A 69,101-nucleotide genomic window follows, 5' to 3' on the forward strand; every position below is an offset into this window, starting at 1 on the left:
GAGAAATAGTATTTTGAACTGATGATTAGGTTTTGACGCTCGATCAACTCTGCTATGCTTCCTGTGAACTCTTACTCTTTTTGAGTGTGAAGTTGAACCTTATAGGTCTTAACCTCTTAGCCAAGCGCAGGAATCTCCTGTTGGTTTTTTTGAGGATGCAGAATTTTATATCATACCATAGGAATTTTTCACTTTTCTAGCCCATCGTCGAAGAAACTATTTTTGTGATTTTCCTAACAACGGTCACTTTTCAGAAAAACTGTCAATTATGAACTTGCTGTAAAATTCTGTTTAACCAGAAAGACAAAGAAATTCCTTTGGATAAAACTTTCTTTTACCTCTCCAGCTGACAAACGTATGCTTCAAGCCCTTAGTTGTAGTTCCTATCAACAAAATTACAGAAACGAACAATTTCTTTTGGGGGTGAAATTATAGTCTAAGGACAGGCCCAAAAAATCGTATCCTTTCGTTGGAAAACTGGTTCCTGATGCTTTTTTGCATTAGCAAAGAGGCGTTTAATCCATCTGGTCGATCTGTTGGTTAAAGATTTTCAAGCAGGGTGATATCAAGTAGGATTATCAGTAGTTGTCTGCTCAGGCGCCTCCTCTCTGTCCAGCGCAGAGAACCTGTTGTTCTGGCCCAAGCCGCGGTTCGTGCCACCGTGGGAGCGTCTAGGGTTCCGTTTGGTGATTTTTGCCCGCTCTCATGCTTTCGATGCAGCCTCATCCTCTTTGCCTCCTACGTTAGGCTCTAGACAGGAAGACGTGTAGTGGCTGGTGGATCCACATTTTGAGCAAAACCTTACCTTACCTTCATACTCGATGCACTGCAAGATGACTCTACCACCACGAAGATCAAATTGAACTCGGGCTCAGGGGAAAACTCCAAGGGTACCTCAATCAAGATTCAAAACCCGCGCGAAGTCGAGGCGATCCATGTTTGCAGTGAAGAACTTGTCTGAGACATCTAATTGAGAAACTCAAACCGATCAATGTCGCGGCGATCCCAAGTAGATGCTCAAGCCAGGCTTGCCCCCTTCTGAACGAACTCGATCCTTACAATGTCGGATCGAATTCGCACATTCTCAAACCCCCGATTGCCATAGGTAGACGTTTTGGGTTTTAGTTTATTTCTCTATTTATTGCTTAGGTTCGTTTTTCCCTCTCTTTCCCTCCCTCTAGGGCCCGTTTGATGGGCGGGTGAAAGTGGGCGGGGGAGGAAGAATTTGTATGGGCGGGTGAAATTCAGTGGGCGGGGGAGGAAGAATTTGTATGGGCGGGTGAAATTTCACCCGCCCGGTTGAGAACCCATCAAACGGGGTGGAATTCCACCCGTTTAACCGAAAAGGGAGCGGGTGGAATTCAACCCGCTCGAAATATACCCATCGTAATCTTCCGCAGCGCTCGAAGTCCCTCCGCAACGCTCGACCTCCCTCCGCAACTCCTCCTCCCTCGTGCCTTCTCACTGCCAGGTCTCACCGTCGACCGTCGCAACACCCTCAAGCGGCCGGCGGCCGACATTTTTCTACCGGTATCTCTCTATCTCTCTCTCTCTCTCTCTCTCTCTCTCTCTCTCTCTCTCTCCGTCGCTAGCTGCCCACATTTCCCCCCTTTCTTGTGCACATTTCCTCCCTTTCTCTATGCTGGGTAGCACCCTCAAACGCCCCCATTTTTTTCCCCCTTTGAACGCCCGGCAACGGACATTTTTCCCCATTTTTCTTTCTGCCTCACAGTCCCAACTTCTTAGACTGAAACCATACGTGGCTGAAGTTATCTCTGTGCCTCATCGTCCGCGCCTACTCACTCTATTTGGGAGTAGTTAATGATGGCAAAGGAACAACCATGAGAACACGCAATCGATTTGGGAACCTCCCCATCCGGCGAATTCCAGAAAATCCAAATCCAAAGAGATGACACTGTTAGACGCCATAATCTTCACTCCTCCATTTCCGCTTTTTGTATCTTTGATTTGTGTGGTTCTTTTGTTTTTGTTTTCTTTAATTTTATGTTTTGTTTCTCTTGTTGGGTGTTCACATTTCATGGTTTTGTTGCTGCTACGTCCTTTCTTTTTCATTTATGTTCCAAGTTTGTGGTCATTGTGGGTGTTCTCTTGGTGCCTTTTTCTTTTTCCAAGATTGTGGGAAAAGCTCATGTTTTCTAATTATATGCGGCAGTCGAGCAGCTAAGTAATAGAAGAATTGTAGTTATCCTTATCGTTCTTGAAGTTCTGCAGTTTACTTCGGAGTTTTTGATCTTGGTGTTATTTTATTTAGAGAATGGAAATGGAGAACAATTTCTGCTTTCTTGCTGTTTCTGCTCCGTGATCCCACGCCTTTTCACTCTTTGTTGTTGGTGAGATATCTATATACAGTCGGCATTGATTATGTTTGGCAGGAGTGGTGGGGTGTTGATTTTGAGATAAAAAACGATGCTCGCCATATTGTTAATCTGGATCCTGGTTTTACCAATATTTGTAACAGTGCTGAGTGAGATTCAGTTTTCTTGAAACCTGCGATAGTCCCTGTCTCTGTCTTAAAACCAACATTCACAACTTGAGCACTAAAGCGTTAGTGTGATCAAGGGGCCTTGTGCTACTAAGTGAATAACAGGGGACGTCTTCTCATGAAGAAAACCAACCTTAGGGGCCTCGTTTTGGAAGAGGGTAAAATTTCATCCACTAAATTTTTCTAGAAAAATTTACCTTGGTAAACTTACCGCGTTAAATTTCACCCGCCCATCAAACGGGCCCCTAAGGTTTGTATGGAGCAAACCCTCTTGCACAGATCTAAGACCTCCTCATAAATCTGGCTATGAAACTTGCAGATCTGAGATTTACCATTCATTAAACTTAGAAGCTAACAACTGAAGGCACCCTTAAGTTAAAATGGACTTCCAAAATGGCAACATCATTACAAAATATAAAATAACTGTGGTTTTTTAAAGACCAACTACAAGCTGATATCTAGCTCTTGGATGACACTTTCCATGCGATATAATGTAAATCTTTTATCTAATATGAGCTGCCCATAAAGGTTTCATGAGTTCTCAGATTTCATAGCTTAGATTTAGTAGTTTTAAATCGTTCTATAACGGGAAAAGCGGATGGCATTGGCCCTTTTTCTCGGTGGCTTCCACTTACTTAAACAATCATTCTGTAATTGGAAGTCTTTATTTTTAAAATTCAAAATATTACTTTGCTAAAAGAGACTTCTATAACAAACCCAACCAATTAATGTTGTACCTGTCCCATCAGCTAACATGGATCTACTATTCATGTCAAGCTCGAGACCCAAAGCCTGGAAGAAAAGGTCCTAATTGTTTTTATTAGATCTAATCTGTGTTCAAAGCTTAGCCCGCAAAGATCATTTGTATTTATGATATAAATTAATGCTGGATCTAAACCTCAATGAAGAAATTATAGGACGTGCCTAAATTTTGATTGATTTACAAATGAATGCACCCAACATTTGAAAATTAACATTTGGGCACCTAATGTATGTGCTATAGATAATTTTAAAAAAGCTAGCAGCATTTCCTTGGTAAGTTTGACATTACACACACCAATATGGTTACAAAAGAATAAAACAGCGGGAATCCCTTAATTGCAAATCATGGAACAAATGTATTGTTTTCCTTTGAGAACAAATAAGGCCACTCTTCGATAAATGCATCTAAAGACATTCTTGAAACATGAAGTAGGATTCCCCTTTCAAAATAAACCTTTCCCATTGTTTTTACAATGGGAGAGGCCTCAGCAGCGCACAATGGGTTGAAAATAAACCAATGATAATGAGAATGCAAAACAGAGCAAAATGGTAGCTCTGTAGTGTTACTTTCCACCTTATGTTTTCCATCTGCATCTATTGTTGGAGGGGCTTTCTACCGCATAAATAATTATATACTTCCCCAAGAATACGGAAAAGTCAGAAAAGAAGAGTTTTTCCTGGCTTTTGGGAGCGCAACCAAAGAAAAGGCTCTAATATTCTAACCGATATTGGTTGAATCTGCATGATAAATAACGGATATTTTAATAAACAGTAATTTTTCAACAGGAAGCCCTGCTCTTTTTGGCCGTTCACCATCTCGAAGTTTCTCATGTCCTGAAAAAGTATACTGGAGCTTTGGTTAAAATTTTTTTTCCTCCTGTAAAATGTAAAAAAAGAAAAAAAAGTTATTTATTTAGTTTAATAGTGGTAGGTGGGAGCGCCTCATTGGGCTATATAACTACACAGCAGGGCCAGGGAGTGAGTCGTTTCTGGCTGCCCATCTCCCACTCTCTGCGTTGGGTTGAAGCTACCATCTGATTCCTTCCTTCCTTCCATTTTCTGCAGGGGTGTCCTGTGGTAAGTGTCTCTGTCTCTTGGTGTGCTACTTCAGTGTCATATTATCTACGACTCTGTTTTTCCATTTATCCAGCATGTGGTTAATGTTGACGGGGGATTTCTAAAACAATTGATCACGGTCACTATTGCTGTTGTTAACATTCAGATGATGGCACCAGTCGTTGCTTATGGCCACAGATTTATGCTATCCATGATTGTTTCTTCCTTTCGTTTTTTATTTTATTTCGCTAAGTATAGATGCGTTGGTCTACACGTGAAGGAACAAAGAAATGTTTTGTGGGTGTCAGGGAATCTTTCTAATTCAAGAGAAAAACGGCAGTTGGATGCCTCTTATGTTTGGAAATGGCTGGAGAAGACTCTCTTCAGTCACATGTACTTAGGTGCTTCTCTTCTGTTGCTGATGGTTTTGATTCTGGATCTTCCTTTCTTTCCCCCTGTAGAGAAAATGGTGTGTGTATGATTTTGTCACGATGGTTCTGCTTCCTTATTCAGATGTTTGTGTTTCATTGTGATCGCAGTTTCAGTGTTCACTTTGCTGATTTTGATGGAAACCATGCATTCTTTCATGTTAATAGCTTGGTTATTCCTTTGATATACAAAAGTCTGAACTTCTATCCTTGTTAGTTTCGTTTCCGTGCCCTGGGACTCCCAAGTTTCTTCAGATTTAGGGAAGTTCCACTACTTCCTAAGATATGATCCAAGTCTTTTCTCCGTCAGCATCCTTGTTCTTAGCTGGTGGATATCAATTTTATCTTTAATTTCCATTTCTTTCGCGTTTCTATATACCTTCAATTCAGAGGTTGAAGTTGATTATGAATACGATTATTAATGCAAGTTGCAGTAGATCCTTTGGGGCCATCTCATCGGTGGTCTTCTAGTTTCCATAGGCGGAGTTCTTGACTCTTTATTTGGATAATATTGGGAGCCATATGTTTGTATGCGTTTAATTGTGAAACTGTTTCACCAATTTGAGTGTGCAAATTTCCAGTCTACATGTGGAAAATAAGAACCACAAATTGAAGCCTAATATCTGAAGAATGTGTTCCTGTCATGGATGCTATTTATGCATGGATTGTTTGTTCTATTCGAATGACTTATCCTTGCAGATTGAGCTAGCATTCCAGGAAGTGAAGGTGTTCATAGTGAGCATCTCTAAAAATGAATCTCATAGTTGGTAAACAGATTTGCTTTTTAGAAGTATTTGTGAGCTTCACTGGTAGGAGTGATCTAAGATGTACTTTTTTTTGACAATGAATTCATAGAAAACCAAATCTCCCAATTTTCTGGGTTCTCTTTTTTCTGGCTCTGGTTTGGATTTATCTTCTCTTTTGAGTAGAAGTCCTCTACATATAGACACAAAGAAGGGAAAAAGAAGAATGGTGAGCCGGTTGTTGAGGAACGTATAGAAATTGCATGTCATGTCGGCTTACCGCTTGTTTTCTGAACATGGGATTATGCTTGCGACGATATCATTTATGGGCTTAAGTGGCTTCCTTGATCTCTTCAAATAAGGAAAACAAATTGGGCATCCTTCTTTTAGACAGATTAAACGGGCGCTCAGCAAATTGCCAACTTTGTTTGATTTACTTATAAATCAGATGTAGATACTGACATCCCTAGGTTGTGTTGAAATCGTTGCCATGAATATCATTCTCGATATTTATCGTCCAAGTTGTTTTTTCTTGGTAAAATATTGTGAACTTCAAAGTTATAAAGATATATAAAATAATAATGGAAAAAGTATGACTTCATGAGTTTCTTACTAATTTCTCTGCGAAAGTGATGATAGAGTTTCAAAATATGTTTAAACTTATAAAAGAAACAAAAATGGAAAACAATACGTGCAAAACATACACAAAAAGTTGTTTTAAGTGGACACATCGTGATATTTGTTTTTAGTATATTTAAAAAAATATCATGATATTCACTATAATTTCACGATATTTTGGTTATATCACCAATATTTGTCCCAAATATCGCCTATATTGTGAAAATTTTGCCTTATTATTGCCAAAAAAAAGATGAAAACGTTGACATCGTCATGTTCGCCAATATCGCTAAAAATAAGCATCACCAACGATACTACAACAAAGTCTACTTTCGAAAACGGAAACCTTTCGACGTACCCTGAGGCATGTTTTCCATTTTCTGTTTCTCTTAAAAGCTTAAAAAATGTTTCAACTTTCAAATCTTGGTCAATTTTTTGTATGGAGAGTCTAAAAAGCTTTTCATTTCGTAAATTTTCTATTATTGTTTGAATATTTTTGAATTTTTTGAACTTTCGAGATTTTCTTGAGAAAGTAAAAATTTAAAAGCTGATGACAAATCCTCACTTAGTAAATACTAAAAAGACAGTATCTGTGACTGTGACCATTGTTGGCATTGGCATTGGCATTCTGTAAGCTGGTTGCATGTTTCTGAGTATTGGTTTTAAATATTTTTTAAAATATACCATGCTGATTCACTAATTCTTTGTTTTTCAATAAATGGGTCAGATCACATCCAACAATGGTGAAGGCTGTTGTTGTCTTGGGGAGCAAGGAGGGCGTCAATGGCACCATTTGCTTTGCTCAGGAGGGAGACGGTAACTTGGTGTTGCTCTTGATGTTAGATATTTTTTTAATGTGAGATGTGATTAAGATCGTATCAAGCATTGAAAATTTCGTTACATGAATAAAACAGGCCCAACAACCGTAACTGGTACTGTTTCTGGCCTTCGGCCTGGACTCCATGGTTTCCATATCCATGCTCTTGGTGACACAACAAATGGTTGCATGTCAACTGGTACACTGCGTTCTTTTTGATGTATATATGCATCGGAATATGGAAAGGTTCGATTTTGTTGTTCTAATTTTTTTTTTTTTTTTTTCAACATTTGATTGGAAATTCAGGACCACACTTTAATCCTGCTAACAAAGAGCATGGTGCCCCTCAGGACGAAATTCGCCATGCTGGTGATCTGGGGAACATTACTGTGGGCGAAGATGGTAACTGTTGCATAATTAATTTTCAGTTTTAAGTTGAGAGTTTTTGTTTATCCTGCTTTCCTCTTGTCCGTGGTTTATCATTTGATCCTTTTGAAATTTTGTCGAGGCTTCTTAGCTTGATGAACTCTTGGGCAACTTTTCATTGTATTACTTGAGTTTGGTTAACAAGTGGCTGGGATTTATGTGTATCCAACAATACAGTTCATGATATGGACTTTGTGCTACCTGATAAAGAGCTAAAGAACGACGCATTATATGCTCAGCCTATTGAGCTTTGCCTGCTGATCTATATGGTAGATGTTGAACAGTTTGCTCTGCAGGTTCTCTTGCTAGGATGTTGGACTGTTTCTTCTCTTGCAATTCATTGCCAGTTTAATTTCTAGCATAGTTCCTGGACATCATACACAATAGTTTCCAGCATTGAGTGTCATGGTCTTCCTTGCGTATATTAATATAGTCCTTTTAATGTGTTTCTAGGTACTGCTACTGTTGCCATCACCGACATTCAGGTAACTTGATTACCTATTTTCTTTTGTTTCCATGATCGCAATATTTTGATCAGTTAAATTGTTGTTTTTTTGTTGGAAACTAAGTATGACTTATTGTAGTCTGTTTGAACTTTTTAACACTATACAAATAATTTTCCAGATTCCTCTAATTGGACCAAATTCAATTGTCGGAAGGGCCCTTGTAGTACATGCTGATCCCGACGATCTTGGAAGGGGTAACTTCTTTCTTTCGTTTATATGTTCATTAGCTCAAGGTTAGGAAATTGGAACTGCTGCGAATGTTGTCACTGGCTGCCAGTAACTTGATTACTTATAAAGCTGTTCTTCTGATCATGGTACCTAGCTTGCACGGTCAAGTTCTTGTTTATCTGATTCATGTAAATATGGCATGCATATTACAACCTATCTCAATCATATGCAACCAGTTCTCCTCATTTCTTTATCTGGACTAAATTCCATTCAAGAGTCTCTTGCACGACTGCTGATTTGCGAGTTTCCTTCAATTTATTTCTTTCCTTTATAAATCCAGTAGCTTAATACTTGAAAAGGAACCCCACATTCTGGGTGTTGCAACATGAGTGGAAAATGGCTTTTCTTTGTCTGTTTCTGCACAATTCTCTCCTGTCATGAATATGGTCCTAGTTTTCCGAATCACCAAACAAATAAACTGGTGTAAATAGTTTTCATGCATGATTGTGGTTCTTTATCCATGTAACTGCCAGATACTAGTAGTCTTTCCTGAGAATTACTTATTTTCTTGCTTAGTTGGTTCTTACTGCTAGTGAAACTATTATTTTCAAATACTTTAATCTGTCTCTCAAACTTGTGCTTTCAGGTGGACATGAGCTCAGCAAGACTACTGGCAATGCCGGTGGAAGAGTTGCTTGTGGTAAGCTCTCTTTTACACGTTCGCTATACATGTCAAATTTATGGAACTTCCTGAAAGCTACTATACATGTCAAATTTATTGAACTTCCTGAGAGCTATTGGTTGCTGCATATAATTTTCTAACTTATCATACCTCATTTTTCAGGTGTCATTGGCCTTCAGGCCTAAACGCTGAGCAGTGCAATTCAGCTAAGGTGCAGCGTGGTGTTGGAAAACTTGAAGATGAAAATAAAATGCTGAGCATGTGAACAGTTGTTGCTTCTAAGCAGTGTCTGTCCATGTTCTACCTGTTTCTAGTGTCCCTTCTCTTTTCCAGGTCTTGCTTCTGGAGTAGATATTTAATCAGCTTTGGCAGGATATTTATGACCTCTTTTAGAAACACCAAGTACTTTAAAATACTTTGAGTACCAAAGATTCTGAAAATTGCATGACTACGTGGTTTGATGCTCACTATTTGACTTCAGGAAGCATGCTTAGCAGACTTATCCCAATAATCTGCTTTTCAGCAGTCCATTTTTAGGGTCACTTCATGTGTGTAACAATGGGGTGAGATCCAAGCATTAGGAGACCGTAGTAAGGAGCAGACCCTTATTGATGAACCATACCACTTAATGAACTTGACTCGAGTGGCAAGCATTGGGTGAGCTTTGCCTACTATGAGAAGCTCAACGAGTAGTGGTATGGTTTGAACAGCTCCCCAAAACTATAGTTCTAATGATGGTTCTTTTTTAATGACTACGGCAACAAAAACGATTGTTTATAATCGTATTCCTTCTGCGCTCATTCGGTTTGTAGTTCATATGCTGATCAGGTGTATTTGGGACTGTCTGAAACAATGCCATACAAAATGGGAACTAATCAGATGGATCCTCTGGTCTGCACAGCCTTCTCTTCTTTTTATTATTTCCTAATCCATATGTAGGTCAACATTCTGCCGATTATGCTAAGATAAGGACTATGATCGGGAGCAATTGCCTTGCTTTCATTGTCTTGCTTTATGGAAAGCAAAACAAAACCATTTCTCCTAAGTAATGAAGTAATATAATATTCTTCATCTTCATCATACTCACCTTTTGAAGTGTATTATGCATAAATTACATGTATCCTTCTCGTCCTTTGACAATTTCAACGCAAGAAGAACATTTTGTTGTTGAAACAGACTTCAGAATACGTGTTTCAAAAAATTCCATGTTTTTTTTTTCAAAGAACATTTTATAATTAGATTCGACAGGTACCGCTGATTCTTGAATGTAAGAATAATATCGATAAGCTTACCATGTTTCTTAAAACAAAAATATGGTCTTATTGGGACATGTGTCCTAAGAAAATGTATTACGAAACACAATATTTTTATCAAGCGCCTTTTTAATAGTCAGTAAAACACTTTACCTGTGTTTTATGATTAGTTGATTTCATTGTAGATCTTTATAGTTCTTCTCTAAGCAAATCTTTAGCAGTGTACTACAAGAGACAAGTTTACCACGAAACTGGACACATTTTTACGCATTTCATGCGTTTGAAGTTCAGCCCAGCCGTCTGTGGAGGATATACTGTAATTTCCACAAAATTTCAAATAAACAGTTCTCCTAATCATAGTAGTGTTTACAAATTCAACTTGTTCTCAATATTAAGTAGAATGTGTAATTAGAGATAAATTTATACTGCTTTTGTAGATGCCAATAATGCTATATTCGATACCTTTGGTGCACACACATTCTCTCCCTCTCTATAGGTAAGCCTGGGCACCGGCTCGGAGAGCCAGCAGGTACCCAATGGCCCCACTCTAGGGTACCGGGGCGGGTGGGCCCCATAAGCCCCTGTGGGCTCGATAAAATTTTTAAATATTTATTGTATTAATATATATATATATATATATAATTATAATATTTTATTATGATTAATTATATTTAATTTAATATATTTTTGAATTTTAATCCAGTCAGGCTTGGGCCGGACTCAAGCATGGGTTTTAGTTGTCAGGTTGAACCTGGGCATTGGTTTCGAGTGTCGAGCCAGCCCGAGCCCTATTCCTTATCAGGCCGGGCCGGCTCGATACCTACGCTTGTTTATGGGTGAGAAAAAAAAGTATTTGATGATACCACCTACATAAAAGTTAAGCCTCCACCCAACTCGACATCTATTTAAGGTAAAAGGGCATCTTTTTGGTGCATCAAGATGCCATGTCATTGCCAATGTTTAACTTGTATATCGACCCTCTTTAGAACTGTATTGTACCAATGAAATCACGGTATGCATATAAAATTCAATTCAGTACCTTTTTTTGTTTTTTCTCTCTCTATAACTCATACTTTATCTCTCCCTCCCTAACGCATGCACAAGCATTGCAATGCTTGGGATAAGAACAATAGCGGTAAGGTTTCTATGATGTGCTTGTCTTTCCATTGCCCATGCATAGGCGCCTTTGACCAATTTGGTCCTCCTAACAGTCTTCAGTTAGTGAAAGACTTGAGAAATTGATTTTTAATATTAAACCTTCATAGGATGAAATGCTCATTTGAAACGGGCTGTTATTTATGTTGATGCCATAATTAATAATAATTCAGAAAAAAAAGGGAAAAAGACTCTCCAACTAATGACAATTGAGGATACATAGCAGAGTTTTGAGCTGAGCTGATTCATTCAAGCTTGGCTTGTTTAGACAAACAAGTGCTCGAGTTTGACTCATGAGCATTAGCTAGTGGGTTCGGACCAAACATGAAAACATATCGAGCTCGAGCCAACCTAATTGGGAACAGTTTGGCTTATTCAAATAATCAAAACACTTCAAATATAATAATTAAGAGGCAGAGATTAAAAAGTAGACAAGGATGTTGAACTAATGTTTCGAGAAACAGAAAGCTAGACACTAGATATATCAAGTATTGCACAAAAGATGTTTAGTTTACTAATCTTACATATCTGGGATGAGACCAGCACAAACTCCTAATTTGATACGTTTGATAGCCTCACATTTCAAATCCAACCTTGGATTTTATTAACTTCGGATCTCCGGAGACGTTGGTGCTTCTAGGGCAAATCTAAGATCTACCTAGATAGCGGTGAGAAGGAACCTACCACGCTCCTTCTGCCTGCCATGCAAGCAGGCAATCTCTGCCAGCACAATCCAGCAGGTCTCTGTCGAGTGAAGTCACGTGTGGGCATGTGAGGGCAGTTGTCCATACACAAAATTACTATTAAATTTTTACATGTAATTGCGTTCTTATACCCAATGAAAATTAGATGTCCATCAAATTCTCTCATTTTTCTTTTTCAAGGGTGAGTGGTTCATTCTACCACCCTTAAGAGAGGCCACTAACCCTCCTTGCCTGCCCCATGGGTTTTCATAGAGCATGTTTTGGACCATTTTACGAGTCAGAGGTAGAACACACTAAGACATGACAGTGGTCATTCAAATACTCAAACTTGAATCCTTAGAGGAACTGGACTACCTTGTCGCCCAGTACGCTACCACTCTTTGGAGTCATCAAATTCGTTCACGAGCATGTCTGCAATTAGAAACTTTTTATCCAATTGAACTAATTGAACTGTGCCAGTTCTTGTTTTGGATATTCAGGTTATCAATTGCTATAAAAAAGAGACCACTAATGTATAAGTTGAATTACAGGAAGAATGATACATCAAGTCACCAAAGCTAGTCTTGTATCCTAAAAGACACAAATTTGGGTGGAGGTGTCAGCTTTTTCTTTAAAATGAAAGACTCCATTAATCTTCCTCACTCTTTTGTCTTGAAATCTCTCTCTCTCTCTCTCTCTCTCTCTCTCTCTCTATATATATATATATATATATATATATATATATATATATATATATATATATATATATATATATATATATATATATATATATATATATATATATATATCAAAGAGATCTTAGTAGAATAGAGATGGGTCCCATCTTGTTCGCAGCTGACCCACCCCACCAAGACCCTTGCACTGCCGGAGCTGCCAACTAACGCTCCTGGTGGCTTAGCACGCATCTACCTTTCCTATGAAGTCCAACGGCCAATTGGTAGCACCATTTTCCACGACCATCTCAACAAATTTGTTAGATCACCGGTCAGATTACGTCTTCAGTTTTTTTTGTGTATCGCTCCATTTCTGCTGGTTGGATTGGAGATTCATATGTTCCCCAGTATAACTTGCAATTCTTCTGTCAGGACACATTTTTCTTGTGTCTGTTTTTTCTTTTCTCCAATTTAAATGGTAATGGGAAAGGTGGTATCTTGTTTCTGTTGCGCAAATATAAATATGGGAGCCATTGTAGCTGAAGTTTCGTACCGTTCTCCCTCCCCTCAAAGAAGTGTGAGTTGGCTTCTGCTCCTGGAGGTGGCGTTGAGGGGAGATGGCTCTGCTATGTGTTCCTCTAGTAGCTTCGTCTGTGGATCAGATGCTGCTCGATGCAGACAAGGCCAAGGCAAGTGGTGCAGACGTTGTGGAGTTGAGGTTGGACTTTCTCAAGAACTTTCAGCCTCGCCAGGATTTGGGAGTGCTGTTGAGAGAGAAGAAGCTACCAACAATAGTTACATATAGGTAAAAAGCCACTGAATGGAAGTCTGTTGGTTAGAATTTGACAGAAGCCTTCTTTTATCTGCAAGTTGTACTTGTTCATAAGTTCCTTAATTTTTCGCTTTTTCTTAATATCTGAAGCATGCAAAGTGTGGTACTTTGAAGTAGTTGCTGTCTTACTGATGAAGCATGAACTAAGCTGATCTCTCCAGTAGCTGCTCTGATTTTATGGAGGAAATAGTCTTTGTAAAAGAAAAGGAAAATGTTCTTGTCTGAAGTTTTGAGATTGATGGATGTGATGTGTCCAAGTTATAGCCGTAATAGATGGCGTCTATTTTATAAGCTGAGACCTTTTATCATGACTTTTTTTTGGGGGTATCGTGTGGCCTACTGTCGTAGCAAGAGCAAAGCCTTGCCGCAACGACTAATGAACAGTGAGGTTCCAGGTTTCAAGTACTTGATAAAAAAAATTATATCAAGACTTTCGACGTATTCGAGTTTTTTTATTTTTTGGAGGACTTAGCAAGATAATTATAATAATAGCAAAATGATCATACAATAATGATCATGTTGTTACTACTACTAAGTACTAACTCAGTTTTGCTACTATGTACCGTTCATCAACCTATTAATCTGAGGCTGTTTTCTGGGCAAGCTTGTACTAAGTCCCTTGACATCCATCGAAGCTAATCCAAGTAGATGCACTAACTTGAATGAAAAATTTCAATTAAAGTAAGCCTTTTCCCCTTAGTTTGTTAGTGGATTCTACCATACTGAGTTATCGTCTGTAAAAAACCAACGTTCTGTTTTAAGACGCATCATAATTCTCTCTCATGTATGTGATGACGACTTTCAATTTTTTTATTTCAGGCCAAAGTGGGAAGGTGGCCAAGTTGAAGTCGATGAACAGAAGAGATTAGGTGCACTCCGTCTGGCTGTTGAGCTAGGGTCCGATTATGTTGATGTGGAACTCAAGGTCATTAACTGAGATACTTCTGCAATACCCACAATCGTGACAAGAGGAAATCGATAAACAAGCAATAAAAGCAATGTGGAACAATAAATCGATTATACTTGTTGGAGAGCGTGTTAAACGCTATAAAAGAATAAATCGATTAAGTGATTCGGATAGATTTCTCAGTACTGTGTGCTTGCAATTTCTATATGTTCAGGTCATCTAAGCAATGTGGAACAATAAATATGATCCTTAAGTTTTGTCCTTCTACTTTTGCAGGCAGCTGACGAGTTCATGAAATCAATCTCAGGAAAGAAGCCTGAGAAGACAAAGGTCATAGTATCATCCCATAACTACGAGAACACTCCTTCTGTTGATGACCTAACTAACCTGGTCGCAAAAATCCAATCCACTGGAGCTGGTATAGTTAAGATTGCAACAACTGCGAAGGACATTACAGATGTGTCACATATGTTTCGTGTCATGGCCCATTGCCAGGTGAAAAAGTTTACATGCTTGTTTCTTATACCATTCTCATACTAAATGCAGATGTTACTCCGTACGATGAGTCATATTGATCTTTGAAACCCAACTAATTGGATTATTTAGTTCAACTCACTATTGCTAGACCAATCACAGAACTTGTAGAGCGTAAGTGAATAAAAAAACTGTAACATGCTAAACTTTCAAATAGTTTCTTTTCTGCATCATTCAAATGACAAGGGCTCAGGTTTTATTTCCAAGCTTGAGTAGAAAATATACCTTTCAGATGTTCTCATATCTGGAGTAAGAAGTCATTACCAAATTGAAGTATGGTAGATCTGTATTAGTTCCACTTTCAAGAGTTAATGTTGGCCCAGTTCTTGAAGTGATGAAGTCTTCTCATGAGAATTATCATCTTCCGAGAAAAGTAATAATAAGCTAAACTGCTTTTCCAGGTTCCAATTATAGGACTGGTTATGGGTGATAGAGGTGTCATCTCTAGAGTGCTGGCCTCAAAATTTGGAGGTTACCTTACTTTTGCAAGTCTTGAGGCTGGAAAGGAATCTGCAGATGGGCAACCAACAATAAAAGATCTGCTGGAGGTTTACAACTTTAGGCAGGTGGGAAGAGAAACCCAGATATATGGCATCATTGGGAAGCCTGTCTACCACAGTAAAGGACCAGTACTATACAACAAAGCCTTCAGTTCTGTGGGGCTTGATGCAGTCTATGTGCATTACTTGGTGGATGACCTTCCACATTTTGTTGATGTGTACTCGTCACCAGACTTTGCTGGGTTCAGGTCTAGTTCTTACCTAATAACGGTGTGATTGCTATTATTTATTATGTTGATGAAAAGGCTGCTCCTTTCCTGAGATTTCAATAGGAAGAAAGGCTATTTAAGAACTCCATACATACCCTACTTGAATTCAAAATGTTCTTTTCCAAGAAAACATCCGAAATGGTTTTCCCTTAGTTATTATATCAAATAACCAATTTCTGTGCAGGCACTAAAGTTGTTTTTCTTAGTCATCGTTCTTTTACTATCTTTCGTGGTTGACTGTTGAAAAGCAGAATGTTCTTTCTCCATTTCTATCGTTGCAGACAAGCTTCTGCAAACAACAAAGATATCTTGCAGCTTCTTTCTGTTCTATCATGTCTTGTTTCTATTTAATGTATCCTTACTTGTACTTTCTAACACAATACGAATCAAAATGCACTGCAGTTGCACCATCCCACATAAAGAGATTATGTGCGAATGCTGTGATGAAGTCGACCCTGTTGCCAAGGTAATCAGGAAATATTTTACCTTCACAAGTTCAACGAAATTATGCTCTTGCTTTATGCTTACCAAGTCGTGAACTCTTTCTTTGCAAAATTCCAGTTTCACCCACATCTGATTTGTTTTTTTCTACAGGATATTGGGGCTGTAAATGCAATTATTAGACGCGATGGAAAGCTCCTTGGTTATAATACTGATTATATTGGTGCCATCTCTGCCATTGAAGATGCGCTGAGAGGTCTTTATTCTGAACATTACGCGAACATACTTAGCAAAGTCGGACTATTTTCCTCATTATTTATATGTTTTCTTTGATCTATTACAGCTGAAAATATTCAAGGAAATGTTCCTGGAGGTTCACCCCTTGCCGGCAAACTGTTTGTCGTCATTGGAGCTGGAGGAGCTGGAAAATCACTTGCTTATGGAGCCAAGGAAAAGGGAGCAAGGGTGGCCATTTCCAATCGCAGTTATGGTATGATGCATTGACCAATGAATCTTCTGTAAGAGTTCTGAAGAAGATCATCGTTTATATTCCTGTCATATATGCTCATGTTTATGTGAGTAGTACTAGAGTCCTATTTTTATGTGGTCATAACAAATAGCAATGCCTTTTCTTGATTGCTACATTCTCCAGCACATTTGCAGCTTTTGAAACACTTAGTTTGAATCCATCCTTGTTTTATCATTTGCACGCTTAGATATTCTGATGCTGATAGGCTATACTTAAGTTGAGGCAAATTCCAAATCTTCTTATGTTCAACACTAAACACTGTTTCTTTTTAATGACTAGATCGAGCAAAAGAGATTGCAGATTCCCTTGGTGGTCAGGTAATTCCCCTCTCTGAGTTGGAGCACTTCCATCCAGAAGAGGGAATGATCCTCGCAAACACAACACCAGTAGGGATGCAGCCAAAGACCGGTGTATCACCAATTCCGAAGGTTTGCCTTCTTTTCTAATCCATGTGAACCAATATCTTCAAATTCTATTGCTTGTTATATCAATTATCACGCTTCCTGATTGCAATGTAATTTTTTGTTACTTGTAAACCGAAGCATCTGGCATTTGACCACAGGATGATGCCTGTATCCAAGTTTCCTTACTAACTCATACTTTCTCTTGTCATAAGTCATGTAAAAATAACTTGCAAATGATATCCTTGTGCTTTGCAGAGTGCTTTAAAGCATTACAGATTAGTGTTCGATGCCATTTACACTCCCATAGATACCCGACTCCTGACTGAGGCAAAGGAGGCAGGAGCTATTCCTGTTAGTGGTGTTGAGATGTTCCTTAGACAAGCAAAGGGACAGTTTGAACTCTACACCGATGGCTCTCCTGGTAACTTCAGCTGTCCCTTCCCATTTTCATTCTCACAATATCTGGCAGCCAGGGAGAATAAATTGTATTCTTCATTGTGTTCTGTTTGTTTCACTTTGTGCCTTACCAATTTTCTCATATTGGCTAATGCAGCACCTGTGGACGTTATGCGAGAAGCTGTCCTAAGCAAAAAGTAGAAGAAATGCTCTCAGCCATTTTACTTTTAATTTATGCATATAAATCTCCGGTGTTTGCATTCTTCTTTAGTGAACTTTGTATCGAACTCTTCATCTCTCAGTAATGAGATTTTGGTAGCAATTCTTAATTCTGTTTTTGTGTCAAAACTCCTTAGATGAATTTTCTGTTTTCATGATGGAATCTAGCTTATTAGCATTCTTTCCTGCATTCTGCAGTAAAACCTAGATGTCTCTGACGAATTACAGTAAATTTTGCTGATTCTGCTCTCCGAAGAGATGAGCATCTCAACATTGGGTTTGGCTTTATCATCATTGTTGGACAGTCGGCCTTCCTTTGAGGAATGGTTGAACTTAATATCAAAGAGGGCTTAAAACAAACTATCTGTGATTCTTAGACTTCCTCAAATTCCTTTAAATATTTATTAGAACTGAGATAATCATTCCACAAACATAAAGGTGTAGCCTATGATTCTTAGTTGTTAACTGCAAAAGTTGAGATGCTCTACGCCTCTGACACAATCACAGGCTAATGAAACCCTTTCCCAAACCTCATTCTGTTACCCAACTGAACGTATCGCCACCCATGAAGATTGGATTTCTTGAGTAAGGACCATGAAATGTCAGATTTCCTGTGACTTGTGAAGAACTGACTTAGAGAGGGAAATAGTCTCGTCTTATTGAGTAGAAGCATGAATGCCCCAATAGGTCTCTTAACCAGCTACCATCTAGGTTGAAAAGGAAGCTAGGGATCTAGAAATCGGTACAACCAAAAATACCTACATCCCAAAACCATATCCTGCCTATTTACATCCTACCGGAGTGTTTGATAGCATGCAATGTAAAAAATGTTTCATCAAGAAAATGGCCCTCAAAGTTCTGAGAGAAAACTTGAAAAAACTATATCACATAGATATAGTAACGAGTTCCGGTACCAGTATAGATATGGAGCACTTCCAAAAAAAATTGGGGCCTCGGATACGGCCAACACACATGCACACACATATATAACAAAAAATAATATTTTAAACAAACAAAACAATATAAAAATCCAAAAAATTATCGGTCGCCGGAAAATCCTGTTAAACAGGTGGAGTTAGACCATACAGAACATGAACAGCTCTTCCGTTTCCGTAAAGGGCTGTCCAATTCCATTATATGTACACTATTGTTAAGAAACGACGGACAAAATTAAACTTGGTCAAGTATGACCGAGTCCAAGAAAAGGACAGATTTGGTTATGGGCTGATACAAGTTTAATCATGTCCAAGCCATGTCCAATTGTGTATCCTTACCGGGTGCCTATGTAGTACCCATGCCGATGTCAATATAGGTACCTCGCCCAAATAAAGGTATCCATCTGACATAGTGACCAAGGGGTTGTAGCGCATTGGGCGGCAAGGAGTTTGAGGTTCAAATCTCGTGGTCGCTGTCATGACCTAGTGCGCTCATCCTCTATACCGTAATAGGTCTGATGCAAGCTTTATGAACCGTAGGGGCGATGAGCTCATGGGGGAGGTATGAGCTCATGGGGGAAGTAGTTGCCTCTCTTCGGGGTGATAAAGATGAACCACTCACCCTAAAAAAAAGGAAGACAGATAAAATAACACATTATATTTCTACCAACCTTTCTTCTTTCTATTGAACAAGTGGAGATTGTGTAGATGGCTGTCAGTCAACTTAGAAAGTTTTTAGGTGGAACTGGAAGCCCTGGCTAGGTGGGTGAAGGTTTTGTTGGTATATTTGTTAATATTTACTAGAGTAAGAGCTAGTATGAATGAGATGGAAGCTTGTTCAATATATATTGGGTGCACAGTCATAAAAAAATGTTCTTGCGTTTTAAACGTAAGGTTTTTCTCAAGTGTAATATGTCAACCCTGAAAAAAAAGCAAAAAAAAAAAAGAATTTTTTTTTTTGAAACATTTAAAAAAAACTGAAACTGAGGAAAAACGAAAATAAGTGAGACATTAATAACACCAACATAAAAAAAATAAGTAAACAAGCAACAAACAAAAATTTAAAAATGAATACAAGCAGTTTGGTAAGAAAAAAACATGAAAACGATGCTTAAAATGAAAAAAAAAGGGAAAATGGCTAAAAAACACATTTTTTTGCATTTTTTTGTTTACACATTTTTTTAAACTACGTTTTTTTTTTTAAGTTTCAACAACTGACTTTTTTAAATGCATTTTTTGTGACTACGATTGAATGGATGTGTTCGGGTGCTTGAATTTACAAAAATGGCCCTGTCATTCATTGTCCAAGGCCTAAAGAGTTTCCCCTATAAGGCGAAAATGGGAAAAAAATTGTTCTCTCATTTTACCAACCTTAAGAAGAAGGCATTTATAATTAAAGCTCTAATCCAACATCTCTCACTTAACCATGAGAGTAAAAAAATCATTGTTCACAAATCCACATACTCTTCAATGTTCACATTACAAGGAAACTAAATAAGCAAACAAGGTGATTGACATTATTTATGTCATATTAGTGCTGATGGGAATTTGCCACAAGTACAGAGGCATTTTCAGAAAGCTTAAGTTCATAAATCATGGATCATGTTTGCAACACAATACATAAGAGAGGAACCAATTTGCAAAAAGAAAAAAAATAACGTCCCTTTTTTTGCATTGGAAAACAATGCAGAAATAATCACTGATGCCAAGTCACCGACGCTAAAACTTTTAGTACTTTTTTTAAGGGGAAAAAGAAAAGGAAAATTACTATACACAAAAAAGGGAATTTTCTATCAAGTTTTGTTCTTTTCTTTGCTTTCATTGAGAAAAGGGCTTGTTGTGCTTCAATTAGTTGGACCCTAGGAGTGTTCAATGAGTCGAACACACTTAAGCTTGAGTCTTCAACTCAAACTCGCTCAGCTAGGCTCAACTTAAACTCGACTCCGCTCAGCTAAGCTCAACTTAAACTCGACTTGTTTCACAAATGAACCGATTTCGAGTTAGGCAGATTCGGCTGGTCTAAACTCGTGGTAAGAGAACATGTTGAAGACCTTTCACATTTTATTTAAAAAAAAAAAATTGTTTAAATGGGGCTTCCTTGTAACTTGCAATAGGTGAGTTCCGAGATGGAGTCCCTTTTGTCTCTTTTCAATGAAAAAAATATTTTTTTTAATAAATGGCTTGGCTAAGCTCAAATCAAATCTCGCAAGTTCAAATCTTTGAGATGTGGAATGTTTCGAACAACTTTAACAACATGTTGCTAAAAAAATAATCGATATATGAGCATCAACAATGGGTGATGGAGCCAAGAATTTTTTGTCGCAGCCAAACTATAGTTTCAAAATTCGAACAGGGGCCAAAATATCAATTTTTAAAATTTTTATATATATTAAACTAAACTTTTTATATTTACATATAAGTTTTTAAAGTGTTTTTTAAAATCTGAGAGGGGCCAAGGCCCCTACTGCGCCCCCCTTCCCTTAGCCCCTGGGTCTAAATAGTGCCCAAGTGAAAATCGAAGCTCCCTAGAAACTCGATTTCAAAGCTCAATTTTCTATTAATGCAATTGAAACTTTACTGATGAAAACCGAAGTCTTATTGCTTTTCAGGGCTGCATTGGTACTTACGTTGGTACTCATGTTGCACGTCTATTCATCTCTCCTTTCCTAATATGAGAGCTGATTGGCCTTTTATCAGCCAACCAGTGAGGAAACACCCCAAAAATCTTATTTTATAGGATCCAAAAATTAAACAACTTATACTAATTTTATTTTACAGGATCCCAAAATTAAACAACTTATAATAATTTTAGAAAAAACAATGAGGGTGTCATGCATCTCCTAAACCAATGTGACTTCTTCTATTTCTTCATTGTTCCTACAAATTCCCGGTGACCGGGAGACCAACAACCTGCCCACAAAAAAGAGACTTGAAGCCCCCCTCATTCTCCTACCCCCAGAGTCCTAAACTGTGTTGAGGACCAAGGTGGAAGGTGTGGGTATGGTACACTCTTCAAATATTGTTGCGATCCCACCGTTTGTGGTTCAAGAGAAGTAGCACTCACATGAATCGAACCACTACCTACTCGATAAGCTAGGTTACACCGCTTGAAGTCAGAGTGTTGATATAAATTAAAAAGATGTTGTTGGCCTCCATTTCCCTTCTACTGTCGCTGACGAACCCACCTTGTCTGCAAAGCAGGTTATATGTTCGGCCCTCATGCATGCATGGGATATAAAATTACCATAAAGTCCAGGGCATATAAAGAAGAAGAGCCCCCTCCTATAAGGGAGAAAAAAGGAAATTAAATGGAGATAAAAAAATTGTGTGTAAAGCGGGGTTCAAGCATGTGCATGCAGGCACATGGCGTAGCAGGCACATCTCATACGATTTATCAAGTCACATGGCGTAGCAGGCACGTGACCTAAGTTAAAACGATGCATCAGTACCATTCTGAAACCCCACGCAGCCCAAGAATCCAAGACTTTGGAAGCATGCAGCAGAATGGAGGGAAAGGTTCTTGCTCTTTTTTGGGCAGTGAAAAATGAAAACAATACATGAATATTAAAATCTGTAAACTGTAGCTTGTCCAAACTAATGTTAACAAAATATATCGGCAGCCTTGCTGATCCGGTGAACCGGCTCAAGCAAATCAGCGTTGATTATGTGATCTACTTACCATATTAAATGTTGAATCTTCTGCACTTATCCCTCCGTTTATTCTTGTTTGATAAGATAACAATCATATAATGCTCACTGTAATCTGTGATCTTCTCCCAAGTGCCATTTTTGCTTCTTTTTTTTTTCTTTTACCCAATTGAATGGAGATGGAAACTATTATTGATGCCCTTCGTACATGAAAATATAAATGCAGTGTGCCCACTGGTGAAATTCTATGGTGTCCTTCTCCACTGAAAGAAAAGAGCAAGGTAGCTTCTGAACTTAGAGTTGGAGTTGAGGAGAGATGGCTCTGCTATGTGTTCCTCTTGTAGCTTCATCCGTGGAAAAGATGCTGCTCGATGCAGACAGGGCCAAGGCAAGTGGTGCTGATGTTGTGGAGTTGAGGTTGGACTGCCTCAAGAATTTTCAGCCTCGCCAGGACTTGGGTGTGCTGTTGAGAGAGAAGAAGCTGCCAACAATAGTTACATACAGGTAAACAGTCGGAGGATCACATTTTCCTTAGTTGTAACTTCACAGAATTTTTCACTGCTAGTGGGCTTTGTTTCAGAAGCTGTTTATGCTTTTACTTGCTTCTTAGTCTCTGAAGTATCACAATCATGGCACTCTGAGGTAGCTTCTCATAAAGCATAAGCTAAGCTACTATCTGCTGCAACTCTGTTTTGGTTCTAAACAAAGAAAGAAATGGATTAAAGAAGAAATGAACAACAGAAAGCTTGAAAGGAAGTAGGACAGATGTGGTGTTTTGATTTTAACACTTAATAGATTGGCATTTCAATGGAGTTCTTGTTCTCATAATGCTGTGCAATATTATGTGAAGTCCTGGCGCTCTGTAACTAGACTTTTTAAGAAATTTGTTGATTCCAGACCAAAATGGGATGGTGGTCGAACTGAAATTGATGAACAGAAAAGACTGGATGCACTTCGTCTGGCTGTTGAACTAGGATCTGACTATGTCGATGTGGAGCTTAAGGTAATTTCCTGAACTACTTGTGAAACACTCACCCTTGACTATTAAAAGAAGTTCCCAAGAAAGTCAGCATGTATTGAGCAACCTACAAAGAACAAATTGAAGAAACTATGAAGAATGATTCAGTTATAACCCTTTGTATTTTGTAGAATGTTAGTGATTGAAGGATCGTGGATCAATAGGTTATCTAAGCGATGTAGCACAACGAATATGATCCTTTTGTTGTCTCTCCTCTGTTTTTGCAGGTAGCTGATGAATTCATAAAATCAATCTCTGAAAAGAGGCCAGAGATGCTGAAGGTCATTGTATCATCATGTAACTACGAAAATACTCCCTCTGTTGAGATTCTGACCAGCCTCGCAGCAAAAATTCGATCTGCTGGAGCTGATATAGTTAAGATTGCAACAACTGCCAAAGACATTACAGACGTGTCTCGGGTGTTTCAAGTATGCACTAGTTGCAAGGTGCTGTACACATGCTTTTTGTGCTACTTCTTATGTGAGATGGAGATGATGATCTATATCACGTCAATCTTCAAATCCTAGCAGATTAGTCTGTTCAATGAAACATTGTCAGACAAATTACAGAACTTGTACAGAATTAATTAACTATAAATATAATGAAGTTAAACTTTAAGTGGAGAAATTACATAGGTGATTGTTGCAGCATTTGACATGAAGTCCTTTTCTCCAAACTCGGTTTTGGTAACAGGATCTATGATAATAGAGCAATAATAACACAAACTTCTCTCCAGGTTCCAATCATAGGACTGGTTATGGGCGATAGGGGTGTGATCTCCAGATTGTTTGCCTCAAAGTTTGGAGGATACCTTACTTATGCAGCTCTTGATGGTGGAATAGAATCAGCTGTTGGAGAACCAACAATCAAAAAAATGCTCGATGTGTATAACTTTAGGAGGGTGGGAAGAGACACCCAGATATTTGGCCTCATAGGGAATCCTGTCTACCACAGCAAATCACCATTTGTGTACAACAAAGCTTTCAGCTTTTTGGGGCTTAATGCAGTCTTTGTGCATTTTTTGGTGGATGACCTTCCAAGTTTCCTCAACGTCTATTCGTCGCCAGATTTTGCTGGATTCAGGTGTAGTTCTTCTCTGATGATAGTGTGGTTATCAAAAGGATCTTTTATTGTTGAAGTGTCTAAACTCTAAAGTTTTCTGGATATTTAATAAGTTTTCTGGATATTGAAGTGATAAAAATTTACCATTTTTCATGCTCCAGTCCTATTCTTTAATAATTTTGACACAATTATGAGACAACCTATACTGATGACATCCCTCAAAAAAATAAGTCTTTACATTTTTCCCCTGTTAATTGCATGAATGGGCTGCAGTTGCACAATTCCACATAAGGAGATCATGTGCAGATCTTGTGACGAAGTTGATCCTATTGCTAAGGTAATAGGTGGAGAATATTTCTGAGCTCATCTAGTTGCTTTCTGTCATATACTCACAAAGTGATGAACTCTTTCTCTTCATGTCAAAGTTTGAAGAGTAAATCTGGTTAATAGTTACGTCTGCATTATGTGGGATGTAGGCCATGGGGGCTGTAAATACGACCATCAGACGCGATGGGAAACTGATTGGTTGCAACACTGATTACATTGGTGCCATCTCTGCAATTGAAGAGGCACTAAGAGGTTTCACGTATTAAACTTCCTAATCTGATACTTTAGCTAATGCTAACTCCATTGCCTGATAATTATGTTTGGTGTGATTCAACCCAGCTGCAAATATTCAAGGTAATATTCCTGGTGGCTCACCTGTTGCTGGGAAACTCCTTGTTATCATGGGAGCTGGAGGAACTGGTAAAGCACTTTCTTATATTGCCAAAGAGAAAGGAGCCAGGGTGGTCATTGCAAATCGCACTTATGGTACAGTGCATTCTAACCAGAAGTTTTAAGACTTTCAGTGAAAAGATCATCGTTTACCTAATATAGCTTTGAATGTTTGATCCATGCAATTTAGACAGTCCTAATTTGATGTGCTTATGAGAATACCTCCCCTTTACTCCGTATTCTCAGAGATGCTCATGGTTTCAAATCTATTGAGTTTAAATTCATCCTTGTCTGCCCATCTGCAAAATCAAATTTCATGCTGATAATCTGACTATTCTTAAACTTTCCGATAATGAGGCAAATGTAATCACTGTTGCTTCTCATTGAGTAGAACGAGCTGAAAAGCTCGCACAGGCCATTGGTGGTCAGGCGATCCCTTTGTCTGAACTAGAAGACTTCCATCCAGAAGAAGAAATGATCCTTGCAAACACAACATCTGTCGGAATGTACCCAAATACTGGTGTATCACCAATTCCAAAGGTTTGTCTTCTTCTCTAATCCTTGTTAACAAACCTCTTCAAATTCAGCTGCTTTGAATATTACTCGTTGCAATTACTGATTCTAATTTAGTTTCCTATCATCTTTAACATGAAACCTCTGGTACTGAAAACACAATGCGACTCCCGCATCCAAGCTTACCAAAAAATATTGTTCTCTTTCTTCTGCTGATACTACCGGTGCTGGTTTTGCAGCATGCTTTGAAGCATTACATATTGGTATTTGATGCAATTTATACTCCTAGGGATACCCAACTCTTGATTGATGCAAAGGAAGCAGGAGCTATTATTGCAGATGGTGTTGAGATGTTTCTTAGACAGGCAAAGGGACAGATTGAACTCTACACCAACCGCTCTCCTGGTAAATTTCAGAACATCTATCGTTCCTCATTCGCATTCTCACTATTCTTAGAGTCTAATGGTAACGTACTATGAATTCTGTAATTCTTCATATTATGCTTCAGTTCAGTTGAACTCTTGCTGACAATTTGCTCATGATTGATGCAGCACCAATGCATATTATGGAAGAAGCTGTGCTAAGCAAGGATTAGAAGAAATGCCCACGTCAATTCCCCTTCGATTTAAATCTCTGCTGCTTCTATTTGTCTTACTAGAAAGGAACTCTTGGTGATCTGTATTTTGCAAAGGTTCTTGTTTCTTGTTAAATTTCAAACCTCTTGGATGAACTGTCAATGACGTTTTGAGTGTGGAATCTACCTTACCTTGTCTTCTTGCATTTCCATTAAAACCTGGGGGTGTAGAAGCTCATAGTTTATGTGCCACTCTAGACCATCGCTTTGAGAAGGGAATGCAAAACTTTATTTGTTAACACTTTCAAAAAATTAATTTTGCCCCTAAAATTTTTTGAAAAATATACTGGGGACCTAAATGAAAGTTTTCATAAATTTTTTTTAGCATACTACCCACCCCCAACAACCCACAAGAAAAAAATCCAGATTCACCCTTGTTTGCATGTTTTAGTGAACATGCCTACCAAATGGATACTGGGAATTAGGGCTGCACAACGAGCCAGTCACTCACTAAAAAAAAACTTGGCTCGTGCCTGACTTGTTTACAAATGAGCCGAGTTCGAGCTTACAAAGATACTCGAAACAACAAATGAGTCGAGTTTGTTCAGGAACTCGACTTGTTTATACTCGGCTCGTAAACCGATAGTCTATATAATATTGCCAAAACCGATTCACCGAATCATTGGTTTTAACTTTTAAGGCAAAAGCAATTTTCCAAAAGTTACATGAGTTCAACACTTACACTAGTTAACGAGTTGATGCTTATACGAGTTAAATGAGTTAAATAAATTAAATGAGTCGAGTTCGAGCTCAATTTTGTGTAGTCAGAGCACTAGTAGTAGCAGACAGTCAAAGCTTCACCCATTCAGTAGCAGACAGTCGGATCTTCACCCGTTCAAAAGAATCCTTTAAACAAATTTTAACTAAACACTGTGGCAGCTGGTAGGTGAACCGAGCGGCTATTTCAATTCTAAGACTTTTAAGTGTCCAAGATAAAATTACTATAAAGTTCAAATTAATCGTTATATAACTAAATTGACGAGTTCACTCCTACAAAATTATTATTCATAAAGTCATATTTGGTAGCTCACCATATTGCAAATGGGTGCATATGGTATTTAATTGGTCATCCAACATTCAGAAAATGTATACGCGCGCGAAGATACTTTTATAGATCTTTGTGGCTGACCAACAAAAAACTTAGGCGTGTCCTTCTCAATATAAAAAAGCTAGGCCTGCTTTCCGTGAAATTTCCCTATTTTTCTAATGTATTTTGAAATATTCCCGTGAAAGAGCCTTAAGTTTTGCCATTTAATGCAGTAAGTTGTGCCAATTCTAGTGGCATCCTTTCTCCTTGATTCACCATAGAAAGAAGCAAGGAGTTTCTCTTGAGAGTGTAGGACGATCTCTTAGCTTCTCTTTGATTCAGTGGAGAAAGAAAGAAAGAGGTTGATCTTTTTGAGAGCAATGGCGGAGAAAGCCACTCTTCTCTGTGCTCCACTATCTGCATCTTCTGTGGAGAAGATGTTGCACCAGATCGACGAAGCCGTGGCTGCCGGCGCGGACCTCGTGGAGATCAGACTGGACCATCTTCGCAACTTTCAGCCACACCAAGATCTTGAAGTCCTGCTGAAGGGAAGAAAACTCCCAGTTCTCGTTACTTATAGGTACGAGCCACCAGTTCTTTCCGGCGAAATCTCCGACCATTTTCCTTCCTCTTTCTTCTTTTCCTTTTCCGGCCGGAGCTGCTTGATAGCATAGCTAAGAATTTTAAGTTGAGGAGCACTAATTTAAAATTTTTCTTGATATATATCAGTGAGTAAATCGTTTACGAAAATATAAAAGATTTTTGTGAGGTTAGTTCCGACAACTGCTAGCTCGGCCGCTAGAGCGGCTTGGAGCAATGGATTGGTCGGCAAGGGGACATGCTTGTGTCTGGAGGACAATCATAGCTGGCGTTGTACTCTGGAGGACAATCATAGCTGGCGTTGTATTATGCAGTGCACAATTTCTCGTGCACTAGTATAGTATGGTTAATGAATGTGAAGTCAAAATTAAAAAATAAAAATAATATGAAAAACATTTATTTTTAATAATTACCAAGATATCATTCTCTCCTTCAATCTGCCCCAACCCAAGTATAAAGGTAATAAAATAATAACCATCTGACGACAGAAGTATATATATATATATATATATATATATATATATATAGCATTTTGATAAAAAACATTGTCTGATCTTTGTATTGGGTAGATTACTTTGAACGTGGTGGCAGTAACCTTGAGCAATGCCATTAAAAGCTATTATATACTTGTCAGCTTACATCATGATCAAGCGAATATAAATTTCTCTTCTTACGTGTTACGATCGATGGGGCAGATCGCTTCCAATCTTTTGTTATTATTCTTTATATTTTTGTTTAAATTTTTCCAAATGGATCAATTCACCTACATTCGATGTTTTGCTGAAAAAAAAATCACCTTAATTATTTATTTTCAGACAAAAAAAACAGTAAATATGAAAAATATGTGGAAACGTTGACATTTTGAAATTAATTTTTTTTTAATGGCCAGGACCTCTTCCAAGGCACAGTCCAGAGAGCCTTTTGGGTGTTCGGCTCTGGTTAAGCTCCAATACATAACTTTAATGAGCTTTACAAGTCACAACCGGCTCGACTCCATAGACTAAGCTCAATTCATTTAAGCTAGTGAATTAAAACTAAACTAGGCTCAACTTTGCAAGTTGGAACTTCAACTAGAGCCAATAATACTTTTGCTCGATAGCAAGCTAACAGTCGAGTTGACTCGACTTGCTGAACACCGTCTCGAATAATACATAAACTTACTCGAATTTAATGGAGTCCGGTTTGTGTAACTTGAATTCGACTCGTCTACAAATTCGAGTTTTTAATTTAAACTTGAACTCAACCAGTTGAATAAATGAGTCGGGTTCAAGTTGAGTTTAACCGAGTGAGTTCGAATCGAACCACTGTTAGGGTCGACCGTCAAGAACAACACCAGACACAAAATGGTAGATGATCGAGACTTGATTTAGGCCGGTTTTCAATTTATTGTGGCAATTTTCTTTTTAAGACGAGAATCAAACAATAGTTACAACAAATAAATATTAGTCTTCATCTTTTTTTTTTTTTTTGCATTTATATTTTCAAAAAGGTTTCGGCCTTAAACACTCTTAAATTTGTTAATTTTTACTTGATTATTGAGTTTTCAATCTAATTTGTTCTAATTTCAGGCCTAAATGGGAAGGTGGTAATTACGAGGGCAATGAACATGAAAGACTGAAGGCACTTCGCTTAGCTATGGATTTAGGTGTTGACTACGTGGATGTGGAGCTCCAGGTTATCTTTTTTCTTGATTTAAATTTTTGGATTTTTTTTCTTGGAATTTCAAGGTCAGGTTGGCAGACTTCTAGCTGTTTAGATAAGAACTGTTTTATGGTGTTTCGAGGTGAGTACCCTGCTATGCACTATTTGCATATTGATGTTTCCTTTTGCAGCGCAAAAGGTTGACATGTGGTATTTTTGAGCATGGATAATGCCATTGCCGTACACATGAACGTAAGGGAAGTGAAGTCGCTTTTTAGATTTTAACATGACTTAATGACTTCTAAACAGCCGAAATTAGCTTGTTAATCTTCCAAAAACCCTGTTATTTATTCCGTTTTTTCTTTTCATTTTGTTACTTGTACATCAAGATTCAGATAATTAATCTTTTTTTCTCTACCTCCACTTGTAAGATCTAATACTTCAAAATTTTGTGGAGGAAATTGTAATAAAAATTTGTGAATTTTGTATGGATATGGTGCTTTTGCTGTTTTTGTAATAAAAATTTGTCATTGTTGAGGTCCGGACTAATAATTTTCTGGAATACTAGAAATTATTACACACACAGCAGCGGCTGCCCTTGGTGGAGGAGCAGCAATGGAGTGTCCTTACACACACAGCTCAGGCCAGCAAAGCGATTTGCTCGGCTAGCTGTTTGTGTAAGGAAGAGCATTTTCTCTCTCTTGTCGTGCAATTGGATATTTAAGCATCCACTATTAAAAAGGACCATAAAGCATCTTTAAAACCACTTAACTACCGTTGTACCATAATTTAGTGATTGGTTTTTAAGAGAGAGAGAGAGAGAGAGAGAGATTTCTACCCATAACTTCAAACTTCAAAAAGAGGTTGCCTTTTCTGATTTTTCGAGTAAGGGGCTCCTTTCTTATAGAGAATGTCGAAGAAGGAGTCGAAGTGGATACCTTGAGAAATGAAAAGTTCAGATCCTTATTGGACAGTTTCTATAGAAAGTGTATCTTATACTCAAAAAATTTGCAAAGAATGGTCCCTTTTCTAAAGTTATAGGCAAAACGTAAGCCTGGAAACGGAAATTTCCCAATCAGCTGACAAGGTGTTTTCATATTTTCAAATTTTACTCCTTACTTTTCATTCAACTTATTTTACTTTTTTTATTATGCTTGCGGGACAACGGTCTACCAGACCAGTTTATATGTTATGGCCCCTACCACAGGACGGTGTGTTAGGGACTGGAAAAGACCAAAATGTCTTTACCGCTAAAATGAAAACCCCCTCCCTGATAAGGGCAAAAGTGAAATGGAGGAAACATTCTTTCATAAATGACAAAAAATACGCTTTGGATACACCATGGGAACATAGCTTCCCGTGTTAGCGACATAATGCCCTAAGCTTCTAACTGCTAAAAACTAGTCCTAAAAGTGAGGCATGATATCTGAAGATACAAAAATGTAGGGACCTTTTCTAGAAATTATGAGAAAGGTAAGAAAGTTATTTCATTAAAGGCTTGCTTCTTTTGGACTAAATTGACAGAGAATTGCAAAGTTGAAAAAAAAAAAGTTAAATTTTCCCACCACTAAATGAAACAAACATCAAAAGAAGAGGTTGAGAAAAAATTGAGCCAGAGGAGGACAATTTTTCTCACCCACTTTAGTGCAAAGAAAATGGATTCCCTTCTTAACTGATGGAAGAAATGGGCCTTAAATGATTGGTTTTGTACATTTGGTCATTGAAGTAGAAACCAAGCACGACTCAGGTTAGCCCTGGGATTTGATAAGTCACATTTCATTCATAGTTGGATTGACTTCAAAATAGTTTTTTCTTTGATTAGATTTAGTTTAAGTCTGAACTAAGATCAGCTCAAAACGTAATTTTTACATATAAAATGTATGATTTCTGCTATTTTGTCCAATTTGTTTTTGGGCACTTTTTCTTTGGATTCAGTAATATCACAAACTGCGGGAATTGAATTTGTTCTGGATTATCGGATCTTTTTGAATTCAGATTAGTTGTATTTCATGTTCAGTAAGATCCAGTGTGACATGTGTAACCGTCATATGCATTGTATATTAAATCAAAATCCCATGGTTAACTCTAACCTTTTGTGGATTGGTAGGCTGCCAATGACTTTATTAGCTCCATATCTGGAAAGAAGCCTGAGAACTTCAAGATTATTGTTTCATCACACAACTATCAAAGTACTCCTTCTGTTGAGGAACTCACAGATCTAGCTGCAAAACTACATGCAACTGGAGCGGACATAGTGAAGATTGCCACAACAGCTGTAGATATTACAGATGTAGCTCGAGTTTTTCGAGTAATCGTAAACTGCCAGGTAACTTGAATATCTTATTTTGGTCTTTATTTCAGAAACTGCAACAATCTTCATCCCTAAAACGAAGAAAGTCTTTTCAGATTGCAAGTAAATAAGAAAGTTTTATTTAAATGTTAATCCATTTATATTCATGGAGAGAGGCTGATGTGACCCAAATTGGCATCATAGCAGCCAGTATATGTCACATGGGTGTGGGTATGAGTACAGATATGGGTGCGGACACAAGTGCATAACAGCTTCAAAATTTGGGTGCATGGATACAGCCATGTGTATAGGTGTGTGTGTGTTTGTGTGTCTGCCTATACATACATACATACATACATATATATATATATATATATATATATATATATATATATATATCAAACACATATTCATTATTTATAATAAGAAAACATAGATTACTAAACAAAAGATATCAAAATTGTACAAAAAGGTTCAAAGGATGAGTCTGCCATGTCCTGTATCCACACCTCCAGTCATGATAATAGGGGTGAAGTATCCATGTGACATAGTTAAGGGTCCTTGCATCGGCTCCTGCATCATTGCAGCGAATAATTGTCCTGTATAGGCTAATAGGTACCAATATTGATAACACTATGCTTGCATTATCAGATCATGCCTTGAAAATTTTTCAACTAACAAACATGACGTACTGTTCTTTTCCAGGTTCCAGTTATTGGATGGGTCATGGGAGAGAGGGGACTGATTTCTAGATTGTTGAGCCCCAAATATGGTGGGTACCTTACTTATGGGGCCCTTGAATCTAGCAAGCAATCTGCGCCTTGGGAACCCACATTAAGAGATTTGCTAGATTTGTACAACATAAGGCAGGTTACGCCTGACACTAAAGTCTTTGGTGTTATTGGAAAGCCTATTGGACATAGTAAAGGGCCAACTATGTACAATGCAACATTCAAGCATGTTGGATATAATGGCATCTATGTGCATCTATTGGTGGATGACCTTGCTCGCTTCCTTGACACATATGCTTCACCAGACTTTCCTGCTTTCAGGTACAGCTTTCTGATGATATATTGGAATATTCTTCTCGCCTGAATCTTTTGATTTTTAGGTGGAAGACAGTGTGGCCATTGCAGAACATGACAATTAGTAGACTTGCCAAATGAATTCTCTGATAACTCTGTCTAGTTCTCGAGCTCCCTATAGTGTAGGGGGCTAGTTGTTAAACTTAAAAGTGCTAGACGAAGCCTAAGCAGTGAGCTAAACTTAGAGCCTAGCCAGGACTTATCATATTAAGCGATATAAAAGAAAAATTATCCAACAAAATGCAATATTACTTTTTTAAATTAACAGCAAAACTGAAACATTTCTCAAACCTATAATTTTCAATTTATAGCAACAAAATATTAAAATGCACAATAGCAGTCCACTCACATTCAACATTTCGTAACATGACAATAAGCAAAATTAAGTGTTCAAAAGAGCAAATGTAACGAAGTTTAACAATTGAAATTTAAATGTCAGATAGCATAAAAAGAGAGAGTCCATAATTTAAAACACTTCTTTGGAATGTCACAGAGCATGCAAAATTTTTAATTTCCTAATGCAAACTATTAAATCTCTGTCTAATTTCTAGACTTTAAAAGCCTAAAGGCCCTAAACTAAAGCCTAAAATTACTAATCTTTGTTTCCTGAAAAAGTAAGAAGTGAAAAAACAAATCCGCAACATCCGTGTTAGCACTGCCTCTCATAAAAGATAAAACTGTTTTCCATTGTAATTCTAATACAACAAAAAGTAAAATATATATATATATAGATAATGCTTTTTCCTTTTTACTAATGTGTGTATGTGTAAAGCAGTTAAAAACCTAAAACAACATACATACACGTATACATCCTTAAGCAAATGTACTTATAATTTGAGCACTTGCAATGTAAAAAAGAATGAGGAACAGAAAATCAACATTAAAGCCAAAGAAGAAAAAAAAAAGGTATGCAGTTGACAAAAGGAAAAGAAGAAAAAGAAAAAAAAATCTGCTTCAAAGAGCAGTGGAAAGGAAAAAGAAAAGAACTCTAGGCTGTTGAGTGAAAGGTGCCCTAGGTGACAGCCTAGTCCTTCCAAATGGCAAGTCAAATAAGAACAGCCAGACTAAGCAACCAGTCAAGCCTATGAAACTAGGCAAGCCTGGGCGCATGCCTGGTGCATTTTTTAACAACATAGATTGCAGGAAATGCTAATAAGTAATAAGCAAATTGCCCAAATGAATTCTATGAGAACTGCGTTTAGTTTTCTAACATTAAAAGTTTATTGGTGATTCAGTGGACATAAAAGCACCACGCAGGAGGTTTATGTTGTTTTTTCTTTTTCTCAGAATTTGGTATTGGTGGTAATGTTGTTCTAAGCACATTTTGAGTGGAGCACACCATCCTAAACATGGTTTCCTTTGTTTCTTTTTTCAGTTCTCTCTAAATCAAAATGATGATTGTCATTCTTTATGTAACCGATCTTTTTCTTTTTCTTTTTTACTTACTAACCTGATTGTAATTTGTTATGCAGTTGTGGTATCCCTCACAAGGAGGCTGCAGTAGTATGCTGTGATGAAGTTGACCCAATTGCAAGGGTACTACTGCAATACATAGAATCAATTTTAGTCTATATACCTAAGAAACAGAAGACACTATTGACCTTATTATGTTTCTCTTTCAGTGGCCATATTATGCTGCAATTCCCTGCAGCCTTTTTCTAAGTTGCATAACCGCACAACTGCCTTTTCTTTTCTTTTTCTTTTTTTTTTCCTCGGAATTCCATTAGAGCATTGGAGCTGTGAATACTATTGTCAGCCAGCCATTTGGTCAAAAGTTGATGGGATATAACACTGACTACTATGCTGCCATATCTGCCATTGAAGATGCACTTAGAGGTCTGTATCAGGATTATCATCTAACATCTGCAAAAGGATGACATGTTTTCTTGATTGATGTAATCACTCTACACAACAGGTACGACTACTAGCAGCAATACAGCCAATTCACCTCTTGAAGGTAAACTGTTCGTTGTCATTGGTGCTGGTGGGGCTGGGAAAGCACTTGCTTATGGTGCAAAAGTAAAAGGAGCAAGAGTTGTCATAGCCAATAGGACCTTTGGTAAATTTTTCTCTTTTACACCTCAAGGCTTCCCATATGTGTGCATTATAAGACAAATCTGAACCACTTGAAGAGTATTCAAGCTTTTTCTGTGAATATGTGGTAAATGTCTTGAACAAAATTTAGGACTCTTAGAAACTATAGTTTAAAGTTCTTGGATTTTTATTTATTTATTTATTTTTGTGTGTGTTGGGGGGGGGGGGGGGGGGGGGTGGGGGGTGGTTGTTCTCGATTTCTTTGAGACTAGAACAATCACTACCATAATCTTCTCTGTTTGATGCAAGAACGAGCTAAAGACCTTGCTGAGTTAGTTGGTGGTGCTGCTTTAACTTATGCTGAACTGGCGAACTTCCACCCAGAGAAAGGCATGATCCTTGCAAATGCTACTTCTGTTGGAATGCAGCCACAGATAGAGGAGACACCAATACCAAAGGTTTGCTATATCTAATGCCTAATGGATATATATGCGGCATTGGAACTTTATTTTTTAGTGTACATGTAGATAGCTTGTGCCCGACTTCTTTTTATCCAACTGCTTCAATTTGGTTGTAAGTTACGTCTATGAACTATAATTATATGAATTATGATGCTAATGCCTATGAAGGTCCATTCTTGGAATCATGGATTTGTCCTTCTCTTTGACTTCCAACAACTGAAGCCTGACACCTATATATTTGGATGCATTGCAGCATGCTTTGAGATATTATGCTATTGTTTTTGATGCCGTCTACACCCCCAAAGTTACAAGACTAATGCAAGAAGCAGAGGCCTCAGGAGCTATCCCAGTTAGTGGTGTGGAAATGTTCATTAGACAGGCGAAGGGACAATTTCAACACTTCACTGGCCTACCTGGTAATGGGTGGTGTCCATTTTCAGCTTCTACTTTTTTATTGTTGTTCATCTGTTTTTTGGGCCTAAATCATAAAGTTGATGAATTTCAAATGTGTTGCTGCAGCACCTGAGGAAGTAATGCGTGAGGCAGTTCTAAATAAGATCTAGAAGTTGAGACTATACTTCCATATCGGACAATAAAATCAATCTCTTCTTTAACAGCATATATTTCTGGCTTTATGCAATTTTTTATCTAGCAACCATCCAAAAGCTGGGTTTAGTACTTCTCCTATGATTATGAACTGTCTGATGGATTTAGGTGAGAGCACAAAAGCAGAAAGAAGGCATACAATGTCAACCAATAGAGCCAGCTAGGTAAGTTCTTTCCATTTTCCAATGTGAATTGTTCTGCACAGTCCTCAGAAAGGATAATGTATACAGAGCCAGCTACATAGGTATTTTCCATTTTCTAATGTGAACTGATCTACACAAACCCCTGTAAGCTCGCCACACTGAAACCATGACTGCCTTTTTCTCATGTCTATTTCTCATTTTGAACAATTTCACTGTTGAAATGCAACTATGATTTGGTTGCCAAAATCTGAAAAAGGAAACTTCTCAAATGGTTTAGTGCATGTAGCATCAATGCATTATTTATTCATAGGAACAGTGATAACACATGATTTTGAGGCCCCACCCAATTGAGCCCCAAGGCATCTGAAATGTGTACCATGTGTGTATCACCAGAGCCACCCACTTAGCTATGAAAGCCAAATTCTCATGCCTTGCTATTATATGGCAGAATACACAATGATGGTATTATCCTTGGTGGTCATTTCTCATTTCTTTATCAGCTGACTATCTTATTCATGATGCATCTTAAGCATCTAAGTCAGAAGGGTATTTGAAAATCATTTTCCAGCTTTCTTTGCTTTCATCATAAATCCTGGTTAGTTTGGCATCTCTCTCTCTCTCTCTATCTATCTATCTATCTATCTCTGTGCACACATATAACTTTGTGACTTGCATAGGTTAGAATAAATTGAAGAAGAAAAGAACAGAGTCAAACCAGTGCCACATAAAATGTGTTTTATTTGAAAAAACGAAAAAAAAAAAAAACAAGTCAGCAAAAAAAGGAAGAAAATATGTTTTTTTAAGCGAAAAAACAAAAAAAAAGTGCTTTATTTGTGTTTTCTTGTTTTTTTCATTTTTTCCCCTTTTTGGTGTTTTTTTTATCTTCACATTTTTTTAGTTACCAGATTTATATTTTCCCATTTTATTTTAGTTTTTTAACTTTTGTAAAATTTGTCAAGATTTTCCCTAGAAAAAAAGCTTTGTCATATTATACCTGAGAAAAACTTCATTGTTTTATACCCAAAAATGATATTTGAGAAAATGAGTCAAACACATCAGTTTATCTGATGAGCAAACAAAACAGCAACTTATATCAACACTAACCTGACATCAGATAGGAGTAGGTCTGATCAAGTAGCAATTAAGGGAAAAGAATATAATAAGAATCAAAGAAGCAACAAGCAGACAAAACAGCAACCTGAATTCATAACAACCAGGAGCACTGATTTTGAGTAGATCCGGTTGCATAGTAAATTAGTAATCAAGGTAATGGAGCAGAAGTAGAGGAAGAATGAGAGTAGAAGAAGCAAGGAAGAGGAGAAGAAAGAAAAGAGAAAGAATATCATTACCTTCTTTAGGGGATCACGATATAATACCACAATTTGAAGGAAAAAATAAAAAGAATGGGCAGTCCATGTAAGAAGACCCCTGCTCTTGTGCAAATAGACCTTAAGAAACTACTTATCCACTGGGGATTTTAAAGTCCTTTCTTTTCAAATTTGTAGTTCATGTAAGAGGCCCCTTACTCTTGCATATGAATTGTGGTTTCTGAGCTTATTCTCTCAACAACCTTTGCACAGGATTTGTGTTTTATTCTTTTCTCTTACTTTATTCTAACTTGGAGTACACTAAAACCATATACAAATATAACAGTTTAACAGGATATGTGCTTGACAGATGAGAAAACATCATCTATGGCATTCTGAAGTGAATTCAGAAAAATATCAAAATATGGCAACAATAAAATATTAAAGCTTTCTTGACAAATAAAGCACCAAACCCACCATGTGAACTATGAGAGATCAATATAGTGCCAAATTTTAAAACGTACACCATAACAATAAGAAGAGAGTCTCTAGATCAAACAGATAATATTGGTCAAATAAGAGACATACTACCTTTTATAGGTGGGGATGATGCAGTCCAAAAGCTTGTAGAATCCTAAATTTTAGTCAGGATATTGCGCATCAGATTCTCAGGTGCTGCAATGTATAAAATGAGACAGATCAAACTTTTGAAAATAAGCATTCAAATCCACAATTTTAAGTAAAAAAACTAAACCTATACCAGGTAAACCAGTGAAGTGTTTGAACTGTCCCCTTGCCTGTCTAACGAACATCTCCATGCCACTAACTGGAACAGCTCCTGATTCCTCTGCTTCACGCAGTAATCTGGTGTTTCTGGGAGTATATACCGCATCAAAAACAAGAGCATAGTATCTCAGAGCATGCTGGCAATGCACCCATACATACATGTCAGTTTCCACTTTTCCAAGGAACAAAACTATGCTTAAGCACGGACAGAATGGAATATCATCAAGTATTGGAATGTACCTTATGATATATAAGGTATATATCATAACTATAGGGAAGCAAATACAGTATGCCCTGAAACAAGTTTCAGGGTTCTGATAATACAGCATCTTGTACAACATATGATGCACCTTGTTTTTTTATCTTACAATATGATGCAGGATCTTCATGTATATTATGTTATATCTTCAAAACACAAAAAGATGACAAAGAAACTTGAATTTACATAAATTCCTTAAAGATGAATATCTATTGTCTCAAGAGCTATTCTTAAAGTGAAAAAAGTAAAACTTAAAGCTGATGTCATGCACGAAAATTGGGCATTTATGAAAGAAAAGAAAAGGTTGATGTTTTACACGATTTAAGTTGTTCATACTTCATAGTTTCAACTTTCGAGGAGTAAGTTTACACACTAAAGATTATTGATTTCATGTCCATTTAAGGATTAAGAGTAATTTTAGTTGTTAATTTTAGTTATTTCTGATGAAGATGTGTATGCTGCTTGTATTATATACATTTTATTATTGTACATTCAATGTTTTTAAGCAATTTTCCATTTGAATGTGAAATTGTAGTTTAATCTTGAAGTTAATGGAATTTTCTAATCTAATATGTCTTTTCCAGAACTCTTTGTGGATTTTTTTTTATTTATACATGTTTCTTTAACAAAATTTGCAAGTTTTACAGTCTATGTCATAGTACATACCTTATCTTGGACTCGACCAATATGTGTTATGATACACATTTTACGACACTGAGTATCATAGTCCATAACAATGTGTCATGCGCTTAAGAATTCAGAATGGTTCTTGAAAGGTTCATTATAGCTATGACCAAGACATGGACATGCATGGAAAAAAGAATATTCATATATTACAGTGTGCCTACTGATCTATTGAACATGCCAAACCTTAGGTATTGGCGTCTCCTGTATATTTGGCTGCATTCCAACTGGAGTAGCATTTGCAAGGATCATGCCCTCTTCTGGATGAAAATCCTCCAGTTCAGCCATGGTTATGTTATCAGCACCAACTGAACTGGCAAAATTTTTTGCTCGATCTCATAAAAGAAAAAAAATTACGATCAGTCTAGTGAAAGACAGATAGGAAAGAAACAAAAGGAACAGCCAGCAAATAACCAATATGGAGCAAAAACCAACACCCTAGACATCAAGCTCTCGGTGGCCTCTTGAGTGCCTTGAGTTGACCTGCCTAGCCAATATGTGGAACTAGATATTGTGGCAAAATTGATTTGTCAAGAAATCAACTTATACTACAAACAACAAATCATATGCTTTTCAACTAATTCAGCTTGTAAATCTGTTAAATGCATGTAGGCAAACTTTTAGTATGTTCCACCAGTTAGGCCAAAAAAGATCTTTTACCAGAAATTAGATCGGTTATGACAACTCTTGCTCCTTTTACTTTGGCACCATAAGCAAGTGCTTTACCAGCCCCTCCAGCTCCAATAACAACAAGTAGTTTACCCTCAAGAGGTGAGTTGACTATGTTGCACTTAGCAGTTGAACCTGCCATCCAGAATGGAATATTCAACATAAACCAACAAAAATGGCTATACTTTCCTAGGTGATATTCTTTTCTTTATAAACGACAGTTTATAATCAACATGAAAACCTCTAAGTCCATCTTCAATGGCAGATATGGCAGCATAATAATCTGTATTGTATCCGATCAACTTTCCGTCTCTCGGTCGCCTGACAATTGTGTTCACAGCTCCAATGCACTGGAAATTCCAAAAGTATACATATCAAACTGATTAGAAGTAATTGGTTGGGATATCATCATCTGCTATCAGATCCAGATCCGATTAGTTGGATCCTCTAAGGAAATTCAAATTAGATTAGCAAACTGAACTTGAATTTTTAACTTTTTTATGTTTTTCTTACTGAACGTAATGGATATTCAATTCTAACAGATATCCAAGTCCAGTTTCAAGTGAAAATATAGCCTCATATTTGGCATATTCAGATTAAATTCAAGATGAATTGGTAATCTTTGACAAGTCAGATGTGGTAATTTCTGCATCCTATCTGAGCTCGATCTGTTCACATTCCTAATGCTGATGCAGTTATCAAACTTCACAAAGGACAGCTTGCAACATGTTGCTTTAATGCTATTGGTTTCTTAACAAAATTTGGTTGACAAGACTATTGCCAATAGTACCTTTGCAACTGGTTCAACTTCATCACAGCATAGAACTGCAGCTTCTTTATGAGGGATGCCGCAACTGCATGTTATACAAGAAGGACACATTAGTACCTAAGAGAAGAAAAAGATCAGCCTCATGAGACTCCACAAACTTTGAGTTGAACGAGAAAATAAGTGATTTTTTGTTTTACAGAAATTCGTGGAAAAAATTGTGAATGCAGGGTTTGACGTTTTGTACAGTCAGTTTGAGGTTTTTTTTCTACATTAAATCTATTTTAGGAATTTTTCTTTTCTTTTCTTTCATTTTCTGAAAACAATAAGAAACCATTTAATTGATGTGTTAGGTGTTTCTTGTTATACGTGACCTTTTTTTAGATTGGTTTCCCATTAGTGGCCCTTGCCGGATACTAAAAATACTTTTGGAAAAATATATAACATTAGAAAAGGAAAACCCTTAAGCAATGTTATCAAAGGCGTAGCATATCACGTATCGGTCGGGCCGACCTATACGCCGTATTGTTACGTATCGTAACGTATCGTAACGTATCGTAAAATTAATTTTTTAATTTTTAAAAAATATTAGAAATTCATAAAAATAGAAAAAATCATAAAAAATCCAAAAAAATCAGAAAAAACAAGCAAAAATCAGAAAAAATAAAGAAAAATGTATTTAAAGGAACATTCATGTAAATGAAGTATGAAGTATGAACAACACATTCCAAAATAAGAAATTAGACATTCAAAATAACATAATAAGCAGCCGAAGATAATTCGATTACATCACAATTCATAAGTTCAAAAGTCAAAACATATAGTGTTTAGACTATATGTAGTGTTTAGAAACAAGAAAAGAGAGAGAGAGGAGCGTAGGTTTTAAAAGAACACGCAAAAAACGGCCCCTTTTTAATTTTACTCTTGTATCCTACGATACGGGGGTGTATCGCACGTGTCGTGCGATACGGCCCCCGTATCTCACAATACGGGCGATACGCGTATGATACGCACGCGTATCGCGTATCGAACGCGTATCATATAGGTTTCTTCGACCTATACGATACGTATCGATACAGATAACATTGCCCTTAAGAATCTTTTCAAATGGCAGTGTTTTGTAAAGATATCAAAGAAAGATAGAAGATCCAAAGAGTTAACCAAATTGGCAGGCACTTCTATTGTTGTTTGTAAAAGGAGGAACTTAAATTGTTGCAAATTTAGGGAGGAAAAAATTACTCCATGTGCTACCAGAGAATCATACCTGAAAGCTGGGAAGTCTGGTGCAGCAAATGTATTGAGAAAGACTGCGAGGTCATCCACCAACAGGTGCACGTATATTCCATTATATCCAACATGCTTGAATGTTGTATTGTACACAATCGGCCCTTTACTATGTCCTATTGGATTCCCAATAACACCGAATACCTGAGTATCAGGCCCAACCCATCTTATATTGTACAAATCCAGTAAATCTCTTAACGTGGGTTCCCAAGGAGCAGATTGTTTGTTAGCTTCAAGAATGCCATAAGTAAAGTATCCTCCAAACTTGGGGCAAAGCAATCGAGAAATTAGTCCCTTCTCTCCCATGACATATCCAATAACTGGAATCTGAAGAACAAGCTGCATGATGCTGTTAATATGAAAAATTTTAATGCATTACATCAACATGCAAGCTTCATGAGCATATGTCAAGAAAGATTCTTTTAAAAAGCTAAAATTACTGACATATAAGAGCTCCCCATTACCAATAAAAAACATGATTATTTCCAGTTTATACTCATGATGTATTTCCGAAGATCAAGATATTTGTGAGTTTATCCTCGTCATGTTCGTGCTATAATATTCAGAGTCTTCTTTCCTTTTCAATCTTTGGTTCATGTATTAGCTCTCATGCGCTGTTTCATATAGAGATGTCCATTGATGCATCCTGCAGTTGTCTTTTAATCTACAACCCAGAAAATGAGTACCTATCTTATGTTTTTCTAAAGAAAGAAAAGTCATGATAATCGAATGTTTCATGAGTTAATTTCTCTTTATCCTGTCCTCTTCATCCATCCATGCACACACACACACACACACACACACACACAGGGAGAGAGTCAGAGAGTGAGAGAGAAAGAGATGTCCGTCCACCATTCTATGAAGTAGACCCTCTCACAAGGTTTTTCTTTGGAAAGCTAAATCTCCTTTGCCTACAAATACATTTATTGTTGAAGAATTATCAACGATTCATTAATAACGGAGAAGTTATATCATCTCTATTTTCCTACTAGGCCATTGGCACATATCTGATCAAATTGCCAAGAAAGTGAAGTGCATATACATGCACATGCACATGCAAATACACAAATATATATGGGCAATTGTAGAACTGAATAATCTTCACTTGGTCCCTCTTCATGACCTTAACGGTTTAACTGAGTCCATAAACAAGCCAAAATTTTATGCTTGAATGAAACTAGGATAATTTTGTAAAGAAAGAAACGCTGCCAGTCAATTTCTAAATCACGATCTTTTCCAATTTAACTTGACTGTGCAAAACTTACTATAAAATGCCAGAACATGAAAATGTATATTAGCAATTCCAATTTAATTTGAAGCTAGACTCTTATGTGTGGAGGCAAGGGTTATATGTTTGTATTATAGTTCACAAAAAATTCAAACCAGGCAATCCACCATCACATTTCATCAAGTATTCAGACCAGTGAAACAAGTACTTACTTGACAATGCATCATCGCTTGAAATATGTGTGCTACATCTTTAATGTCTATAGCTGTTGTAGCAATTTTCACTATATCTGCTCCAGTTGCAACTAACCTTGCAATTAGAACCCTGAGGTCCTCAAATGAAGGAGTACTTTGGTAGTTATGTGATGAAACAATGACCTTCAAGTTCTCAGGCTTCTTTCCAGATACAGAACTTATGAAGTCATTAGCAGCCTGAAAAAAAAAATACAGAGACAGCTAATTGAGAATATCAATTCCTTAACAGAATATCTCACCAAGATATATTCCAACAAGTTAAAGAGAAAGAAATATGCAAAAGAAGCACTTCTTTACTGATATTTGGTATCCAAGTGCAACATCCCCCAATCCGTGTACATCCGACCATGAGTTTGCACCAGAGAACTAACTGTATAGTTAGGTCAATATTTGTTCAGGGTCGAACATAATTGCATTGGATCAGATAATAACCTACATGTTCATGTTCCTTGATATGCCAACTGGGAAAACAGAAAGGGATCTTTCTGAGTGCTGACCTATAAGAAGCCATAATGCCAGCACCAATGGTGCAATCATCATTTCTAAATTCTTCCCTATACCGTATGAAAGCAATAGAAAACTAAGTAGGCCTTCTGAACATAACCCCTATATGAGGCACTCAGTAAAGATTTCCAGTGCCAAATTTTTGCCACAGCGAGCAATTCATATTATAAAGATGCCACAACACCAAAGTTTTTCCAATATCCATTTTTTCTTCTTCTACAGGTGAATTTAATTTGTCTAACTAATCAGCGTATCTGATTAAAGAAGTGAAGAGAATAGGATTCCAGTTCCTTAGACATCTGAGCTAAACAAACAAAGGCAGGTGGAACTTGAAGGAAAAGAATTCCAGGTCTTGCAGTTCAATGAATCAGTCTATAATGTTCTATACCACAGGCATTTTGAACTATCTTGCAAGTATAACCACGTTAGATGCAGCCAATAAGAACTAGCAAAAATACCACAATATTTTCAAAGGATCAACAGAAATAAAAAACTGCAATATTGTCAAGATACTCCAATACTTTTCCTGAGATTACCAAAAAATCTGTTTCTTGATCACTTTGAGGAATGATATTTTTGTTCGTTTGATTTGTACTTTTAACATTTCTTCTACGTTACACTTTTGCAGGAAAATTACTTGGAAAGCCTACTTCATAGCTTTTCTTATTTAAGTTTGCCAGACTTATAACTTGTTTCATTGTTCTTTATATTTTTCTCAAGCCTTAAACTTCAAAAAATTTCCCAATAACTTTTCAGATAAACCTTCCTGGGACATTACTAAGAGTAATGTCAGCATGTTTGGTTCCGATATGCCCTAACCAGAGTATCTGGAACATATTAATGCAGCCAAAGAGGGGGAGAAAGAACCTCGAGCTCAACATCCACGTAGTCAGCACCGAAGTTCATGGCTAAACGAAGGGTCTCCAATCTTTCATATTCACTGCCTTCAAAATGACCGCCTTCCCACTTAGGCCTGGAGTCAACACAAAATACGTTCCAAAATTTAGGAGAGAAACCATCCTAAAAAGCTTGAACCATTGCAGAGGAGACAAAAAAAGGAAAAAACATAGCAGCAATAACTCCCGTTCTATTTATGCAACTATTCATCTTATTAATTTTGCGTACTTCTTCTGTAAAGCCATAGCCTACTCTTAAAGAGATAGCTACACTGTGTTCCTTATAAAGATGGTTAAAGAATAAAGGAATGCTAGCCATTCTCCGAAACTGAGTTAATCTCCACACGTATAAAAGGTTAGCATGGTCTATAAATTTTGACAGTAGATTTAAATGGAATGTGCCATTTTCTATTTGAAAGCCGTCCTAGACATGGATATTCATGCAATCATTTCTATCTGACCGGTGATGGAGTTCTTGGAAAAATCAAGTTCTTGGTGAAAGATACATCAGCAATCAAACTACCCATCACAATAAGAGCTCAAATGAATGAAGCAATGTAGGTTTTTCGGGAGAGGACCACTGGCTTATTGCTACGGTTTACGTAAACAAAATGGTATATGATTTTCAGAAGAGGTTCAGTGACTCATACCTGTATGTAACAAGGACAGGAAGCTTTTTATCTTTTAGTAGGATTTCCAAATCTTGGTGTGGCTGGAAGTTTTCAAGAAGGTCCAGTCTGATCTCCACGAGGTCTGCACCGCCAGCCTTGGCCTTATCGATCTGATATAGCGTCTGCTCCACAGAAGACGCATGCAATGGCACACATAGAAGAGTAGCGTTCCGTGCCATAGTCACCACCCTCTGAGGGGAACCTCTGTTTCTCGACTCTTTATTCTAAACGAAACAGAGAACCAGTTCGCAACTAGAGTTGGAGTCGATTACGTCTTATTGAGTTCACCAACCTCTTTTTCCTTTTTCTTTTTTTTTTCTCATTTTCGATCAGAAACATTAAAACAGTAGCAACAAAGTACAAATTTGTCAGTTTCAGATTATTCATCGAATCCCAAATTTCAATACGAGGCACACTTTTCTTGTGAAACCTGCAGTAAAATCTGAAAAATTATACATATCGCAGTGATCAATTCACAGAACAATAACATAATGAAATCAATTAGAAGCTGTAAATGCCCGACAACAATAGTTTCTCAAGCAACTCGTAACAGAATAAATCAAGAAAAACCTGAGCTGACACTTACGCGGCAGAAAGCGATCGTTTACCAAACGCAATGTGGTGTAGTTGAGAAACTGGTGCTTAATACTGAAACAGAGGAAATTTTCTTGGAAAGAAAATAACAAGTAACCGACGTCCCCGTCAAAGACCGCTTGCAGTTTCTTCCAAGAATATGTAAGGACATGTAAGCCTTTTCACGAGAGAACATATATTTTTACGTTATTGCAGACAATGGGCACATATTTATGTTTTTTGCAAAGTCCTCATTTTTCTGATTTTCTCAGTAACCGTAATAAAATAAGGACTTCAGCTTGAAGTATATTATTATAGAAAAAGAAGTTGAAGTTCTTGAAAGATATTATTAAACTGCTCGACACACATACTCAAAGATATTGAGATGATTACTTCACAGTTAAGTTCAGAATATGAGTTTAATTTAGACGGCGGCGTTTTGGTCAAAGCTCATGAGGTTATTTTAAGATCTTAAGATTTCAAAACTTCACTGTTGATGTTTAAAAAGATGCAAAGGTTGATGAAATTTAAGCATATGAAGATTTTAAACTCACAGTCTCAAATCCACAACTTGCTAAAGCCACCTATAATCCAAGACATGCAACATATATCAACAAACTCATAAATGTAAAATCTAAGGAGAAAAAGGTTGACGTCCAGTTAAAATTTCATAAATTGATTAAAGGAAATTTGGAAAACATACTTTTAGCGACTGTAAGCAAACCTGCAAAATTATGTGGTGACTAATTTGCATTGGCCACTTTAACTGTATCAAGCAAAACTAGTGATGTTCAATTATATTGAGATTAGTATTTGTTTTAATATCAATATTTGTTAGGTGAAAATTGTCATCAATACTAGAAAGATATGCCATAAAAGCTTAACTACTAATTTTTCTATCCTACTAATTTATTTGACAGAAATAAACTCGTAGATGTTTTTCATTAATCATGAAAGAACTCACAGACCAAGTTGTTTATTATGGTATTTATATCAACAAATCATGTAGATTTTTAGTTGTCCCCTGTTTTTTCGAGTGTGCTCTTGGAAAATTTCTCAAAAGGAAAAATGATGCCATCAAGGGAAGAGCCAAAACTTTTTCGTGAGGGGCGAGCTATAATTCAAAATTTTTAACGGAGGGTGAATATAATTTTTCAAAAGTTTTATGCAGGTTAAATGAATTTTTAAAAATTACATGGCCGAAATAGATGCCATGTCAGCCATGACATGCATGTTTTGGCTTCTGGCTAGGTGCCAAGCTAAGGCCATACCATCAATAGAATATTTTTTGTATGTGTTGTTCTTTGCCATTCCTTTGGTCTTATCCAAAACCTTATGTCTCTTTTCTCAACTTAGTTAATCAACAAAAAAGTTTGCCGGCTCTCCTGCAGTAACTTTACAAAGAAAACTTAAAACATAACCTTGTGATTAAGGTTAAAATATAGTGTTTATATTAAGTACGTGATTTTTAGAATGATGGTCATAATCTTCTCGCTCACCTAAAAATTTTAAAAGGCGCGCGGGGTCTAAAATTAAAATATAATGCTCAAGATGTGAGTGTGGGTATCCTTGCTAGTGATTAATGGCCCCATACCAATGTTGCTAGAATCAGCATAAGCTAGTCCTCTCAAGTTAAATATGTGGCAAATAGATTTGATTATGTTCATTACTTTATCTCTTTCTCCTTCTTTATATATGTATGGGGAATTAAAATTAGAGAATTTAAATTAGTTAGCTAAGAAATTAAGGAGGTCAATAGGTCGGATTCCAATTAGACATATCCTTTATCTGTTTTTTTTTTTTTCGAATGATCACATGTTCAAATTCAGATTCGAATGTGAATAGAGAAAATTCATATCCTAATCCGAATCTGAAATTTGACTTCACAATCGAAATCTGACGCCAATCTGGTTTTTACATCCATATCCAATCGAAATGTTGAACCGAATCTGATCGATTTTTAACATAAGCATTGAATATAGGATATCCATATACGGCTTTTTTGAAACGGATCGATTAAATATCCGATTCATATCGAATATATTGACATCCCTATACAAAGTGTTATTAAATGGCTAAATAATTAAAATATACCATTAAATTATTTTATCAGAAGGTATGAATTTTTATTATTTAGTCATCTAACAACATACATATCAATATACATGAGGAGTTCAATGTTGTCGCATGTCGGATGCTGCCGGATGTTATATGAATTTGTTTGCCAAAAGCGATGCTGTCAATATCAAGCATGGATAAAATAAAGTTTTTCAGTTTTTCGATTTTTTTTTGCCTGAACCTGGGTCTAGTCGGACTGAGTACCAGATACCCGTCGGGTACCCGGGCCCGATGCCCAAGCTTAAGTAGTAAAAGAAAGATAAAAAAAGAAATAGAAATGGATAGAAGAAAGATTTGGGCCATACATCAGGTGGCTCAGATTTGATGTCCGTAATGCCACTAAAAACTGAATGTCATTGTTCAGTGTTCCTGTACCAACTGTGACTCATTCGAGGATGTTGGTATTGTAATTAGAGATATTTACTCAATGCTTAAAGTAAGTCCTCGTTTGACACTTTGTCAATTCCATGTGTTAAAAAGAAAACCAAAAATGTGAACCAACCTTATTAAAATTACGATAGAAATGTAAACCCTAGATTGGAATACATATTCTTTTTTTTTTAATTACTTTATATTAATCGGCATCTGTTGAAATATAGAGGAGCCCACATATTATTTGTTCATATAAAAGCTTTCACAGACTTTTACTTGTTCCTCTCTAATGCATTGCCACTTTTTATTGCCCTGACTCTAAATTGGACCCGTTTAGTAGAAATTGATAAAAGAAGGTTTGAGTTAAGCTTGTACATCGGCCTGACCATGCATACTCGGTACTCGGCCTGACTTTCACCTGAGCTCGGACCTAAAAGCCTGATCGCCTCGGGCTTGGGCGTGCCCAATGGTACCCGGTTTGGCGCGATAAAATTTAAATATTATTTTTAACTAATAATTTATATTTTATTATTAATTTAAGATTATTTTATATTTAATTTTTTTTTTATTTTAACCATGCCAGGCCCGGGCTCAAGTTTCGAGCATCAAGCCAGCCCGATTCCCAGGCATGCTAAAAATTGAGTGTCGGGGCAGCCTGAGTAGGCTTGACTAAGCTTGACTCGGCTCCAAAACTTATATTTAATATTATTTTATAATTATATATATTATTTTATATTAAAAAATTAAATTTTAATGTTAATCCAGTCAGGGCCTAGGCCACTGTTATGAGCTGCAGCATGGCCCGAGCCCAACTTCTTATCAAGTCGGGCCGGCTTGATGCCCAACCTTCCTAAGCTCTAAAAAGACTCATCACTCAAGCCCAACGCAGAAATTTAATTGATTGAATCCAATTTGTGTAACATTATTCTTTTTTTAGCAGGATGGATTTGGATCGGGATCCAGACCCGGACCCAAACCCATCACATGTTAGCCCGACGCGTTCTTCTCCCTCGCCTTCCTCTTCGTTCCTTCCTCTACGGCATTGCAAAGAAGAGACAAGAGGCAGGAGCAACAGCCGACGATAGAGGTGTTGCCGTGGCAACGTTCGGGCCGGTGGAGGAAGGGCGACGACGGCGGTGGCGCTTGTAAGCCCTCTCAATATCTCTCTGCCTCTTCCTCTCCTTTCTATCTTCTTTCTTCTCCTCCTCCCTCATGTGCAACCCTCTCTTCTTTCCGTTAGCATCCTCCTTTTCCCATGCCCTCTCTTCCTCTCTGCTCGAGCTCTCTCCCCGTCTCCTCTGCTCCTCTCAATCTCCCCCATTTCCCCCGCTCGATTTCTCCTCTTTGCCCGTTTCTCCCCTCCATCTGAACTCCCTTCACCAGTCTCCCCTCTCTGTCAACACCATCTCCCTCGCACACTCTTTCCCCTCTCTACTTTCCCATCTCACTGTTTGCACCTCTCTCTTTACCGCCAGCCTTCTCCCACTCACCTCTCTCGTGTTCTCCCTCTTGCTTTCAACCTTCCTCCCAGCCGACTGCCTTCTTCTAATGACAGACCCCTCTCTTGAGGTCCCTTTTTGTCGATTTTGATTCCGTTGTGGCTATTTGGTCAATTTGTAGCTTGGGGACTATTATTTCCCCTCATAGCAGTGATGTGAATGTGTTGGTGGTGGCGGCATTGAGAGATTTTAGCTGTTTGAGGATCTCTCTAACTCGTGAGGTGGCTGTCAGGAGGACTGCAGTAGCTAAGACTCTATATTTGGGGTGAGTAAGGCCTAAACGAGCTTAAATTGTTGAATGTTATTTATTAGAGTGTATAATTATTATTTGAGCATGCTAGACTCATGATTTGATGATTTGGATTGCATTTTAGCGATGTTGCTATTTTGGGGAAAGTTTATGATTAATTTGAGAAGAACAAGAACCCACGTGTATATCTATTTCTTTAGCATGATGTGTTGATTTTTGAAGCAATAGGGAAACATGGTAGAGATTGTTATGTTGTCGAGAATATTTAGAACCGTCTTAGTGAGCACGTGGTGCATGTTTTTGTGAACGTGTGTATCTTGGCGTTATTTGGGAAAAGAATGCGTAAGTTAGATGTAACTATTGGGTTGACACTTTAACTAAAGAAAGCAAATGAGAAATGTGTTAGTGATGGATTGATCGCAGGCTTGGTTTTGACGTTTGGTGGCAACATCAAGAAGTTGGGAAGTGACCTATTGGAGGGCCTTGTGGGTCGACACTATCCGTCGACACCCTCTTGAGGCGATGACATGCCTCAAAGATTATATTGTCAGATTTGTATTAATTGGAAAGCGATCCGAATAGAGAACTTATCGTTTGACTGTGTTTGCAGGTACACCGTGCACGTCAAGTAGTCCTTGAGCAATGCAGTTTGTAACTCGTGGTGTTTTGAAGTGATTTGCGGACGCGCAACAGGTATGGCGACATTCCTAGCAAATCCCTGCTTGGTGCTAACTTGAGAATGTGTGTTCCTAGGATCGTTGAATCCTAAGATTGTGATGTGATTGAATGATTGTTTTGTGAGTGAATGTATGTACGCATGCAAATGATTGATATGTCTTTATTTTGAAAAGCTATTAAAAGCTGGTTTTGAAAACTGATACGCATTTGCATGTGCATGCTAGAACTGATAACTGCTTAGGACAGATGAGGTGAGGTATCGAGTCAAGTGTCTCCTCGACCCCGATTGTGCATTAGAGAGCATCGTAGAATGATAATTGCATAGGACAACTACGAACCAATCACGGATCGAGACTACTCTCCGTGGTTTGGCTAAGTTTTGAAAGATGTGCTGAATATGTGTGATTGTGAATGTTGTAATTTGTTGCATATGCATTGTCGTGGGCAATAATGCAATTGAATGAATTGAAGGGTAGTTGTACCCGTATTGTTATGACAGCTAGTTAAAAATGTTAATGATATGTATAGCTCTCGTGGAGAGGCAATTGGAGGTGTGGGTGCACTCGTGAAGTGAACCAACCTCATGAGCTAGCCAGTTATTTTGTGAATGATTTGTCATGTGACAAGTTTTGTTTTGGAAAGCTATTAGAAACTTGTTCTAAAAATTATTACACATTTGCATGTGCATGTTAGAATTGATAACTACTTACGACAGATGAGGTGGGGTATCGAATCGAGTGTCTCATCGACTCCGATTGTGCATTAGAGACCATCATAGAATGATAATTACATAGGGCAACTAAGAGCCATCACGGTTCGAGACTACTCTCCGGAGTTTGGTTAAGTTTTGAAAAATGTGATTGATGTGTTTGATAAGATGTGAATTTTTATGAATGTGAATGTGGTGATTTGTTGCATATGTATTGCTGTGGGCAATGATGCAATTGAATGAGATTATGAGGTAGATGTACTCATATTATTATGATGGTTAGCTAAGACTGTTAACGTTATGTGTGGCCTTCGTGTGGAGGCAATTGGAGGTGTGGGTGCATTCGTGAAGTGAACCAATCTCATGAGCTAACCAGTCTTTTTTGTGAATGTGCAATTATAATGATAATAATGAAAGAATAAGAGATGAGAGGCCAGTGGGATGTGGCTATGTATTTGGGAGTTGTCCCGCTTTCACCACTGGTCTCGCCTGTTTGGAGCGCAGGCGGTGCAAGACCCTATGGTATTGTTGTGTGATATGCTTAGAGCGTTGCGCCTTCCCAACCTGAGTGTCCTAGGGAAGGCTGAGTATCTCTCTTTGGAATTCACACACTTATGGATAAGTGTTCTACCACTGCAGTGAGAATGGATCCATACTATTATGAGCCACCACAGGAGGTTGTCTCTCGGCTGTAGGCCGCTTACGGTGTGCACGTGCTTGTGTTTGCACCCATAGGAACTGTCAATTCACTAAAGTTAATGTAAATGAAAGAATGTGAAAGAAGTGATATGAATGATTGCAATATGTCTGAATTGCGTGTGACTATTGAATGTGATATTATGGTCATTTGTGTGACCTTTGCATGTTGTGGTATATGTGATGAGTTTCTTAACAAGTTATGTGACTGTGTGCCCTACTACAACATGATAGTAAATTGTTTCGTAGTTAAAGTAAATGAGAAGAATGTGGCTGTAAATATGAATGAAGTGTATGTGAATGTAGTGAATATGCATGAAGTTAATGCGATTATGAATTATGTTAAGTTTGGTCATTAAGTGGCCTTCACATATTGTGGTGTGAATGAAGCGAATGAGAATGATAGACTTATGTATGAGTTGCATGTGATTTATGAATGTGCTATCAACTGTCTTTTACATGTCGTGGTATATGTGAGTGGTTTTCATTTCAAGTCATAGAAAAGCATGACCCATCACGACATGATAGTGATTGTTTTCGAAATTGTTATATCCCACATTTGAGCATTCATTGTAGAGGGTTAGGGATTTTCCTGGCTTGTTGTCATACTGCGATGGGTAAGCCTTGAGTTGTTTCATTTTTCAGGTTTTGGAGGATCGAGACAGCAAGTTGATCAGATGACTTCATTCACATCCTACTGGGGAGGTTTTGAGTCTTTTGTAGTGTCAGTGCATCGTGTCTTGGTCTCTTTGATGTCATGTTTTTGTTAAACATCAAAGTTGTGGTTTGGGGTATTTTTGTTATATGTACTGACGTGATTTTTGTGTGAATGAAATTGATTATATAATAGGAAGTTGTCCCACTGTCCGAAATTGCATTGTTCATTTCCTTTTAAATTATTGTGTTATCGCACCTCAATGCTTTATGTTTAAGAAACAAAAATTTATTTGAGGATCAAAAAGTTTGAGTGTGACAATTTAAGTCTCAAATCGAGCATGAGTCTGATTTGATTTCATGTGAATGCCAATTTTTTTCTGTGTGGGATTCCATATTAGTTTTAGAAACCTATGTTTGAGTCCAAATCAGAGCCTCAGTCCAACTGTGGGATATCTAATTAGGTTGGATCCAGTAAATGGTGAATCTAAACTGGTTAGGAGAAGAGCTTGTTACCATTAAATGATATAGACAAACAAACCCGAACTGCTCCCACCTTAAGCTTGTGCTCCTAATATGACATATCCAACTCACCCTCTAACAATTTTCATTTTCACTTATAAAAAAACTAACAAATTAAAACAATTAATCAACCTTGTTATAAACTTTTTAATATTTCTAAAAATTTTCAATACCAAATAAAATTTTCACATAATGGGAGCTGGTCATAGAAAAAGATGATAAGTCTCAAGGTGGGACCCACACTTTTGTTAATATTGGCTTCATTTTAAAGGCAAAGTTAATATTTGGAAGGGCACCTATATGCGTATAAAAATAAATATTAAATTTATCAGTATAAAAATATAAGAAATTTTAAAGAGCTGTGTGGGCAACTCCAGTCCACATGTAGCTATCTTATACCGACAATTCTCCAAAATAAGCATTAAAAAATAATTATATCATCTTCGCCAACTTTCATAGACGTTGATGCCTCCTTTAAAAGGTAGATGAAAAGACGAAAGTGTTGGCCAAGATTTTAAACATAATTTGGAAGAAGCCTAATAACTTTGAGGTTTTTAGTATAGTCTGCATTTTTTTGAACAACTCACTAATGGCTGTCATTTTAAACATTAAGGAGGCGTTTGATATGTCTAGAATCACTGAATTTTAGAATCAGAACACTCATTTTTAAAACTTGAAATTATTGAACCGACAGAGTATTTTGTTTTTAAAATTAGGAAACTAACATTTAAAATTTTGATTCCATTTTAGTTTGACGAGGAGTTGAGATTTTTGAATCAAAATTCTAAACCATCAAACACAAAAAGTTCAAGAATAGTTTCATCTTTATGCACTGTCCTTTAAAAATCGAGAAACGAGTTTTGTTATTATAGGAACCCTGGGGAAGGGAGCTGCGAGAAAATGCCAGAGACTCGTATTCGGCATTTATTTACAAAATATGGTAGTAATAAGAATTATTTGAAAAATAAGGCCCTTTCCATAATTATAGCGAAATGTTTGGTGGTTAAACAGAAAAACTCTTTTATGCGAAACTTGGAGTATACGGGCTGCTGAGAACCCCTACCTCTCGGCTTGTTCGCTCGCTCGCTCTCTCTCGCTCTCTCTCTCTCTTCATTTTGGAGACGTTGGGAGAGCCGCGACCTCTTCAGCGGCCCCCTTTCCGGCAAGAAGGCTCATCTTTGGACTTCACATGGTACCCTTCCATCACATCAATCCCCTTTTTATACTACTGTTGTTGTTGAAAAAGCGTCTGTAGTCAAATTTTGCCGGTTTCAAACGAAGCAGTTTTCCCTGGTTTGGTTGATTTGATTCAAGAAAAGTAGGAAAAAATAGTTTATTAGGCCGTGAGTAGTCGGTTTTCTTGTGGTTTCTTCTGTGGAACCGTTTTTCTGTGGGATGAAACAATTTCAGAACTCTCCCTCTGCGGACGAATCATTTTCAGAACTCCTCATATCAGTGGAGGAGGCAATTTTCCTCTTGAATGCTGAATCACTTTATCTGTGACATTAACCTCTCGAATTCCTTCGTCGTTAATTGATGACTGCTATCTCCATTTTCTTTGTAGTGCGGGAGTTTCTTTCATAACTAAGAGCGGTAGGATTACATATGAATGAAAGAACAATGACCAAAGACTGAGTTGATGAAACTCTTTCAAGATGTCAAGCATGCTCAGAACTGGCCTCCTACCGAGCCAATTGCTTACCACCTTGCGTTCATCTTCACTACCCATCAATCTACTTAGACAAATTCATGCCCAGTTTGTTGTGAATCCTATTTTGTGCCCAACCCTTCACATTTTCAACTCTATAATCCACGCCTATGCTCTCACTGCTGCACCCAAGCAAGCCTTCACCTTCTATGTGGCTTATGCCCACCTGCTTCAACCCAACAATTTCACTCTCCAGTTCCTTCTCAAGGCGTGTTCTCGATCATCCTCTGTTTGGGAGGCGTTTCAAGTCCACACCGTCTGTCTGAAGTTAGGGTTTCATTCCTACACTTTCCTACAGAATGCTCTTGTGCATCTTTACAGCGTTTGTGGTCAGTTAGGTCTAGCGCGCAAAGTCTTTGATGAGATACCTCAACGGGATCTGGTGTCTTATAACTGTATGGTTCATGGGTATGCTGAGTCCGGGGATATGGATGCTGCCTTTAGGCTGTTTGAGCAGATACATGAGCCTAATGTTATCACAAGGACAGCAATGGTTGTGGGATATGCTGCAACAGGTGATATTGAATCTGCAAGGAAAATGTTTGATGAAATGCCAGAACGTGATCTGGCATCCTGGAATGCTTTGATTACGTGTTATGCCAAGTGTGGGATCCCAACTGAAGCTATTGCCTTGTTCAGGCAAATGCAGGAATGTGGCATCAGGCCAAACGCGGTGACAATCACAACGTTGCTGTCTGCATGTGCCAGCATTGGAGCCCTGGACATGGGCAAGTGGATACATGTTTATTTGAACAAGAACGGATTTCATTTGGACTTCCATTTGGGCTCTGCATTGGTGGACATGTATGCTAAATGTGGGAGTATTGAGTTGGCTTTGCAAGTCTTCAATTCATTAGGGGAGAAAAATCTATGTACATGGAATGCCATGATCAATGGTTTGGCAATGCATGGCCATGCAGAGCAAGCATTGGTTGTGTTTAACCAATTGCTGGACCATGGAACCATGAGACCAGATGAAGTTACACTTGTTGGAGTCCTTACAGCTTGTAGTCATGGAGGATTTGTTGATGAAGGTCTAAGACACTTCCACTTCACAGCCAAGAAATATGGGGTGGCCCTGGTCCTGGAGCATTATGCATGCATAGTTGATCTTCTGAGTCGTTGTGGTCTGCTCAAGGAAGCTGAGGAAGTTATCAAGAGTATGCCAATTGAACCTGATATTGTTGTTTGGAGGGCTTTGTTGGGTGGTTGCAGATTGCACAAGAATGTGGAATTTGGAGAGAGAGTTATAGCAGAAATGAACGCCAGTAGTAGTGGAGATTATGTCCTTCTTTCTAACATCTATGGCTCTACTGGTAGATGGGAAGATGTGGAGGATGTGAGGAGAAAAATGAAGGCGAAGGGGATTAAGAAGGAACCAGGTTTTAGTCTAATTGAGATCAACAATACTTTACATGAGTTCATTTCAGGTGACAAGTCTCACCCTAGATACACAGACATATATGCAAAATTAGAGGAGCTGACACTAAATATGTCTGCAGAGGGATACATAGCAGAGACAGGACTGGTGTTGTATGACATACATGAAGAAGAGAAAGAGCAGGCCCTTGGCCTTCACAGTGAGAAGTTGGCAATAGCTTTAGGGCTTATAAGTACATCCCCTGGTGTCACTCTTAGGATTGTGAAGAATCTTAGGGTGTGTGGTGATTGCCATTCAGCAACAAAATTCATATCTAAGATTTGCAATCGAGAAATCATAGTTCGGGATAGAATTAGATTCCACCATTTCAAAGATGGTTTGTGTTCATGTAAAGATTACTGGTAATAAAACAAAAACTAAGTGATTCATTTGTCAAAATTTTGACCTTGCCCTTGAATTTTCTTGATCTCATTTTTGTAGTTGCATGGAAACAGTGACTGAAGGTTGTCAAACTTTATTGACAGCACAAGCAGGAGAAAGTATTTGAGACCCAAAAAAAGTTACAAGGGGACAGAAAGTGGAACGGAAGTCACTTTTCCAATGTATGCTCCATCCGAATGAACTTTTCACATGAGCTAACTACATTAGAGTGCATTTCTGATATCCATGGTGTTTTTGAACTGAAAGAAATGCCAGTCACTCTTTTACAGTTAGATAGACCCATGCAATGTGCTCAGTCTCTTCGTCTGACTGGTTGCCGTTGCTGCCGTTTTGGAGGTTCTTTGCTAGTATAAACCTTCCTATGCATCACAGTTGATCCTGTAAAGATAGTTGCACAGATAGGGCCATCCTTTGAAGGTTCCTCAAGGAGCACTCATAACCTTCTGATAATCAGCTTGGTATTTGCTGCTGAAAGCATAATTTTCTTGGTCTGCATAAAGAGGGGCTCTCTCATTCTGCACCCAAATGATTACAAGGTTTCTGGTGCTCACCTTGTTGATCTCCTTTTCATCGACATTTTCATAGCCACCAATACACCCAGATAAGCAATGAAATGTCTGCCAAAATCTGCTCCAGCAGGTCAACGGAAGTCTTTTCTCTCTTCATTTAAAGTGCTTGCATTTGTGGAAGCTCATTATCTAGTACATCTATAGTCATCTTAAGCAGAACCTGAAAGTGGTGCCAATTCATAACACACCTGAAACTTTCTTTGGTGACATGATTTGTCAGGAAAGCTTGGCGATGAGAAACCAAATGGCATAATATAAATTCTTTTGGAGCTTGTTGTACCCTGTAACCCGTAATACACCAACTACCAAGATACTTTTGGGCATAGGATCATGTATGGAAAGTCCAACATGAGCATAATGAAGAATTAATGGCAATCTGATGCTTGTCTGCTTGATATGGAATCAAAGTTTTCTTTTTTTTTTTTTTGGTTTCCTTTCTGATTTCACTCGTTTCTGTTTTCTATCTGTTAATTAATAGCAGTGTACTGTTGTTTCCAGTTAACCTTTTTGCATTTTGTCTGTCTCATGGTTGTGCGTCTCTTACGGTAATTATCATGTTTACTGACTAGGGGTTCTTGATGGTGGCATCAGTTTTCATCGATAAACAGGATGCTTTAACTGGACATGCAAATATATATATAAAAAAAAAAACTGTACATATGTTGTTACCCATCAACACATATAATGGAGCATGAATTGCTTACTGAAGAAGATATAAATTTTTTTAATACTTTTACTGTATATCTAATACATCTAGATAAGTTAGGCAGTCACATGTAACAATCCAAAACCTTTTGCAGTTTTTTATATAAGGAAGGGCACTTTGCTCTTATTCATAGTTAGTCTTGCTTTTCTGAAATGTCTGATGCCCTAAATGGAATCCTTATGGTCCATTGAAAATTTGAAGCACCATATTTGGCATATGAAGCGACTTCTATGTTTCCAATTATCAGAAAAATAGAAAATTATCAACTGGTTCCTTTTGAGTTTGAGTTTATAATATCCTGGAAATGCAGAAGTTCATCCATGGGATCCCTCATGTCTGAGTTTGTGATATCCTAAAAAATCTCGCTTTTCCAAAAGTGTTATTCATACACAAGGGCAAGAACTGATTGTAAGTTCTGAAAATTTATCAGGGTTGGCATGGAAACTTGAGACCATAATGCCCTCAAAAGTGTTTGACGAAATGCCCCAGCCAAGTTTGCACTACTATACCTCCAGAATTGTCAGCCTAGCACGTTCTGGTACAATCCACAGTGCACGCCTGTTGTTTGATAGATTGCCTCAGAAGGACTTAGTGTCTTGGAATGCCATGTTATCAGCATACTCACAAACTGGGTATCATAGAGAAGCATTGTGTTTGTTTATGGACATGAGAATGGCAGGGCTTAGCTGTGATCCTTACTCTTTTACTGCTGCTGTCAGTGCATGTGCTAATGCGGGTGAGCTCAATCATGGCAAAAAATTGCATGGTTTGATTATTTCTCTGGGGTTTGATTCATGCTTGCCTGTTTGCAATTCACTTATAGACATGTATGGCAAGTTATTTCTCCCATTCTGCTCTTTGACTATCGTTGGGCACATGAAGGAGCTCAATTATGTGTCGTGGTGCTCTCTGCTTTCATCATATGTGCAATCAGGATTACTTGAGGATGCCAATTGTGTGTTTAATGAAATGCCAGAAAGGACAGTTGTTGCATGGAATACTATGATTGCTGGTTATGCTTGCCATGGGGATGTCGGTTCATGTTTTAATTTGTTTAAGGAAATGAGGAGGACTGGCAAATCCCCTGAGCTCCCGACATTTTTGAGTCTCATGAGTGTATGTTATGATGCAGGGCATGCTTCTCATGGCCTTATGTGCCATGCCTGCATAGCAAAGTCTGGTCTGGACATGGTGGTAGAGGTGACCAACTCACTTCTTAGCTTCTATGCTAAATTTGATTGCTTGCAGGAAGCCACTAAGCTCTTTAAATGTCTGGATCATCGTACACATGTATCATGGAATGTGATGATTGATGCCCACATGAGACATGAGAATATGGATGAGGCCTTTACTTTGTTTCAGTTGGCACCTGAGAAAAACATTATTTCCTGGACTATCATGATTGTGGGGTGCACCAGGAATGGGTATAGCAAACTGTCACTAGACCTCTTTGTTAAAATGCGGGCAAATCAGCTTCAACCGGATGATTTTACTTTTGGAGCTGTGCTTCATGCATGTTCTAGCTTAGCATTACTTGGACATGGTAAGGTAGTACATGCTTGCATTGTTCGAATGGGTTTCTGTTCTTCTGTTTATGTTGCTAATGGTTTGATCAACATGTATGCCAAATGTGGGGACTTGCTTGAAGCAAACAAAGTGTTTGGTGCTATAAAAAACAAAGACAAAATTTCTTGGAATGCATTGATCAGTGGGCTTGGACAGCATGGCAAAGCTGAGGAAGTGTTGAGACTCTTCAAGACAATGGTTGTGTCAAATATGAGGCCTGATAAGGTCACTTTCATTGGGTTGTTGATAGCATGTAGGCATAGTGGTCTGTTCGAACAAGCGTGGCAGCATTTTGAGTCTATGATCCATGATTACGGGGTCACACCCGATGCTGATCATGTAGCATGCATGATTGATATTTTAGGTCGAGCTGGGTCTTTGAGAGAGGCATGTTCCCTTGTCAAGGATTCTTACAACACAGAGGTTGATGTCAGTGGTTCATTGCTTGTCTCGTGTCTGCTGCATGGAGATGTTGACCTTGCGAGGAGAGTAGCAGGAAACTTATTACTCATGGAGCCAAAGGAGGAGGTTGGTTATGTCTTACTATCCAACTTATACTGTGGCCTTGGCCAGTGGCTGGAAGCTCAGAGTGTGAGGAAGTATATGGTCAAGCAAGGGGTAAGGAAGCAACCTGGTTGTAGCTGGATTGAGGTGAAAAACAACGTAGTAGCTTTTGTGGCGGGTGACTCTTCGCATCCTGAAATCAATGTCATCTGCAAAATTTTGCACTCATTAGCTAGCCAAATGGGAAGCAATAGTTATAACCCGTTAGATTCAGAAAGCAATCTCAGTTCAAAATGAAAATTGTAAAGTCTAGTGACTTTTGCTATCAGGGTGGTGACCACAGTATGGCAGGTAAAGACAGGCACAGTCAGGTCTCCATTGCCTTTGCAGATTCTCTGGATAATAATGAGTCCAGAAGGGAAATGTCACATGATACAGCTCTGTATTCCTACATGCAAAAAGGGGCAGACAGGGAATGGCCTAGTCAATTTCAAAAGATGGTGAAACTTCACTAACAGTCCAAGTGCTTTATTGTTGCATGGTAATGAGTGTCCACCAGAGAAGTTAATGTGATAATGAGATTGGTGGACATCTTAGGGTTCTGGAGTTCAAATGCCTGAGGAGCTATGCCCCAGTTTCCCTGTAGACCTTCAGCCTTGAAAATATAATATAAGAAAAAGAAATTGGGTAAAATTGTTAGACAGCTATCTTGTCTCAAAGGAGTTCATGAAATGCCGTGCTATTTTGCTCAAGGAAAACAATTCTATGTACTGAGAAAGGGTTATTATGAACCAAGTAACTGTTGTCATGTTCAATTTTAGGACAGAAAATCTGGGCTTGTGAGATGCACGAGGACTTTTTTTTTTCTTTAAATGGTGCTTTTATTTGTTTTTTGGATTGTGCTGCTCATTTATGCATCTTTCAGTGCCATTAATTCCTACCAGTATTCCATGCATGCACAGGTAAGTTTGTCAAGTTCTCCTACTCGTATGTTCTCTTATGTGTCTGGGACATTTTTTTGCCCCAAAAACATTTAAAAGGAACACTTTACATACGTTGAGTTTGCAACCTCTAGTTTCCCTTCTGCATTACATCATCGTTATGTTCTTTTCCTTTTTGTTATTGGTTGTTTCATTGTTGCTACAATGTCTATCCTGTTCTAAAATAACTTTATACTGTGAAGTTGTAGGTGCCGTAAGGAGTGGATGGTTTGACTTCCTAATAAGTCAAGTATAGTAGGCTCTTCCAAATGGATGAAGGTATGTTACAGCATTTGGATCTTTAAACTCTAAACCTTCAGCTAGCAAGGGGACTTTGATCATGGCACCTTCACCTAGTAGAACTCAATGATTTTATTTAGATCAGATAAGCTTTTGGTGGTTACCTGAATTGTTATTTTTCAGCTACTAAATTTTTTGCTTCCTATAGTCTCTACTGCTGGTGTTCCAAGTTTTTTGCCTTTTTCACTTTTTTTGATAGGGAAGCTGGATAGGGAGTTTCTTTCCCTTGAATTTCTTTTGTGAGATTTTCTCTTGTTCACTTTGAACTGAACTTGATACCTGTTTCCAGTTAGTAATGCTTTTCAGTTATTGTCTTGTATTAAACAGAAAACTTTTCCATTGCCAGCAACTCTCGCGAGTGCTGTTTATTGGCTTTATAGATTTATCTTACAATGTCATCTTCCTCTAGCTGCTGTTTTTACGTGGTCCTCAGGAGATGACCTTACTAATGTCTCCAGGAAGCTGTAGAACTGGATATGTTTGATCCATAATATCGAATATAATAAGCTTCCAGAACGCAGTTATTTTGGAAAATTTATGACGACGAAGTCAATGTATTTGAAGAGTATGATGAGAATCCATTGTGATTACTGTTTGAATTAAAAAATAATAATTTTTTGATAGATATTTCTTATAGATCTATTTTTTGCCAAAGGTCTTCCTGTCGAACATGGTTAAAGCACTCACAAAGTGTAGGGAAAAAGCTCATGATATCAAAGCTTTGTGAGTGCGCTTTGTACAAGCAAAGCCCGTTAGGGAGGCGGTCAAGATAGCGAAAGAAACCGGTCGGTGGAATTGGTCGGAATCAGTGAAGGGACGAACTCATGCATGTCTATGGTAGCAGGGAGCCCCGCAATTTTCATGCTCGCGGCGTCTCATTTTTTTTTTCACTTCCCCTAAACTTGTTATTTATTTTATCTAAAACTTTTTAGAGATTTTACCTTTCTGAGATCTCGAAAGAGGTTCATCACAAACAAAGTTTGTGGTTTTGAAAAATGGATATTACCAATTTTCTCATGGATATTGTTTTGGAACCAGCTGGATCATCTATGCATGGTATCATTTACTGCGAGCTTCATGTTGGTGACCATATTTTTCTTGGAACCAGTAGTCCTGTTTGATTGGTACTCAAATGGTGAAAAGATTATCTGAACAGTGCTGGAGATATATCTATACTAATAAAGCATTGTGTGATTCATGTCATGTTCTCAAAATTTTGGCTGATTTTTTTGACTTATCAGCCCATGTATTCAGGGCAAACTGTAAATGACAAGGACCTCGTTGGAAGGTACTCCCTGATCAATGATACAGCAGAAGACGTTCGGGTGGGGATATATGACAAGCCCCTTCCCTGCTTTGGGTGTGGGATAGGATGGTTTTCGTGAGTCTCTATCTCCCTCCCTCTCTTGTGCATGCATACACACACACACATACACAAACTTGTGCGAAAGAATGCAAATGACTTGGACCTAGGACATTATGTATGTGGAGACTTGATCAAGATTGGTTAAAGTAACAGCAACAATTTCGAATCCCTATTTTGGACCTGTCATTTGAGGTATGATGATGGGAAAATTTTGAAATCTTCGAAAGATCACTGGAAATTTGTTTGTATTGTGATAACTGGTTCATCATTCACTTTATGTGTCGTGTATTTTATATTGCTAAATTTTTCTTTAGAAAGCCCAGGAGGTTTTTTCAAGAATGAAATATCTCTCTCTTTCTCTCTCTCCCTCTCTCGCGCGCGTGCGTGCACACACACTCATGTATTATATTGTTCATTGTTGACGAATTGGAAATTGATGGTGCATCATCTTCTCAGGTTTTTACTGGGATTTGCTTTCCCAGTCATGTGGTACTATGCCACCATCCTGTATTTTGGTAGCTACTATCGGAAGGACCCAAGGGAGCGTTCTGGTCTGGCAGCTTGTTCCTTTGCTGTAACTCTCTCTCTCTCTCTCTCTCTCTCTCTCTCTGTGCGTTTAGCTGCTGAACATTTTGGTCGTGTAAACAGTGTTTTAAAATGGTATATCTTGTGTGCTGTTGTAGGCTTTGGCATGCACAGTGGCTGTTATCATCATCATGGCTGTTCTACTGTTTTTGAAATAGCAGCTGATGCCATACATTTGTACCATCATGTTCATCCCAGCTGTCATACATGTGAAGGTGAACAAGTTTGGGGATCACTGAATGGGATGGCATCCTCTACAGATACTGGATCTTGTGTAGTCTGTACATAGTAAATGGTGACTACAGATAATGGAATACTAACTTTTACAGATATTGTGGAAATTGTGCAGTGCCTTGTGTCGAAATTTTTCTGGCATGGGTCTGTGGTTTTCAACTAGTTTTTCCTTAAAATCTATCAGATCGAAATGGACAGGTACTTTTCGTGAAAGCGAGTCATTACTTTCAGAACAATTCGAACTTAATACGGTCTCCTTGTTGGGGTTGGTGTAGTAGCAAACATGAGGAACTTCAATGACTTCGAGATCCGTTTTGGATGCAAAGGGTTTGTCTACACAAAGTGGTTCGTTTCTTTTGTGTGACTTTGCACACAGCTAGCGCAATACGCTTCTGGGGACGCGGACAGGTAAAGAACATAATTCTCATACAGTTTGCGAGTCTATCATCAGGATTAAAAGGTTGAGGCTTTCGTGATTTTTACCCATTTTTGCTGAATTAGATTTTATATTTGTACCTAACATGATCCTTTTCAGAAAGTATGGTTTTTTGTTAAACATGCCCTTTTTTGTTAGAAAGTATGTATGTGTGTGTGTGTGTGCGTGCGCGTGCAGAGAGAGAGAGAGAGAGAGAGAGAGAGAGAGAGAGAGATGTTCCATTTGAGAGAAAAACAAAAAGAAAGAATGGGTGGTGAAGTATTTTTGTCATCTGGCTGGACAATCTGCGAACTTATTTAAAATATTACTTCATTTTAAAAAGCTATATGTTTTTATTATAATTAACTATAATATGTGTTATATTATTTTTTATACATCATATTATATTTACATGTATTTTATTACAATCGGACTGAGCTTGCGCTGCAGCTTGTCCAAGCCCAACTTCTTAATGAGCCAGGCCCGAGAAAACAGCTCAAGGCAGATGAAGGAGGGGGAACTCATGTTCTTGCATTCCGAAGACAACAAATCATGGATTCCCACGTTTCCAAAATAGTGGAACAGATACAAATGGAACGAAAAGATGTCCCTGAGGCACATTGTGGCTGGTGTGTACGATTATCCACACCACCTCCCACAAATTATCATGTTTATATATTAATACTTTCTTAAATTCTCACTTATTTATATATGGGTATCTCTTGAAAGTTTAAAACTTAAACTATTAGTGCCTTTTAGTTAGAATTTTATGTATTGGCACCCAAATAACCTTGTTTCTATGTTGGACTCAGAGACAATGGTCTACTATTTACAAGGTGGACCTAACAATATTTGGATTCAGATTTAGATCCAAATTCATGTCTAGCATTGGTTTTGGAAAACCAAATTCAAGTCTGACCAGCAACTAACCAGGAATGCCAATGCCAACAGTATTAAAATACATGACTAATCAGATATTGCTTAATTGGACTTTGTTCTCCAAAAAAATGCAAATAATTGGATTTGGACATCCATGATCATATATGCAATAATTCAATAAGTAAAATTCTCAGAATGAGGGACATTAATGTTTTATTACTAATGGGATTAAAATTTCAACAATATGTTGTCAATGCTAAAAAATATTTAAAAAATTAAATTAAAATAGATAAAAAGATCATATATAATTAAGGGCACTCTGGAATTCATGCGTAAATCAAATCGCTTGATGGCTCCGTCCTCAAACTAGGCTGCTGCAACCTGCACCGAAACCAGGGCCGCTGGAGCTCCGAACCGCTGGTTAAATGCGCATCCAGAATCAATGGAAATGAGGGCACGGAATCAATGTGTCAGAGATATTTGGCAGACGTGTCATTGTCTTTTCCACGTTCGGGAAGGGAGACGGACATTGATGGGGGGGAGGGGGGGGGAGTGGAAAGCTGTGTGAACGCTTCCTTCCACAGACGGAAACTGTCTCTCCCTCTCTTTCTGTCTCTGAGCGCAGGGAAGGAGGTTTCAGACGAAAGGAAAAGGACGATGATGGTGGTGCATGTGGACACTCTTTTAACGCTACCTTCCCCCAAACGGAAACAGCTAGTCCACCACCATCACTCACCCTCCTTCTCAGTGCATTGAAGGTTGCCGACAGAACCTTGACCAGAGGCTGAAAGGACTGAGATTCTGACTGCTGCCGCCATAGTCAAGCGGTGATCAAACAGCAAAGAAACCCCCCGCCCCCCTCTCTCTCTCTCTCTCTCTCTCTCTCTCGTGCAGAGGATTGTGCACCACGCTGTCTTATTTTCTGATGAAGACAAGAGTTGATGTTTTTGGGATATGAGGAACGTGATTTTATGAGGTACTTGGAAGTGGACGTTGTTGGTTTTAATGCCTTATATAAATTGGTTTGAAGGAGATTATTTCACGTCTGGTTCTAGTTCTTCCAAGATACGCACTAGAGAATGTGTGTTTTTAATATGACAACTGGTTAAACCAGCCTAACATGGAGGTTTCAACTTTTCCCCACACATCTTCTGTCAAAACGTCCTAACAATTCAGGAAAACGCACACACTCACAGATACCATCTCTTTCTCACGCTTTCTTTAACTCCCTGACCATGGAGCTCTCTCTCTCTTCTCTCAGTGGGAATTGTGGTGCACGTTATTGATGATCCATTAGTTTTACTGAGACTTTATTGAGTTCATTAATGTATCTCCCCAAATAGTTTTCTCCTTGGGGCCTGCTGAGGACAATTCTTTTCAATTTTTTGTAGGAGGTAGGCTTTTCACAGTACTCTTGCATGTAGAATGTAGCTTAAAAAGATAATACAGGAAAAGAGTGCTGAATAACCAGTGAGATTCTGAAACCACCTTAGAAGAATGTCATAGAAACTAATCATCGATTGCATTTCAAACTGTAGGTGGCAAGTAACACCTCAGCAAGAAGCCCGGGATGTTGATCGGCTGCCATCACCATATCAAGAGGCAGTCACTCACCAAATGTTGCAGGGAAATCTCCAGTTACAGAGTATAGGAAGAGGCACACAGGAGAACCAGACAAGGACTGCCACCTTAGAAGCTCTTCTGCCATCTGGACCAAATGCAATGTCTGAAGCATCAGGGGAGAAGGCCAATCATTCTTTGGAAGACAAAGAAGAGGCATTGGCCGGGCAAGGGGTTGGAAGACAAAGAAGATGCATTGGCCGGGCAAGGGGTTGGAAGACAAAGAAGATGCATTGGCCGGGCAAGGGGGAAGGTAAGTATGGCTGAGGAGGAGTCGCATGTCACAGGTGCATATTGGGAGGTCTATAGTGTGAAGCATAACAACACCCTTTACCTGTACGCAATTGGTCTTTCGACGGTTATGCTACTTCTTTTTTAAAGCCAGCCTTTTGCCTATAATTGCAAAAGGGAGACTCCTTTTTTCTTTCGTACCCAGTTTGAGCGCCCCTACCTATCACCCCTTAGAGTGATATCCACCAACTCAAACCAGTGGCCCCAACACCCTTTGGCTTTGGGGCGATTTAAGTTAAGTTGAAAGCAAATGACCCATCAACTCTTCTTTTTCACAGTTTTTCGCATATAAAGCATAGTCAAGTTTTTCTTGCGTATGTGAGCTTGAAAAAAATATAATAATTTTTTAAAATTTTTAAAAAACTAAAAATAAAGAAAAAATAAAATAAATAAGAAACTAATAACATAAAGATCAAAAGATAAGTAAATTTGTAATAAATAAAAAAATAAACAATAAAAAAACTGTTTCGCATTAAAAAACCAAAAAAAAAGTGAAAAAAGGTAAAAAAACACTAAAAAATGCATTAAATATATGTTTTTTTTAACGTTTTTTTTCAAAAAAACACATTTTTTTAGTTTTAAATTGTCATTTAATTTATCATTTTTTTTTTGAAAAAAAATGACTATGATATGATATAAAATGCAGTTCCAAGTATGGTAATGACAAAAGGTAGCCCAGCCTTTCGAATTATGGGCAAAAAGACAGTAGAGCGTTCAGGCTGGCACATAGACTCTCATGTAGCTTTTGTTTCCATTTTCATCATCCAGAGTTCTCCTTTTCTTTTCTTTTTTTTAAGTATCATCGACCCTTTTTTAATCAGTTGGAGCTTCCTTTTTTCTTAGGATTCGAACATAATACCTTTCCTTAGAACTGGAGTTTGGACACTTGATCGAGTCCAGCTCCAAAGTCAAGCTCTGGGCCGAGCCCACTTGGTGAAATTGGCCGGACTCTGTCCCGGTTCCGGTAACGAAGGACGGAGACGTGAAAGAATGCTCTGAGTCAGGCTGCGTGGGACGGCCGGTAAAGTTGGACTACGTCTTTCTATCTCTCTCACAACCAACTTCCAGGGAGCTTCCGTTTCTGTCCCCTACTCATCTTCATCACTGTTCCTTGGTCTCTTTCTTCAAGCCTCTCTCTCTCTCTGGACTGCACTGCAGGATTTCAGGAGGAGGAGGACGACGACGTCCATGATCTGCGAGAAGAGGAAGAAGGATGCAGAACCAGTACGAGCGTTGAAGAGCAGGTTCTCTCTCTCTCTCTGAAAAACAGTCTGGTGCCCTGGCTATGATCGCGTTTGTTGCCTGTCATCTTTTTTTCTATGAACGTCTGCAAGTTGGGAGGCTCCTAATTTCCTTTTTTCTTCGTTACCGCTTTCCCTTCTGACAGCAATTTCATCTTCACATTCTCAGATGGTAGCCTGGTAGGCCTCCCATACATTTCACGATCTCCGTCGCCATTTTATCTCTGGAGCCGAACCTGCTAAGCATGGTCAAGCACGGTTAGTCTGAAAGCATTTGAACCGGCCACCGCCATCAATTCCCCTCATTCGCACAGATGGTGGAGACCAAGCAATCACCGGCCAAAAGGCGCTGGAAGGCAGTTTGCCGCCGTCGCCGCGGCAGGCCGAGGGCATCCTACCAGTCATTAAATCAGCTAGCGAGCTCGGGTGCCGCTGCACGGGAGCAGCGGCAGACGCGGGCAGCAATCGTAGAGGACGCCGAGCAGCGGCAGACGCAGGCAGCAATCGTAGAGGACGCCGAGCAGCAGCAGACGCAGGCAGCAATCGTAGAGGACGCCACCTTCATGACCGTGTGCAGCAACTGCAAAACGATCTACGAGTACCATTCCCCTGTCCTGGGTAAGCCAATACGTTGCCGTCATTGCCGAGAAGTTTTTGTTGCAGAGAGGACCACATTGAGTACCGAGCTTGGTGGTGACGATTTAAGCGTCATCTCATCATCTTCGCAAGTTGGTGACATTTCAACCCCAATATCGGCTTCACCTGTGCGACTGCAAATGGATGAACTGAACTCGAATGATCCAAGAAGAACAGAGAACCATGGAACCACAAACTGTGGCGAATTGAAGACGGGATTAAGTAGCGAAGACTTGGCTGATCAAAACTTTAACCAGGAAAGGCCGATGGTGAATCGGCCGCCGGTCGGTGATGAGTATTTTAAGCAAGGCCTTCGGTTCATGGTGAATGGTTTCTTCTCCCTGGCTAAAGCTGCTAAACCAGAGCAACTCCCTCAACTGA

At 38.2% G+C, this 69,101-nt stretch overlaps 8 protein-coding genes across 11 annotated transcripts in view; 7 read left to right on the plus strand and 1 right to left on the minus strand.

Annotated features, from left to right (window-relative positions):
* The first annotated feature begins 4,183 nt into the window (after positions 1–4,183).
* Positions 4,184–9,176, plus strand: LOC116255060 (superoxide dismutase [Cu-Zn] 1). The gene is made up of 8 exons (XM_031630795.2): positions 4,184–4,342; positions 6,838–6,926; positions 7,025–7,126; positions 7,234–7,329; positions 7,807–7,838; positions 7,978–8,053; positions 8,674–8,727; positions 8,872–9,176. Exons 2-8 carry the CDS (start codon positions 6,851–6,853, stop codon positions 8,892–8,894), a joined length of 459 nt encoding a protein of 152 aa, XP_031486655.1. The 5' UTR covers positions 4,184–4,342; positions 6,838–6,850; the 3' UTR covers positions 8,895–9,176.
* Positions 9,177–12,881: 3,705 nt separating this feature from the next.
* On the plus strand, positions 12,882–17,618 carry LOC116254009 (bifunctional 3-dehydroquinate dehydratase/shikimate dehydrogenase, chloroplastic-like). Its single transcript, XM_031629027.2, has 10 exons — positions 12,882–13,279; positions 14,126–14,231; positions 14,490–14,708; positions 15,149–15,495; positions 15,919–15,982; positions 16,111–16,213; positions 16,301–16,447; positions 16,766–16,914; positions 17,146–17,311; positions 17,444–17,618. The coding sequence occupies exons 1-10, from the start codon at positions 13,092–13,094 to the stop codon at positions 17,485–17,487; spliced, it is 1,533 nt and encodes a 510-aa protein (XP_031484887.1). The 5' UTR covers positions 12,882–13,091; the 3' UTR covers positions 17,488–17,618.
* A 4,690-nt stretch (positions 17,619–22,308) lies between these two features.
* On the plus strand, positions 22,309–26,178 carry LOC116254727 (bifunctional 3-dehydroquinate dehydratase/shikimate dehydrogenase, chloroplastic-like). 2 transcript variants are annotated; one of them, XR_007573460.1, is made up of 10 exons: positions 22,309–22,592; positions 22,986–23,091; positions 23,334–23,552; positions 23,843–24,189; positions 24,442–24,505; positions 24,645–24,747; positions 24,835–24,981; positions 25,277–25,425; positions 25,688–25,803; positions 25,950–26,178. XR_007573460.1 is itself a non-coding variant. In XM_031630276.2 (10 exons), exons 1-10 carry the CDS (start codon positions 22,405–22,407, stop codon positions 25,991–25,993), a joined length of 1,533 nt encoding a protein of 510 aa, XP_031486136.1. In that variant the 5' UTR covers positions 22,312–22,404; the 3' UTR covers positions 25,994–26,178. The 2 variants fall into 2 exon arrangements, 1 of the variants encoding a protein (XP_031486136.1); XM_031630276.2 differs by having other exon boundaries at positions 22,312–22,592; positions 25,638–25,803.
* Positions 26,179–27,291: 1,113 nt separating this feature from the next.
* LOC116254486 (bifunctional 3-dehydroquinate dehydratase/shikimate dehydrogenase, chloroplastic-like) lies at positions 27,292–36,103 on the plus strand. Its single transcript, XM_031629900.2, has 10 exons — positions 27,292–27,639; positions 29,228–29,333; positions 31,408–31,626; positions 32,296–32,642; positions 34,148–34,211; positions 34,403–34,511; positions 34,591–34,734; positions 35,019–35,167; positions 35,424–35,586; positions 35,690–36,103. Exons 1-10 carry the CDS (start codon positions 27,440–27,442, stop codon positions 35,731–35,733), a joined length of 1,545 nt encoding a protein of 514 aa, XP_031485760.1. The 5' UTR covers positions 27,292–27,439; the 3' UTR covers positions 35,734–36,103.
* Positions 31,545–45,531, minus strand: LOC116254487 (bifunctional 3-dehydroquinate dehydratase/shikimate dehydrogenase, chloroplastic-like). Of its 3 annotated transcripts, none has more exons than XM_031629901.2 (11): positions 45,207–45,529; positions 44,528–44,633; positions 43,115–43,333; positions 41,655–42,013; positions 40,415–40,478; positions 39,866–39,974; positions 39,616–39,759; positions 39,142–39,290; positions 37,987–38,149; positions 37,818–37,901; positions 31,545–31,682 (listed from the first exon to the last, which is right to left on the minus strand). In XM_031629901.2, exons 1-10 carry the CDS (start codon positions 45,404–45,406, stop codon positions 37,861–37,863), a joined length of 1,554 nt encoding a protein of 517 aa, XP_031485761.1. In that variant the 5' UTR covers positions 45,407–45,529; the 3' UTR covers positions 31,545–31,682; positions 37,818–37,860. The 3 variants fall into 3 exon arrangements, with proteins under 3 accessions (XP_031485761.1, XP_031485763.1, XP_031485762.1); XM_031629903.2 differs by having other exon boundaries at positions 41,655–42,001; positions 45,207–45,527; XM_031629902.2 differs by lacking the exon at positions 31,545–31,682 and adding an exon at positions 31,988–32,163 and having other exon boundaries at positions 45,207–45,531.
* Positions 45,532–54,360: 8,829 nt separating this feature from the next.
* LOC116254203 (pentatricopeptide repeat-containing protein At1g08070, chloroplastic-like) lies at positions 54,361–56,988 on the plus strand. Its single transcript, XM_050077889.1, has 2 exons — positions 54,361–54,490; positions 54,863–56,988. Exon 2 carries the CDS (start codon positions 54,954–54,956, stop codon positions 56,790–56,792), a length of 1,839 nt encoding a protein of 612 aa, XP_049933846.1. The 5' UTR covers positions 54,361–54,490; positions 54,863–54,953; the 3' UTR covers positions 56,793–56,988.
* Positions 56,989–57,000: 12 nt separating this feature from the next.
* LOC126410104 (pentatricopeptide repeat-containing protein At2g36980, mitochondrial-like) lies at positions 57,001–61,350 on the plus strand. The gene is made up of 2 exons (XM_050078092.1): positions 57,001–57,467; positions 58,534–61,350. Exons 1-2 carry the CDS (start codon positions 57,437–57,439, stop codon positions 60,468–60,470), a joined length of 1,968 nt encoding a protein of 655 aa, XP_049934049.1. The 5' UTR covers positions 57,001–57,436; the 3' UTR covers positions 60,471–61,350.
* Positions 61,351–63,557: 2,207 nt separating this feature from the next.
* The window catches only part of LOC116254204 (uncharacterized), a 6,147-nt gene continuing 603 nt past the window's right edge, over positions 63,558–69,101 (plus strand). The window contains exons 1-5 of the mRNA XM_050077890.1: positions 63,558–64,046; positions 66,471–66,805; positions 67,687–67,864; positions 68,002–68,087; positions 68,254–69,101. The exon at positions 68,254–69,101 is cut by the window's right edge and continues 603 nt beyond it. Of these exons, the coding sequence (XP_049933847.1) occupies positions 68,399–69,101 (703 nt within the window). The 5' untranslated portion in view covers positions 63,558–64,046; positions 66,471–66,805; positions 67,687–67,864; positions 68,002–68,087; positions 68,254–68,398. The remainder of the gene's footprint in view (positions 64,047–66,470; positions 66,806–67,686; positions 67,865–68,001; positions 68,088–68,253) is intronic.

The sequence above is a fragment of the Nymphaea colorata genome, chromosome 5, assembly GCF_008831285.2.
Source record: "Nymphaea colorata isolate Beijing-Zhang1983 chromosome 5, ASM883128v2, whole genome shotgun sequence".
Taxonomy (NCBI): domain Eukaryota; kingdom Viridiplantae; phylum Streptophyta; class Magnoliopsida; order Nymphaeales; family Nymphaeaceae; genus Nymphaea; species Nymphaea colorata.

Bases quoted from the DNA above. Each gene is read 5' to 3' on its own strand.
- LOC116255060 (XM_031630795.2), top strand. From the start codon at position 6,851: ATGGTGAAGGCTGTTGTTGTCTTGGGGAGCAAGGAGGGCGTCAATGGC. The intron at 7,127-7,233 runs GTACACTGCGTT...TTGGAAATTCAG, and splicing joins AAATGGTTGCATGTCAACTG to GACCACACTTTAATCCTGCT. The intron at 7,839-7,977 runs GTAACTTGATTA...ATAATTTTCCAG, and splicing joins TTGCCATCACCGACATTCAG to ATTCCTCTAATTGGACCAAA.
- LOC116254009 (XM_031629027.2), top strand. From the start codon at position 13,092: ATGGCTCTGCTATGTGTTCCTCTAGTAGCTTCGTCTGTGGATCAGATG. The intron at 14,709-15,148 runs GTGAAAAAGTTT...CTGCTTTTCCAG, and splicing joins GTGTCATGGCCCATTGCCAG to GTTCCAATTATAGGACTGGT. The intron at 15,496-15,918 runs GTCTAGTTCTTA...AATGCACTGCAG, and splicing joins CCAGACTTTGCTGGGTTCAG to TTGCACCATCCCACATAAAG.
- LOC116254727 (XM_031630276.2), top strand. From the start codon at position 22,405: ATGGCTCTGCTATGTGTTCCTCTTGTAGCTTCATCCGTGGAAAAGATG. The intron at 23,092-23,333 runs GTAATTTCCTGA...CTGTTTTTGCAG, and splicing joins ATGTCGATGTGGAGCTTAAG to GTAGCTGATGAATTCATAAA. The intron at 24,982-25,276 runs GTACAGTGCATT...CTCATTGAGTAG, and splicing joins CATTGCAAATCGCACTTATG to AACGAGCTGAAAAGCTCGCA.
- LOC116254486 (XM_031629900.2), top strand. From the start codon at position 27,440: ATGGCGGAGAAAGCCACTCTTCTCTGTGCTCCACTATCTGCATCTTCT. The intron at 32,643-34,147 runs GTACAGCTTTCT...TTTGTTATGCAG, and splicing joins CCAGACTTTCCTGCTTTCAG to TTGTGGTATCCCTCACAAGG. The intron at 34,212-34,402 runs GTACTACTGCAA...GAATTCCATTAG, and splicing joins AAGTTGACCCAATTGCAAGG to AGCATTGGAGCTGTGAATAC.
- LOC116254487 (XM_031629901.2), bottom strand. From the start codon at position 45,406: ATGGCACGGAACGCTACTCTTCTATGTGTGCCATTGCATGCGTCTTCT. The intron at 44,634-45,206 runs GTATGAGTCACT...TGTTGACTCCAG, and splicing joins CCTGTCCTTGTTACATACAG to GCCTAAGTGGGAAGGCGGTC. The intron at 40,479-41,654 runs GTATGATTCTCT...TATAACATGCAG, and splicing joins CCAGACTTCCCAGCTTTCAG to TTGCGGCATCCCTCATAAAG.
- LOC116254203 (XM_050077889.1), top strand. From the start codon at position 54,954: ATGTCAAGCATGCTCAGAACTGGCCTCCTACCGAGCCAATTGCTTACC.
- LOC126410104 (XM_050078092.1), top strand. From the start codon at position 57,437: ATGAAATGTCTGCCAAAATCTGCTCCAGCAG. The intron at 57,468-58,533 runs GTCAACGGAAGT...AAAATTTATCAG, and splicing joins GCCAAAATCTGCTCCAGCAG to GGTTGGCATGGAAACTTGAG.